This window comes from Polypterus senegalus, chromosome 13, assembly GCF_016835505.1.
Source record: "Polypterus senegalus isolate Bchr_013 chromosome 13, ASM1683550v1, whole genome shotgun sequence".
Lineage (NCBI taxonomy): Eukaryota > Metazoa > Chordata > Cladistia > Polypteriformes > Polypteridae > Polypterus > Polypterus senegalus.
Genome location: NC_053166.1, coordinates 34,020,920 through 34,093,008, shown reverse-complemented (window position 1 = coordinate 34,093,008; position 72,089 = coordinate 34,020,920).

Genomic DNA, 72,089 nt, shown 5'->3' with positions numbered 1-72,089 from the left:
ATAGAAAACAGACATAAACTGGGGAATAACTCGGGTGTAACATGGCACCTGTGTCTATGTTCATTTTTTTAGTCTCTCAGATTGTAAAAGAATGCATGTTAGGCTAATGAGGCCCACGTGTATGAGTTACTCCAAGTGTGCAAGAGGCCTGTGATGTACTGGCATCATGTCCGGGGTTAATTCCTGCCTTGGGCTCTGTGCTGCTGGGATAGGCTCCAGTCACCCCACCACCATGCAATAAAAACAAAGTTAAAGAAATACTGTAGATGGATGTCATTAGCCAGGTGTTATGGTGCAATATTATGATAGAAAACACAGTTGTTGTACTTACTACAGATTATAAACAGTAAAACTGACTGGTCATCTAGTGGGGTGGAATACAGGTGGGCTAAAAGTAAATGCAAAATTGATGACACCCCTTCACTCACCAAGAGAAAAGCATGGGGGCTGAGTTGTGTCTTAATTGTTTTATTAGGAATTGATGTGATTGTTACGAAGCCACACGATTCCTTTAAATTAAGCCCAATACAGGGGCTTACTCTCACTCCCTCTTTGCCATTTTCTGTCTTTATGAGAGTATCTCTCTTGATGGTGTGGCCAGTAGGGGACACTCCAGCTTCCCAAACACAGACAGACTCTGGACACAAGTGTAAAAGTAAAAATAGTTTTTATTGTGGGAAATTCTTCTTTGTAAGCGTTGCCCATGGCACCAAGGACCATACAAATATGAGCACAAGCTGCACAGCAATGCTCTTTTCCTTTTCTCTGTCTCTCACTTTCTGTCACTGCCTCCTCCGATCCTCCAGTAAGCATTGCCCTCCACCTTCCAACTCTGGTTCCTTGAGCTGAGGCAGCTGGCTTCTTTTAAGTGATCCCCAGAAGCACTTCCACTGTCCTAAAGACGTGACCCGGGAGTACTTCCGGGTAAAGCAGGAACCCTGCAAAGTATAGGGCAGCAGCACCCACTGGTGGCACCTACAGAACTAAACAAGACAAGGAACACCATTTCCATACTTCCGTGTGGGAATTTGGGGCACTGCTGCAACCCAGAGGGGATGCTACCTGGCATTCCAGGGAAGATAATTCTCTCTGTATGCCATCTCCCCCTGTCCTTCCATTATGAAGGTATCCTCCCGGCTGGGTAAGGATGCCGATCATCCCTCACAGTGGCCATATTCAGACAGACCATGCTGTCTTCCATTCCTTCCAAGGGCCATGCGGGACCACTTTGAAAAAAAGACATAGCCAGACTCAGGACAAATAAGACAGACAGCCACCTGATGGCCTATTATCAGGTGGTATTATTTTAACCAGCACATTTGTACTCAAGCGGCACCGTGGTGCTGTGGTAGTGCCACTGCTTCACAGGGTCACTGTGTCACAGTGAAGATGATCCCAAAAAGCATCAGGCACAAGCCAGTAACAATTTGTGGACAGGGTAGCAGCGCATCGCAGGGTGAACACACTCACACACAAGCACACACTGGACGCAGATAAGCAATGGCAATTCAGCTGTCTTTGGACTGTGGGAAGAAACCCACAAGGACATGGAGAGAACTTGTAAAGCCCACGCAGGGAGCACCCAGGATACCAATCTTCTTGTTGCGAGGCAGAAATGCTACCATTGTGCCACTGTGCTACCCATCATGTTTGTAATTAATCTAGGGCACTTTGCAGAAATCTGTTTTCAGTTTCATATTAAAGAGTGTTTTTTTGTTGATCAGTGTCAAAAATCCAAATTGAATTTGCTGTAAAGTTATGTTGTATAACAAGAAAATGTAAAAACATCCAACGAAACCTTTGTACAGGCTCTGTATAAAGAAGAATTTAGCTCTAGAAAAACAACTGCTGTTCCTTGAGTTTCACATTTTCTTAACACTTTGAAGTTGAGAAGCACTATAAAGGTCTCTATAATGAATGTTGTAAGATGTGACATGTAATTCATTAGACTATTTGCGACTCATGCAAGAACATTATAACAATATTTTGTGTCATTTTCATTTTCTTTCTTTCTTTCTTTCTTTCTTTCTTTCTTTCTTTCTTGCTGTATTTGAATAATGGTACGCATTCACAAATTGCATAGTATCTTTACTTTAATATTTGTAATTTGTTGGCTGTGTCTACAATTTAGATTTTTGGTATTTTCACATTGTGCTTCTTCTCACATTTTCCTGTAATTTCCAGAAACCATTCATAAGAAATCCTTTATATAAATATGTTCTATCTCAAATATGTATATTTTTCTATTTAGTTCTATTTTTAGCACTGGTAATTCAGAAAAAAATGTTGATACCATTCAAAACAAAGCAAAAAAATTGTTTAACAGCTAATAGGATTACACACCAAAGAAAACAAGAGAAAGCCAAAAAATTCCTTCTCACAATAACTCCTTTCTTCACTGCCTGCCCATGCTGAGATTCCTGGGATTAGGATCAAGTGTAATTCATATGACTACCACCACAAGTCAATCAACAGCCTTTGAGACTGGCATTGCCATGTGCCAGTGAGAGCAATCTGTTCTAAACTATGAAAGAACTCTTACTGCCACACTGTCATTCCATCTGGTGTCGGTAATGCCATGGCATACATTGTCACATCATCACAAAAAGAAGGTGTCACATCCGGTGGGAGCCATAGTGAAACTACAGAGTCAGACCCTGGCACAATCTGTCCTTTAGCCTTACAGGATTGCCTGCCCATTCAGAACTGTCCTCCCTATCAGATTTTGTTTTTTTCAGCATTTAGTAGCACAACTCAAGTAAGATGTAAAGATAAAGAGGAAGAACCATGCTTAGATTTTTGTATTGTCTGTTCCTTAGCATTTGGCCGCCATTTTGGACTTGAAACAATTTGATTTGTCTTCCCCTTGGGAATCAGCCCATTTGGTATCAGCTGTTAGTAGTATTGAAGGGATTTCCTGCATTCTGTGAGGTCTGTTCAGGAATTTGCCCATTGGTACCATCTGCCCTTAGGTTTAAGCCCTTTCGACTTTCTCTGTGCCTTTTAATATTGATCTTCTTGCCCTGCTATTGATGGGCTATGCATTTCTTCTAATATGATTTTGTGCTTTGTGGCAAGCAGCTGGGGGCCTGTCTGTGACCGGGCTGTTCCCCACAATGGCATCCTAGATGGGACTCGGGGACCCATCGTTAAAAATAATTTTGTCGGCAGTCTGGCGCAGCAGGTGAGCCCACACATGCACCGTGGTAGCGGTACACACAACCCCACGTGAGCGACTCACCCAACGGACTGTCACTGGTTCACAGAAGGGCATATTCCCACCTGGTGCAGGAAGACGACATCGGGTGTAACCAGAGTGCAGCTGGCGGGAGGACGCCTGGGACGGCATCGTGTCTACAAAGGCCATGCCAGGGAAATCCCCTCGGACAGACGGGACCTGGGAGGTATCACCTCTGCACCAGGTATAGGGGAAGCAAGATGGCCGAGGACTGGAAATCCCTCCCCGAGGCAGGAAAGGGAATGGACTGTGTGTGTTGCGTGCCCGCCGATGATTGGTCGAAGGCAGGACCAACTAATGTCCATCCTGAGCCGGGGAAGGACCTGATTGGGCCGGAGGGAAGGCCCCACGGCAGGCAGGCGGCGTGTGTGGCTGATCGACAGGTAAGTCCACTGCCGGTTGACTGTCTGTGCTTGCTGGTGGCTCTGTGCGAGATGAAGAAGTGCCTTCAGCTCACAGAGTCGCTTTCCAGGTGATACACGTTCTCCATAAAGGATTAAAGGAGCTGGAGGTGAAGGCAGCCACATACATAACGACGCTGAGACAGTGGGTGGATCGGCGCAACACTGGAATCTTTGGCCGGAGTGGTATTACTTACCCGCACCGTAAAGGAAAAGGGAGGCCCCACCAAAAAGAACTATGACGAAAGTGATCGGATTCAAGTGGGGGGGGCTCTGATAGTGGACGCAACTGTGAGAGCTGATCGTGTGCTGAAGGGGGAGAGAGCGAGAGGGCAGACAGGACGCTGGCTGATGAGTGCCGCAGGTCCTAGTCCCCTTTGCCCCGAGCCAGCGTCGGTCTCACGTCACTCTACATGGACGCAGACGGCACAGGGTCTCTTTCTTTGCCATAGGGAGACTCACCTCATCATGGCGTCCCAGAGAAAGAGGAGAAATTGAAGAAAGAGCCGGCTCATCTGATAAACAAGGACGCAAGGGAGGGTGCTCACGTCCAGAAAGGAGCCGCCCTCTGCGGAGGCAGAGGGAAACACCGAAGTCGGCTGAAGTGACGGGGTTGCAAGCGGTCCCATCGGGTGTCCCAACTCGGGAGGCAAGGAGGTCTCGGAAAGGGGGCCAAAGTGGCAAGTGCCGGGGTGCCGATCAGAGGGGGGAGCATTGCCTGTATTTGAGACAGATAGATGCCGAGTGGCGGTGTCAAGGCAGTGTCTACGTCCCTTGTTCCAACTTATGTTTTGCAGGACCGGGCCCTGGATTGGAGGGTGTCAGCTCCCCGCTGTGGGAGACCTGCCCTCGCGGGACGGGCTGCTGGGGCACTGTGGCGAGCAGCTGGGGGTAGTACCCAGCCGGGATGCCCGGAAGAACAAAAAGAGGGATTATACCTCCTCTGGATCATGAGGGGGCAACCACCCTGGTGGCTATGGGGACCACGGGAAAGGAGCATGGAAACTCAAACCTATAGGGGCCCGTGGTCACCGCCAGGGGGGCGCCCAGATGTTTTGAGAGCCCTGGTCCTCAGCACTTCCGCCACATTTGGAAGTGCTGGGGGGAAGAAGACCAGGGACACCCGGAGTGCTTCCGGGTGCACAGCCGGCACTTCTGCCACACCAGGGAGTGCCGACAGAAGTTCATCAGGAGGCACCTGGAGCACGTCCGGGTGGATATAAAAGGGGCCGCCTCCCTCCATTCAATAGCTGGAGTTGGGTGGAAGAAGATGAAGCCTGAAGAAGAGGAGTGGAGGCGCTCAAGAAGAGTAAAGACATTGGAAAGGCCTGGACTGAAGGGTGATTGGTGCTGGGGCACTGGGTTGTGTGTGCTGTTGGCCATTGTAAATATTAGATAACAGTATGAATAAACGTGTGTTGGTTGTGGAACCATCAGTGTCCGCCTGTCTGTGTCTGGGCTGTTCCCCACAACTTATTTATTAAGATTGTTTTAAATAACAGAAATCTATTCTGACATATTCACTGTATTAAATGCCATTATGGCTTGTTGAATGTCTACAGAATGTTTTTTTACGACTCTTGAGATAGATGTGTTCTTTTCACTCCAGTGCATGCACAGAGACTTGTTAAGAAATTGTCCATTTGTCCAGTCTGTATTTAGTATAATAATAATAATAATAATAATAATAATAATAATAATAATACATTTTAGGCTGACGCCCTGCCCGGGGTTTGTTTTCTGCCTTGCGCCCTGTGTTGGCTGGGATTGGATCCAGCAGACCCCTGTGACCCTGTAATTAGGATATAGCGGGATGGATAATGGATGGATGGATGGATAATACATTTTATTTATATAGCACCTTTCCCATGGTCAAGGCACTTACAGAATATAAGAAGGAATGACAGAGTATACAGTATATAGCATTGTACAAACCAAATAAATAAATAAATAAAGAAGATTAAGACAGTAAATTCAGAGAAAGCCTAACAGACAACATAATTGATGGTCTAACACACACACAGGTTACATGAGCATCTTGACAGAGAGGTAAACTGAGAGAAGGATAGTAAAGTCAAGTAGAGCTAAAAGCCTTCCTGAACAGACGAGTTTTGAGTTGTTTTTAAAAGATTCATGGAGTCAGCTGACCTGATTAATTTCGGTAGGTCATTCCAGAGTCTGGGCGCTATACAGCTGAAGGCCCTGCTGTCACCCATGGAGTGTAGATTAGTGTGGGGCACAACAAGATTGCCAGAATCAGAGGACCGTAGTGAGCGGGCAGGCACATAGTAATGGAGATGGTCACTGATATAGTTTGGTGCGAGGTTATTTAAGGCTTTGTAGCTTATTAGTATGGTTTTATATTCGATTCTGTAAAACACGGGGAGCCAGTGAAGACAGAAAAGGATGGGTGTGATGTGATCGCTGCTGTTGGTTTGAGTAAGGACTCTTGCAGCTGAGTTTTGAATAACCTGGAGCTGTGATATAAGATTAGAAGGGGCACCTGCCAGCAGCGAGTTACAATAATCGATGCGAGATGTGATAAAAGCATGGACAAGTTTCTCAGCATTAGAAAAGGAGAGGAAGGAGCGAACACGGGATATGTTATGGTGGTGAAAGTAAGAAAGTTTCTTAATGTGATTTATGTGAGCGCAATAAGAGAGGGAGGAATCAAAAATGACACCAAGATTCTTTGCAGTAGCGGCAGGTCTGATGAGATCACTGCCAAGATGGACTGGGAAGGAGCTCATTTTATTAAGCTGCATTTTAGTCCCAATTTGCAGGAGTTCAGTTTTGTTGCAATTTAATTTTAAAGAGTTCTGCTCCATCCAGATGTTAATTTCACTGAGGCAGGTTGTGAGCTGAGAAAGCTCTGATGAAGTTCCACTTTTAACATTGAAGTAGAGTTGAGTATCATCTGCATAAAAATGATAACCCAGTCCATAGCTACGAATAATATGGCCAAGGAGAAGCATATACTATAGATACAAAAGAGAATGCTCTTCGGCAATTCTTTTTTAAATGAATACTAACCCGGTTATTTGTTACATCAACATTTTCAGGAGTAACTCCTCAGCTCCATGTGGGACCCTTGCCACCTTCATAGCTATGTCAGTTAGCTCGGGTTGTCCACCTTCTCACTAATGTGTATGATTGGACAAAACAGTAAATTCAATTAGACCAGTATATATTAGAAAGTGGCAGTGCTGTACTAACATGTCTTTAAGGGGGTAGGCAAGAGAGCTGGCTGTAGTGGTGAGCAAAATGATTTGCATGGAATTGAATTCAGAGCAAAATTCAGTGTTTCGCTTTCCAAAAAATATTTAAAAAAATTAACGGTGTCTCACTTCCAGTGAAATTCGAGCCATTCACACAAGATGTAAGACATTTGGTTCCTATCTGAAAGCATTTATGTGCATTAATTCCACATATGTCTTTTTGTCATTTACTATGTAGTGAAAAAAAATCAATGGAAGTACACAAGTCTTCAACTAGGATAACAACAGAATGGGGTTGGGTTAGGCTGTGATGGCCTTCCATGAAATTTTGCTGTTGAAAACACTCACTAACGTGTGGACAATATGCACATTATCATATTAAAAAATAAGTACTGCGCTCCACTGAGGTGATGTGAAAGAGGCATAGATAGAATTGATGTTACAGATGTGGTCAAGTTGGACAGCAAGCACTGGCATCCACCACACAATGAAACAGCTTGGGATCCCAGTTGGCTACCCTCCAGACAGACACACAGTTCTGTCCCACCACCAGGAAATGACCCTCTATCTACCACATCCAGGTGTTACGTGGGCATCCCCCTGGCCTGGTCCAGCCACTCAGGTCCTCAACAATGAGTATCCTGCGAGCCGGTTCACCCTTGGGGAATCGTGCCAAGTGGTCATAGTGCCGTAACTGATACTCCCTCACAATGCTGGTAATGTGCCTCATTTGAGAATCTGTGAGCAACACAAAGTCAAACCAACGGTACCCAAGAATTCTCTGAAGAGACACAGTACCAAAGGAGTCCAGTGTTTGTCTCAGGTCACTGGATAGCATCCATGTCTCGCAACAATATAGTAAAACAGGAAGCACTGGGACTTTAAACTCTTGGACCTTCGTTCTTTTGCAACTATATTGGGAGTGCCACACATCCCTTCTCAGCGATCTCATGGCCACCATGCTCTCCCAATCTGTCTACTGACTTCATTGGAAGGGTCACCAGAGATACGAAGGTCGCTGACGAGGTAAGTAAACCTTTCAAAAAGGTCGACAATCTCTCCGCAGACAGAAAAAATGCTGATGCCTGTGCCCAAGAGGTCATTGAAGGCCTGGATCTTGGTTTTTATCTGTACAATAGTAACCCCTGACACTCAGACTCCTCACTCAGTCTCTCGAGTGCCCTGATCAGATCCTCCATTGACACCGTGAAGATCACAGCATCGTCAGCAAAGTCAAGAACCGTGAATCTTTCATCGCCAATAGATGCCCCACAGCCACTGGACCCCATGGCCATGCCCAACACCCAGTCCAAACAAACACTGACCAATGTAGGAGCAAAAACACACCACTGATGAACCCCAGAATCAACTGGGAAAAATGCAGAGGTTCTGCCTTCACTCTGCACAGTACTCACAGTACCACTGTACAGGTTTTGATTTGTATTTACAGAGAATAATTGTATTACCATCTTAATTTATAAGTATAATAAATGGCAGTACTACTCTGGCATAGACCTAGTATGGACACCCACAGGGATCCACGGGATTTGTACTCCTGGGGGACAACCCTGTCACGGTCCTTGGGTGCCACCAGAATGTGCTGCAGGGACAAGGATTCCTTGTTTTGTGGGGCTTCCACATAACCCAGAAGTGCTTCTGCTATTCTTAGCTATGGCAGTGGATGTACTTCTGGCTCCAGCATAAAAGGTGCCTCTGGACCTCATCCAGGTGAGTCTGAGTCAGGATGCAAAAGGCAAAGTTCACCTGGAGGAGTATATAGTGAATTTAAGATTGTGGTGTGGACTTGTGAAACAAACGAATTTGCACCTGGGGCTGTTTTGGTGTGGTTGTGTTTGGGGTTTGGGGGCTCAAGGGCACCCCCTGGAGGCCATGACTTGCGTAGTCAGCAGGATTTCCTCTCCATTACAAGAGGTACAACAGTCACGTTGGTCTGCTATTGGGTGAGGCAGTGTCTGAGCATTTTAGTGACAAAAATGCTTGATACAGGTCCCTGCCAAATTTATATCCAGGAAATCCTGCCGACTACGCCTGTTTCTGTATTGGGGAAGGCACTTTTCTTGACAAACAACCTTCCCCAGTTCGTCCATTAATCTTCCACCCCAACTGCGATAATTATCAAGCCACATCCCGGCCAGGTTATGCCTCCTCTCACGTTGTCCTTCCATGATTTCTTCCCAGCCAGGCAAGGATTCACCTTCCATCCCAGTTGGGATGCCATTCCATCCACCATGGCACTTACAACAGACGGTTTCAGTTACAAGTGCTTTACAAATTCATATAAAACATTTCATCCTGACAGTACCAAAGAGCAATGAAAGTTCATTGCAATGTTAGTGTCTTAAATAAGATGGCTGCCGAAACCACATGACTGGGTCTCTGATGGCACATACATGTACACACACAGTTGAGCTCCACAACAATAACAACCTAATTTCACAATGACAAGCTGAAAAAAAACCTCTTTAGTTTTGAGCAGAGGAGACTATGTGGGGATGAACACCACCTGTTCAAAATTTTCAAGAGCATCAATAAAAACAATCCAACAAAACGTCTTCAGTTAAATCGTGAATCTCATACTCAAGGATAATTGGTGGATATCTATACTAATAAAAGGCAAAGCCCTCACTGACTGACTGACTGACTGACTCACTCACTCACTGACTCATCACTAATTCTCCAAGTTCCTGTGTAGGTAGAAGGCTGAAATTTGGCAGGCTCATTCCTTACAGCTTACTTACAAAAGTTAGGCAGGTTTCATTTTGAAAGTCTACGCGTAACGGTCATAACTGGAACCTACTTATATACATATATACCGGACATAGCCTGCGGCTCAGGTGCCGTGTGAGGCGGAGTTGCATCCCTCATTGTCACGCCTCCCACATAATTGAGAGCCTGCCCATATAAGGCCGTCCGTCAGCGGCAATCCAATAGAAACACTCTGCCGCAAAATATTCGCGGGTGAAGGACTGTGCTTATGCAAACGAAGATGAGGCTGCCGCTAAATATTCGCTAGCAAATCCATTCATAAGTGCATCTACTGCGGAAACAAAGCACGGTGTAAACGTTAAGTTTAAATTAAGTTCATAGACAGGCTGCCGCTGGCGTTTGTCATGCCTAAGACGAATACGATATTCGCGAGATACAAGTTTAATGACAGGACACAGGGTATAAACAAGACTTTTCATCACTTTGTAACGGAGTTAAAATTGCTGGTGAAGGACTGTGCTTATGCAAACTAGGATGAGATGGTCAGGGATAGAATAGTGTTTGGCACAAACTCAGCAAAAGTGCGACAGAAACTTTTAAGTGGCGGGTCTGACCTAACATTAAATAAAGCCATTGACATCATAAGATCGCACGAGATAGCACAAGCACAGCTGAGAAGCTTCGATGTATGTACTCCGAGCGGCTCACGTAAACTGACTTTGCAGGACTGGGAAAAGTAAACCCGTGCATGCAGTGTGTGATGTCTCAGACACACTACTTCTCCGCTGAGAAGCGGGGGTATTTTGCTAGTTATATTTATAAAATGGACTTAAAAACATGTTTCTTCAAGCAAAGGATTATGAAAATCTTGGGCAAACTACTGAATCTACAAGAAACTTTGAAAACCCTGGATGTGATATTGGGACAACTTAGCTGTCAGCTAATCAAGCAAGCCTGATGGAGTGAATGATCCCCACAGGTCTGTCAAACTTCTTATGTTTCGTTAAACTTCACGTTCAAACATACTTCAGTTCACTGTGATTTCATTAAACTACTTGTGGACAAGGCGAATAGTGCTGCACTGTCCATGTAGAAAAGTGTTTCCACTTGTTGGTCCTCATTAATAGCTCTGGTTGTGGTCAATCTGCATCCACATTTGACTACATTCACAGTCTGAATCTTGCTACTGTGAAGACAGATTCTGGTCATTTTATTATTGTGTAATAGAAAAAGTACAATGGGAAAATGAATACTTGCCTGCAGTTGTGTTTTGTACATTCTAAATCGCACTCAAACAGAGTCTTTCACAATCATGAGAGCTGATTGACACCAGTTTGACTCATATGAGCCTCCTGAAATAATTCAATTGACCTTTTCAAATCAGTTTTGGGTAAAACAAAGCTACTTGTAGTTGGTAGGAAAAAGAGAATGGCTAGTTAAGGATGGGTTTGCTGATCTGACGAGTTTTCACATATACAGCTCAATGTGCTGACATATTCATCTTTTTTACTGCACCATATTGAAAAAACCTAGTAATGTTAATTTGACTCAACAAACTGCAGTTTGAAATGCAGGAAGATCTTTAAATAGAGGGAGTTTGTGTATGTGTGTGTGTGTGTGTGTGTTGAAATTCCACAGGAAGCGACAACACTAATCTATTGTATATTGTCTGTCTAATCTGAAGAAATGCAGATTCATCACAGAAGGAAACTGGAACCTTTTCAAAAACAGAGATATTTATTCAGACCTGCTGAGGAATCAGTTTGCATATAAAATTCAAGAAATACCTAAAATTAGGGTAATGGAGTTAAGACTTGTTTGTTTTTACATTTACGGTGCTTTGACAGAAAGTCGTCAACAACAACAACAACAATAAATTAGTTCTTGTATAGCCCAGAATCACACAAGGAATGCCTCAATGGGCTTTATTTAACATGCCCCGATTTTGACAGCCCCCAGCCTTGAGTTTCTAAGAAGACAAGAAAAACTCCAAAAAATAACGTTGTAGGAAAAAAAATTGGAATAAATCTTGAAAAGGGTATTTCAGAGAAAGACCCCTTCCAAGTAGTAGGTGCCAAAATATGGGGTGAATATAAAACATGAAACACACCTTACAGAGCTAGATGGCCAATCTATCACTGACTCCTCATAGTTACAATATAACTGTACAAACATTAGGACCCCTTTACTTTTTTCACATATTGTTATGTTGCAACATTGTGCTAAAATCACTTAAATTCATTTTTTTCTCATCAAGCAACACTTAGTATTTCAGATTTTAGAAACTGTTGCAAATTTATTAAAAAAGAAATCAAACATCACAGACACAAGTATTCAAACCCTTTACTCAATAGTTAGTTAATATGCCCCCTTGGCAGCAATTACAGGCTGGGGTCTTTATGGATATGTCGTAACAGGCTTCACACACCTGAATTTAGGGATTCTCTGCCACTCTTCTCTGAGAAGCATGTGCTTATGTACATGTGCTTTCTCGGGTTTTTTTATTTTTAATAATTTTGCAAAAACCTCAAGTAAACTTTTTTCACGTTGTCATTAGCGGGTGTTGTGTGTAGAATTCTGAGGAAAAAAATTAATTTAATCCATTTTGGAATAAGGCTGTAACATAACATATATATATATAGAGAGAGAGAGAGAGACAGAGAGGGGGAGTCACACACATACACTTGCATTACTGGCCTCAGATGTTAATTTTACTCCAAGCCATGGGGTGGCGCTGTGTCTAACAAACTCTCCTGTTTCTGTCTCTGCAGATCTAAAGATTGGAGGCCGAAAGACATCCAGCGTCACCGCTTTCCAGCCTGCTGGACTCGCCGTTTCTGTTTGTTTAGCCTCATAACCAGACCTTCTGGAGGCCGTCAAAAGAAGACCCTTGTCTGAAAAAAACACATCTCTTGAACTGCACATTATTTGCTTTTTCTTTTTCCATTAATTGTATGGGGTCACCTGTGATGCCCCCAACTCTTTTGTGCTTTATTCTACTACATATATGTGTATGTGTGTGTGTGTCTGTGTGCGTGTATATACTTTTGATTTCATTTTACAGTTTAGCTTGTCCTTCCTTTCCTTCCATTCAAAAAGGAACTGTAAGCCATTATGAACATACTGCTTTACACCTGAAGTAGCATTTACATTGTGAGTAATATATTTTACTTAAAAAAATACTTTATTTCACAACATTATAATAAATTTGCATTGGTGAATGTCATATGAGTTGGACAGTCACCAAACTCTATATACAGTATGTGTGTGTGTGTGTGTGTATACGTATACATAAATACATTAAATACTTCTCGATAACAATTTAGGCATTCATTATAAGCAGCTATTAAGAGTATGTGTGTTTTAAAAAATAAGCCTTTTTAGCTATCAGCAAATAATCCATTTTAAGAGTATAATTAATTTTAAGGACAATTTATTATTACTAACATAGTCAGTACAACATTTATAGACTGTTAATAGTTGCTTTCAATTTTACTGGTTACATATAAGTTACACATGTAATACAATTTGTAGTGAAATGATTAATTGCTCAGCTCCAATGACTGTGCCCTTTAAAAGGACAATAATAATAATTAATACAAGAATTTATAAATATCAAAATTCATTAAAAGAATTATACACATGTGATAAATAATAACTAATTAAATGACTTAATGTGAGAGAGTTAACAATACGGCATCTTGCAGTTCTGGACACTGAACTCGCTGGACGGTGGACAGGAGATCCTCCTCAGTCTCTCTGTGCTGGTCCTCAGGCAGCCATATCAGTTACCTGACCAAAGCACAGAAAAGAGGTCGCTGTTATCCTTGATCATTGTCTTTGCCCTGATCCAACATCGTTTGGGTTTGAGGGTACATTCCCAGTGATTTGTTCAGCTGACCGTACCACTCTCTCTGCAGAGCTTTGAGGTCCTGCTGTGTGCTGTTCCCAAACCAGGCAGTAATCTTTTTGATGGTGGATGTAAAGAAGTTGTTTAGTATTTGGGAGGACAGCCTGAAATCCCAGAGGCACCTGAGATGTTGTTGTGCCTCCTTCCCTTAGGTGTTGGTGTGTTTTTAACCAGGGTAGGTCCTCTGTGATGTGGACACCTAGATAGTATCTGAAACTGTTTACCCTCTCTGGATACCAAACCTACAGTGTGACCCACTTCTTCCTGGGTTATCAGACTACCATTTGATGGACTGGAGGCTGCTTTTATACCTGAACTAGTGAGTGATGTCAGTTAGAGATTATTTTTCTTGTGAGTTACTGACCTCCAGGCTATGAAGGAAGCAGACAGACATATTACACTTGTGACTTTGACTTTTTCAAATGCCACTTCCAGTGTTCCCTTTTTTTTTGATCCTCATAACTACAGTGTGGGTACTATAATTAAAACAGCTTACATTTAAATATGTAAAATATAAAACACACATACTTCAATTCAAGGTTGTTGGGGGCTGCCGTGTATCCTGGTAGCACTTGGTGCAACGCAAAAATCAAACTTGGGCAGGACGACACCCACACCCACACTCCCACTCACACAGAGCCAAGCCTAAACAACACATCTTTGGGAGTGCAGGAGTATCCAGAGACAAAAACGCACAGACACAGAAGAACCTGCCAACTCCATATGGACAATGAACAGGCGTGAGAAGGATTGAAACCCTGAATGATGGATCCACTATGTCTAATAGGAATACACTTGAAGATTCCCATGTCCCTATTTCATAGGAAATTAAGAGGATTTCCAATGTGTTGTTAGGCACTTTTAAACTGTGCTACTGTCACAGGGAGTTCCTCTTAAAATGTAGCCGATCCTGAGAAGCATGTTGGTCTGGTGGCTCCTCTACATTTTTCTTTCTCTTTCAGTCTCTCTCTCTTTCTCTCTTCCTCAGGTACGTCTCAGAATGGACTATTGTAGACCCACACAGAATGTCTGGGAGACCCTTTTCAATGTTTTGTAAGCAGTGGAGTCATTCCTTTGCTGATGTAACAACAGATGTACAAGTGAGCCTTCAGGCTGGAGACACTGCCCTCCTTTGTGTTCTTATTAAATGTTGTCACAAAACAGAGCTCATGTACACTGAATATTCCTTCTGTGTGACAATCTTTACATGTGTAATGTGTTACTGACCATACGCACAGACAGAAATCTCATTCCTTACCACTACGTGTATGCGTATTCTCCCTGGAGAAATAATCTGCACCAATAATCTGAGTTCCAATACACAAGGACAGTGCATTTACGTGAAACTCAATGGCAGGCAATGAGCTCATTGTCAAGCTCTTGTCCTGGCACTAGTCTTCCACGTCACAGTGTTGTTAGTGATTTCAACATTTTGTTGCATAGTTCAAAAAAGGTAAAGCTGCTGGGAAATAATAATGAAGAGCATTGAGTAGACAACAGACCTGGGCACACAAAGGAGTGCTTGTACTTAAAGTGCCATTCATTAATCAAGGGGAAAGAATGGGGTTATGTAATGCAGTACCTTTAGCAGAACATCACTTATGTCAGGGCAAAATCAAGTCCCACAGGGGAAGGTACCATGTAAAATAAAGGCCAGTGTATTATAAAAGGTCTATTGCTCCACTTTTGGAATTTAATGGATCCATAGAAACCATTCCAGATATCTTTGGAACCATAAAAATTTAAAAACCTACTGTTGTTTTATGGAAAGCACCATTATCTATAAAACACCATCTTAGAATTGTTGGATGAATTTGAATTTATGACCGGCTAACCTGAACTTTGTTAAAAATAATAAACAATAGCCTAACTGACAGATACTTTGTGCTGCTGTCAGTTTGTGAACTTGTACTGTAGGTTCAGCTCTATGGCTGTGTATCAAGAAGCCTTAGGGCAAACAAATACTTTAACTGTTCAAGACTTTTGCAATTTGACTTCCGTCCAGCCATTTTCTAGCCTGCTTATCCAGTTTTGGTTTCAGGGAAGTTATATTTGTAGTGGAAAATTCAAAAGTGTTCCTGCCCTACCACAGCATTCTGTGTATACTTTGTACATTTTCACACTAATGAGAATAAAGTGCTTTTAAATTAATTTTTTTTATTTTTTCTTTGGTATGCAATTTCGATAATAAATAGACAGGTAACTTTTATACTGTAGATGGTTTCCATGCCATTCTGTTAGCGACGGTTAAGAATTACACATTCCTCACGTGTTTCCACTGGATAGTGACGGTTTCCAGTAAAAGTGAAAATTGTTTCAATGAGAATTGTTTTGACTTGTGGCCTAAGTCAAGGTCTGATGTTGGTCATCTGTCATCGAGATGTTTCTGAACATGAAAAGTGTCCCAAAAGAGATAAGATGCCTTCAGGTCATGGATTTGAAACATTTTTTTAATTACATTCTCTGATTCCTATACATTTTATAATGTGAGTTGAGCATTATCCAAGGGACAACCCCTGAAGCCCTAAGACAGCAGACTTCCATAATTGACAACTTTGGTGCTGACAAGTTACACCTACCTGGGGATGGCATCAGCAATTAGTAACTGTTGTGAAATGGTGACACAAACATAGTAAAAAGGACCCCAAAATAACCCTAAAACAAACTGGGAACCTTCTCTGGTCAGCCCTGAAGTGGCTCACCAGACCAGCTGGCCCAGTAGACAACCTGCTAACTTCTGACCTAATTGTTCTGTCAGTAAACTGGCAAGTAAACATTTTGAACAAAAACCGTGACATGCATGTAAAAAAAAATAAAACAAAACAAAAATCTTTTAAATAATGAATAGTTTAGTTTTAGGTTCTGACCTTCTTGTTCTCTCAATCATAATTATTGTCTCCTGTATTGGGCTTTGGTTTCGTTTTGCTTTCTGAAGTTTTTTGTTTTGTTTTGTGTTTTTTATGCGCCTCTCACAGTTTTTGCTCAAAAACTTTATCTGCCAGTTCACCAACAGAACATAAGCTGACATATGGATCTGAACTTATACTGTAGCCGTCCTTTAAACCCGTTGCCTCGATTATGCAGGGATACCAACCTCAGACGCTCCTAGCAATGCTGGAAGTGGACCTAATGACAGAAATGAACAATGGCAGCATTTGAGGACCCAAAATCCTACCTAATCATGACACTAACAGGCCCCCAACCAGCTTAGAACATTAAAAAAAATATATAAATGTCCCAGAAAATAAAAAAATGCGTTACTAGAATCATAAAATGTAAAACCTCTAAGTAGAAGAGACAATTCCAAAAAAGAATGTTTATAAAGGAAATGATTGATTCCAAAAAACAAAGAAAAATATAACAAAATGCTCAAAACAGCAAAAGGGTTTTTTCTACTAAGATAATCCAAGGTAAGCAAGTCCCAATATGAAATCCACAAGCCAAAATCCAAAAACAACCAAAAATCCAAATCTAAGATATACCAAAAGAAAGCAATAATTCCTTACAAATTCTTCAGCCTACAAGTCATGATGATCCACTGGCTGGTTCTTCATCTTCTTCTTCTTTTTATTGGCAGCTGGCAAACCAACTATAAAGGTTCATTACAGCCACTAACTGAACTGGAGTGTAAAAAGGCGTCAAGATGGCGAACCCAACACTTATCATGTACAACCTACACAATTAAATTACCACTCACCCATTCTAAATTAAATTGCCGTATAAAACCCAATAAACTTCAAGTACTTCAGTATATTTTACGATTCCTTTGGGATTCTTGACCATATCCAACCAAGTATCCAGTGTTCCATATCTATTACCTATAGTCTATTTTCTCTGTTTTTCATAATAATAATAATAAATTTTATTTTCCAAGCACCTTTCATAAGCTTTAAATTCCAATAATACATGTAAAACTGTCGCTGGACGTTGACTCCCTGTTACATGCTCACCCGTTTATATAACTTTGCATTCAGAGCAGTTTGTCCAATCCTGATTCCGGTTATTATCACAAGTGGCGTAGCTAGGGGTGGGCGGAGGGGGCGGTCTGCCCCAGGTGGCACATTTTTGGGGGCGACATGATTGGCTAAAATGCTCAGTACAATTCATGTGCAAGCCGCAGGATTTGAAAAAATATCACTCATGAATAAAAAAAGTAAAATTCTCACCTAAAATTTGGAATAGCTTACTGATAGAAATTCACCAGGCTAATACAGTGGAGCACTTTATAAAATTGCTAAAAACTCATTATTGTCACATGGCTTTCTCATAGCTTCATTTTAGTTTAATCCTGATATTCTGTATATGTATTTAATTATCATTATCATTCATGATGGCTCCGAAATCTGTACTAACCCCTACTTTCTCTTCTGTTCTTTTTCCGGTTTTCTGTGGTGACAATCTGCGCCACCACCACCTGATCAAAGCACCGTGATGTCCTCACATTGATGGATTAAAGGCCAGAAGTCCACATGACCGTCATCATCAAGTTCTTCCATGTGAACCCTGAATACCATGAGGACTGATCGAGGTCATTTATGTTAGGTAGAATGTCTAGAGGGGGCTGGGTGGTCTCGTGGCCTCAGATCCCCTGCAGATTTTATTTTTTTCTCCAGCCAGCCATCTAGAGTTTCTTTTATTTTTCATGTCCGCCCTGGCCATCGGACCTTACTTTTATTCTATGTTAATTAATATTGCCTAATTTTATTTTTTATATATTTTGTCCTTTTTCTCTTTCTTCATCACGTAAAGCACCTTGAGCCTCACCATTTGTATGAAAATGTGCTATAGAAATAAATGTTGCTGTTGTTGTTATCCACAAATGCATCAAAAATCATCGTCAGAGTGTCCTTCTGTGATGGCATCAGAGACAGCAGTTGAAATTTATGAGGCAATAACAAAAATAAACATAAACATTACACCGATAATAATTTCTAGGAAGATAAACAACTAATTTACAATTTATAATTTTGTTTCGTTATCAATCTGAATGTGTTCTTGCTCCTCCTCCTCGCACCTATCACTTGTATACTACACTGGTTCTGGTTTTTGCAGTATAATTATATTAAACTAATAATTAGAGCACAGCTTATTGGTGTATCTATACTATATTCTTGTCTAGTTGATGCTTATAAATAATTACATGTGAAAAAGTATTGCTGTTTCTCTATATATGAATAAATCTATGCAAAAGTTATCTTAATTTTTCTCTATACGTCATTCTAATTTTCTGTTTAAATAGGTTAACATATTCAGATATGTTGAAGGGCAGCAAATTGAAGCACCGCCCGCCCCGAGTGGCATGAACTCGAGCTACGCCACGGACTATGACTTCCTCCCTTCCTTAAAATGTACTTACACATTTTTCTGAATCCCATATAAACGCCTGTTCTTTATTTGTGTATTCCATAACCTCTGCCAAAGTGCACAAACATGAACTTTAATTATGACCTCTGCCCCCTTCTTATTTAATGGGATTTGAATATCAACATTTTTGATCTTCATTGACTGTTTGGCCAGCATGTCACGGGCTGGTCCTCTCAATAGAGCCTGTAGATAAAGGCAGAGGAAAAAGCCAACAGCAGTGATGTCAGGGTGATCCTGCATCTTGGACAACACCCACAAAGTGCATGGAATGGCCACATTTAAAGACACGGTAAATAAATACAAAAAAGAGTGATGTTAGGAGCAAAAATCCATTAGCATTCCATGAATCCATCAGTGCTGGTGCTATATTAGTGTCACTAACAGGATGAAGAAGAGACCTACAGTCCATGTGAGCAAAGCACTGAATGCCATGGAAATCCTAAATGGGCTTTTTGGGATCTTCTGAGGAGTTGCTGGAGAGTCTCGATACTGAGATCTGGGATCTGGAATTCAGTTTGCGGTATCAGTACAGGAAGGAAAACATCAGAGAAAATGTGATATGAAATAAAATATACACAATTAAATTAATAATACTATTAAGACAAGTAACTAGATGAAGTGATTAAAATTAGTTTCTTATTATAAGGGAACTCCAGCTAAAACCTTCATCTGCCTGGCTTATAGAATGATGATGGTGAAGTTGTGGTCTCTTCCAAGGTGATACATTTCCTCACTGTGTTCACCTTGGTGTCCCATGGTTGTTCTCCCTTAAATGCATGGTAAGCCATATCTAGTGAGATCATATCCTGCATGTAAGCAGGTACAGATGCATATGTATGATAATAGATCTGCTTAATTGAGATTTTCCCCTTACTGTTCTACAATTTCCAGTACCTTTTCTCTTCACACTGTGTGCTCTATAAATGGCTGGAAGATAAAGCAGTGCCATCTACACACATCTAGTTCTCTGTGCTGTCTCATATGACAGCCTTTTGTTTCAAACATCATGAAAATGTGTGCAGTGCTTTAGTGCAAAGTAAAATCTTGAAGCAGCTTCTGCGCATAACTTTCATAATCTGACAGTTCTCAGAGTGGAAATGCTCTCACAGTTATGTATCTTCTAGTGACAGCTTTGTCAGTTGATCAGTAAATCTCCTAGTTTCTGGATTGAACAGTCACACTAAAGTTCATGAAGCCAGCTGTCTTGTTTTATTCTTTACTATGATGGCAAGCATCTTCTGGTAAAGCTTGGTGAAGGCAGGAAAGTATAAGTTACAGAAAATGTCAACACATCTGGCAGTGATGGACCTCTAGGAAAAAAAACAAAAAAAAAACCAAAGACAAAGCATAAAAGGACACTCAAAGGAATACATTTTAAAGTGATTGGCAGAAAAACCAGGATACACTGCGGACCATGGTAGTGTAGTACAGTGCAGTGGAGTGGAGTGGAGTGTAGTGGATTGTAGTGTAGTGTAGTGTAGTGTAGTACAGTGCAGTGTAGTGGATTGTAGTGTAGTACAGTGGCGTGTAGTACAGCGCAGTGTAGTGTAGTGGATTGTAGTATAGTGTAGTGTAGTACAGTGGAGTGGAGTGGAGTGTAGTGTAGTGTAGTGGATTGTAGTATAGTGTAGTGTAGTACAGTGCAGTGTAGTGTAGTGTAGTGGATTGTAGTATAGTGTATGTGTAGTACAGTGCAGTGTAGTGTAGTGTAGTGGATTGTAGTATAGTGTAGTACAGTGCAGTGTAGTGTAGTGGATTGTAGTATAGTGTAGTACAGTACAGTGGAGTGGAGTGTAGTGTAGTGGATTGTAGTATAGTGTAGTGTAGTACAGTGCAGTGTAGTGTAGTGTAGTGGATTGTAGTATAGTGTAGTGTAGTACAGTGGAGTGTAGTGTAGTGTAGTGGATTGTAGTATAGTGTAGTGTAGTACAGTGCAGTGTAGTGTAGTGTAGTGGATTGTAGTATAGTGTAGTGTAGTACAGTGCAGTGTAGTGTAGTGTAGTGGATTGTAGTTAGTGTAGTGTAGTACAGTGTAGTGTAGTGTAGTGTAATGCAGTGTAGTGTAGCAGTGCATGTTTGTCTTCATTTCACTCCCATCAATGCATTATCTAAGAATGATGTACAAGAGCACTTCACATACCTAATGAGTTCAAGTTCAGCATGGCGTATGGTTCAGCTATTTGATAAACGTTCAATAAAGAATGCGAGTGTCATTTGAATTTCCATGTGCTGTGCACTGCCCTTACTGTTTATCTATCCATTTTCACATTTGCTTATTAGTTTGGTGTTGGGCACGGCCAGTGATTTTCCTAGCAGAGCAGACGCAAGGTAGGATCACCGGAGCTCATCACTAGCCACACAAATATGGTGATCTAGACGTCAAAGAACTGAAAACAGCATCTTTAACTGGGGCAGGTCAGTTGAATGAACGCGATGGTTACTGCTACATCTACTCAGAACACAAATTTTGATGGGACCCTTGTAAATTTTTTTTCATGTGTGCAGGCTTCTAGTGATTTTAGCAATTGGCAATAATGGATTCAATGAGGTTATTAGAAATCAACTTGATGCATTAGGATTAAAAGTCAAGACGGAGGTAAAGAATTTAGGGGTAACTATTGACTCTGATCTGAGTTTTAAATCACATATTAATCAGATCACTAGGACAGCATTTTTTCACTTACCGTAAGAAATATAACAAAAGTTAGACCTCTTATAACACTGCAAGATGCTGAAAAATTAGTTCACACTTTTGTTTTCAGTCGACTAGATTACTGTAACGCACTCCTCTCAGGGCTACCCAAAAAAGACATAAATCATTTGCAACAAGTGCAGAATGCAGCTGCCAGAATCTTAACTAGAAAAAGAAAATCCAAGCACATCTCTCTAGTTTTGATGTCACTACACTGGTTACCTGTGTCATTCAGGATTGACTTTAAAATTCTGCTTATGGTTTATAAAGCCTTAAATAATCTGCTCCATCTTATATATCGGAATGCATTTCACCTTACACTCCAAATCGTAACCTTAGATCTTCAAATGAGTGTCTGCTTATTATCCTAAGAGCTAAACTTAAAAGAAGTGGTGAGGCGGCCTTCTGCTGTTGTGCACCTAAAATCTGGAATAGCCTGTCAATAGGAATTCACCAGGCTAATACAGTGGAGCACTTTAAAATACTGCTGAAAACATATTAGTTTAACATGGCTTTCTCATGGCTTCATCTTAGTTAAATCCTGATGCTCTGTATACTCAATTAATTATCATTATTATTCATGGTGGCTCCATAATCCATACTAACCCCTACTTTCTCTTCTGTTCTTTTTCCGGTTTTCTGTGGTGACGATCTGCACCACCACCACCTGATCAAAGCACCGTGATGTCCCTACATTGATGGATTAAAGGCTAGAAGTCCACATGACCGTCATCATCATGTTCTTCCATGAGAACCCTGAATACCATGAGGACTGACTGAGGTCATTTATGTTAGGTAGAATGCCAAGAGAGGGCTGGGTGGTCTTATGGCTTCGGTACCCCTGCAGATTTAATTTTTTTCTCCAGTCGTCTATAGTTTTTTTTTGTTTTTTCTGTTCTCCCTGGCCATTGGACCTTACTTTTATTCTATGTTAATTAGTATTCCCTAATTTTAATTCTTTATTTTGTCCTTTTTTTCTCTTTCTTCATCACGTAAAGCACTTTGATTTGTATGAAAATATGCTATAGAAATAAATGTTGTTGTTGTTCTCTAACAAGGAAAATAAATTTCCTAATTAACAATGTCTGTCCCTCTTTTTCTAATGACTATAAAGACCTGCAAGTTTACAAACCTTACTTATCACAAAAAATCAAACAGTGGGATGCCAGTGTCAAGTGTGTCTCTGTTGGTATGAAGTCACTGTGGTACCCCCTGACAAAGTCATCTATACTAATAAAAGGCAAAGCCCTCACTCACTCACTCACTCACTCACTCACTCACTGACTCATCACTAATTCTCCAACTTCCCGTGTGGGTGGAAGGCTGAAATTTGGCAGGTTCATTCCTTACAGCTTCCTTACAAAAGTTGGGCAGGTTTTATATCGAAATTCTACGCGTAATGGTCATAACTGGAAGCAGTTTTTCTCCATTTACTGTAATGGAGATGAGCTTCAACGCCGTGGGGCGGAGTTTCGTGTGACATCATCACGCCTCCCACGTAATCACGCAGTACATAGAAAACCAGGAAGACCTCAAAAAAGCGCTGAAGAAAACATGCATTATATAATTGAGAAGGCAGCGAAACAATAAGAAGCGGCGAAAGTGACATATACAACCATATTCATGAGTTCTGCTACTGAAACAAAGCACGATGTAAACCCTACACTTTAAATTAAGTTCATAGACAGGCTGCCGCTGGCGTTTGTAATTTAGTGCCTGCCCATATAAGGCCGTCCGTCAGCGGCAATCCAATAGCAAACTGCCACTAAATATTCACGGGTGAAGGACTGTGCTTATGCAGAGGAAGATGAGATGGTCAGTGTGGTGTTTGGTACAAACTCAGCGAAACTGCGAGAGAAAGTTTTAAGTGCCAGGACTAAGGTAACATTAAATACAGCCATGGACATAGCACGAGATGGCACCAGCACAGCTGGGAAACTTCAATGCATGTACACCGAGCGGCTCACGTGAACTGACGCAGTGCACAGATAAAAGCAACAGTTCCAAAGAGCTGAACAAAACCAATTACACAATTGAAAAGGCAGCAAAATATATGAAGCGTTTGATATATACAAGCATATTCATAAATCCAAAACAAAGCACACGTTGGAAAAAGTCAATGTCCCGCTAAAGGAAGAAGGAACCGTGCATGCAGTGTGTCAGGTCTCAGATAAAGAAGAAGACGAGCTGTTTATTGATGCAGTAAGAAACGAATCGATGAATGAAACCTGTCATCTTTACAACGATTGACAAACACGGAATGTAACTTGAACACAACACATCCTACAAATACGAACCTGATTGAAAGAAATAATGATAATCAAATCCTTGATGACAGCAACACTCAGTAACACTCACAAAACAAATACTGTATATTGACAGTCATGTTACGTTATTTTTAAAATGTTCCCTTTTCTTTTCATAGCTTTTTAACACACTACTTCTCGCATGATACGCGGGTATATATATATGTATAAATATATATAACCCGATCTACATACTCGAATAATGGATACTTTATTCGCCATCAATGATTGTTTTGGTAAAGCCATACTCAGTGTATTCATTAGATGAACGGTAAAAAGTAAGAGCGAGGAAGGATGACTTATTGAGGCATGCAGGCTGTAGTCTTGCGTCAACTCTATCTGAATTGCGATCACATTTGAAAAATATATCTTTTCAAGTTCTATTTAGTCCATATGTGTCAAACTCAAGGGCATGGCCACATCCGACCAGTGTAATTATATCCGCCCGAGATCATTTTATATACTGTATTATTGTTATTAAAGCCCGGTATATGAAGCGCTGGTAACACAATAAACTACAGATCCCATAATGCAGCGCTTCAGCTGCCTTGCCGAACACTTACCGAGTTAATGAAGTTATTGCGAAGCTAGCTCACACGATGCTGAAGAGAAAAGTTGATTCTGAAAATAGAGCCTTTAAAACCGATGGGAGGCTGAGTATATGTTTACTGAACCCGTGTGTCTCATTTGTGGAGCTAATGTGGCTGTAATTACAGAATTTAATCTAAGACGGCACTATGAGACAAAACATCAGGGTAACCTGAATGCAATGCAGAAGATACAGAAAGCAGCATAATTAAATAAGAATCTGACACTTCAGCGGACGTTTTACCCGTGCACAATCACAAAGTGATTTCAAGTGAAGCTGCTTTTATGGGAGACACAAATGCACCAGTGCACCTTGCCTCACTTTCCCTGTTGCCAAGTAATGTTAAACCAAGTCGTCACTACGGTGTTCCCAAATCGCACTTTGCTGATAAACTGAGCGCACTGAGTTTGCACGGCGCTTTGGTGACTTTGAAGAACAAAAAGTCCGTCTACATGTGGCTCGAACCTTGTGCATGTTTGGTAGCACATATCTGTGTGAGAAGCTCTTCTCAGTGATAAAGACTAACAAAACAGCACACAGGAGTCGCCTCACTGATGAGCACCTGCAATCCATCCTGAGAATCTCCACAACACAGAACCTCACACCAAACAGAAACGAACCTGTGGCCAAAAAGATGCCAGGCGTCCAGCTCTAAAATGACATATGAGCAAAGACAACTGAATGATTTGATTTGTTATTGCTGAAAGGAACACATTTTATTTATATTTCTAGGTTTTGTTATGCAGCATGTTCATATTTGAATTTGTATAATTTTGACAGGATATATTTTTATGGAGAGCAAAATCTTTTGGGATATTTAAAATCTAAGTTTATTTTTATATAAAATTACATAAGAGTAAAGAAATGTGAATGTTTGTTCTTTTAACGCTTTACTTTATTTCTAACTTGTATAATTTAGACAGGATAATTTTTATGGAGAGCAAAATATTATAAGTTGTTTAAGGTTTGAGTTGATTTATTCACGAATAATATTCCTGTCTGTTTTACCATTCCTACCAAAGATATTTCTGTCGACTAAATAAAAATTCCTTCTATTTAAAATTTAAATAGAACTTGAACAAATACGATAGTTCATAATATCCACGCAGACTTGCACGTAAGAGCGGAGTTATCCGTTTTAACAAGCAGCGTATTGCACTGATCTGAAATAGCTGTGTGTGTATATATGTAGATATGTATGTATATGTATATATATGTTTATATATGTGTGTGTATGTATGTATGTGTGTATGTATTTATGTGTGTGTGTATATGTATGTGTATATATGTAGATATATATGTATATATATATGACATTCCTCCACTTCCGCTCCTCCCCAATAAAATGGCGCGGCGCCAGGAGTCGGTGCGTATGTATATGTATAGATATGTATATATATATATGTTTATGTGTGTTTGTGTAAATATATATATATATATATATGACAACAACACTCATCACTCACAACAGTGACAAAACAATTACATTGACAATCATGTTACGTTATTTTCAAAATGTTTCCTTTTCTTTTTCATTGCTTCTTTAACACACTACTTCTCCGCTGCGAAGCGCGGGTATTTTGCTAGTAAACTAATAAAATACAGAGACAGAGATTTAAATGCTAGCCTCGTATTCATTCTCCGCACAGGAAAATTAAAACAGCCTTGAGTAGAATGTCAACACCCCAAGTTTAGAATTAAATGGCTTTGATGTGATTAAAGGTCAAGAAACAGTAACGTTGACAGAACACGCGGACTACACACACTGCTGGACTCGAAGTGCACACTGCATGTCTGGCACCAGCGCTAACTACTGTGTGGTCAGATGTGTGCTGGTCAGCTGAGGCCAGTAAACAATTGAGAAAGTGATTTTCTATAAATCATACATACCTGTTCTTTCCACAAAAGGATTCTGTACGTTTTTGGAACAAAAACATTATAGGCTGGCTTTTTTCCACAAAGTGGAAGGAATACATGTAGGCTTTGTTGGTGTCTTTATCAGATTTTTCATGGTGAAAATCAAGATGTGGTATAATGCCTTGTGCTCAAATTATTCCTGATATTGATTCTTTTGTTTTAAATTAATATGGCTACCTTTAAGGTAGAATATGCTACTGGGCTTTATGTGTGCTACACCATGTTAGCTTGGAAAATCTTGAACAAAAAGTGTGAATGTGCAAATGTATAAAAAAGAAAGTAAGAAACAGTAGCCAAACCTAATATTAATATGAGTGTTGATGTTCAAGCCACATTGCTATATGAACAGTTCACATTGCAAATGCACACACTAATATGCTGTGGGGGACGGGACGCCTCTTCTTTATATGGTCTGGGGGAACAAGCATGGACTGAACAGTCCCACCCGAGACACTAGATGGCAGCCCCCCCGGTGGTGCCTCGGATTCCCACAGGCCTCCATGGGAGATGGAGTTCTATACAACCCTGTTGGGATCCGGGGGTGCTGCCAGGGGACGCTGAAGTTGTTCCTGAGTCCGTGTGGGTGGCTCTTCTGCCACATCCGGAAGTGCAGCTGGAAATGGGTCATCAAACACCTGGAACACTTCCGGGTGGGCTATAAAAGGAGCCAGCAGCCACTACTCTGAGAGCCCGAGTTGGGAGGAGGGAGACAACGCTTGCCGGAGAAGAGTGGAGAAGATGGAGAGAAGAAAAAGCATAGTGTGTGTGCTTAGTGCTTGTTGGGACCCTGTTGTGCCTGTAGGGAACAGGGATGGCGTTGCCCACAGGCATAGAAAAAGAAAATTAAAAATGTGCATTTTTATTAGTGTGCCTCCCTTGTCTGACTAATGTCACAATGCCCAAAGGCACAGAGAACACTGCGGAGTCCAGAAGGACATAGGATTGAACGCAATTCTACTTACTACAAGAAGCAAGATGTTTCTAGATGACCATTTACATTAACTTTATGATAGAAAATTAGAAAACAAGCTTAAGACGACAAGGCTGATGGTTGCTATAAACATTTTAATAAAAAATTAAATTACTGAGGTCTGCCTATTATTATTTCGCACAACATCTTGGTGGAGTTCTGCCCCAGTGGCCCTTAATGTAGAAACACCACTAGCAATGCTACTCCTTCTCCATCATTGCCCCCCATGCCCTTAACTTCTCATATAACAGCAAATCAACAATTTGGACTTAAAACCACCCAGTATTTATGTGTATTTTTGTATATATTGCACGATATTCCACTTTTTATTGTTTAGTTTTATGTTTTGTGTTTTGTACACTTTATTTTTCTGATTATTACATAGAAAGTCATAATTCAGAGTTTTCTCTGTGTGTAAAAGGCTCGGCCTGACACACACAGGCAGACACAGTACGTCTTAAAACACACGCATTTTAATCGCAATCCCTATTTACAAACCCAAGCCCCAGTGCAGTAATCACCAACACAGTCCTTTCAACTTCCTTCTTTTCCTTCTTCTCCCTATCGCCTCCAACTCCTCCCAGACAAGCTCTGTCCATCTTCCACCCGACTCCGGCCCCTTGCTGGAGTGAGGCGGCCTCTTTTAAACCTTCCTCGGATGTGTTCCAGGTGCTTCCTGATCTTCTCCCAGCAGCACTTCCTGGTGTGGCGGAAGCGCTGCTCTTGCACCCGGAAGTACTCCGGACGTACTTGGAATCTTCTTTCGGCAGCACTTCCTGGTGCCTTCCAGGGCCCCAATCGGGTTGAGCTTCCAAGTTCTGCTCCCGTGGCCCCCACGCAGACCAGGGTGGCTGCCCTTTCGTGGCCCGGGGAAGGTATGGCTCCTCTCCCGGTCTCTCCAGGCGTCCCGGCTGGGCAGGACCCCCAGCCATCTGCCACAGCTGTTTATTTGTTATGTTTTTTACACTTTTAATTTCAGCTTTGTGATAATTATTATTATGTATTATTATCATTCTGAATACTTTGTATTTTGTGTTCTGTTTTATTGAGGCTCGCTGGCATTTTGTGTCGATTTCAACGTGGTTACAGTCATGCTGTTTACTGTTGCTCGCTTTAGATCTCTCTCATTATTTTCTTCAGCTTTCTTTGCCATATAGAGAGGCTGATAAAAGGCGCTTCCACAAAGAATTTAGACTTCAGTACTTGATGTTTGTTTCTTAAATATGATTCTGTTTTGTGCTTTGGCTTTCACGTTCAGTTCTTATTTTCCTCCTCTTCTTTCCTATCTACACTTTTCAGGACACTCTCCATTTTCTAACACATTCTTAATGGAGCCAAAGGCAATTTGCAGCCAGAAGGAATGGCCGGCCATATATTGACCCATTTTAAGCTTATCTGGCTCATTATTTAACTCTTACATTCTGTCATCATATCTTTCCTGTCTTCATTTGGGTGGCTTTATTTTTAAGTCAGAGATGTTCTGTGTTCTTTCACCTTTCCTGAGTGCTTTGATGCTTAAAGATTAAGCTTAGTAGTTTTGACCTTGATTTGATTATTTTTGCTATTCTTGTCCTTGTCTACTTCTTTTTGTGACTTTACTTTCACTTAATGGATGCTGACATTTTTCTGTCTTGACAAAATCTTCCTATCCTTAGACTATTAGAAGCAGGCTACTATTTAATAATGAGGCCAGTCACCTCAGTGACTGCTAATGCCGTTGAAAAGTTCTTCTAATCTAGGAAGCGTAACCATCTTGTATTTTGTTCTGAGCTTTTCACTTGTGATGATCAATTTTGTATCCGCATCCTGTAACACGATGGCCTAAAGAGTCCCCCAGACTGTTGCTTACTTGATTAGACTGACCTCTTTTGTATCTCGCTTTGGATAAAGAAAAATACATGAAAATGTAAAAAACGTGAGCACTAAACAGGGGGAGCAGACCCAGTGTGGATTTGGTTAAGCAAGCAGTAAGCTGTCAAATGGCAACCCAGCCCAGAATCAAAGCCCGAATGCTGTTAAAGTTCAGAGATATTTATATTAACATTGCAGCTTTGTACTACTTACTGCCAACACTACACAGCGGTACACACTAGACTGGAAAAATCCATTCAAATGTGTTAACTTTACAAAGAGGAAGACGACTGGAACGTAGAATATCAGATGGTACTGCTTAGTGATGAGCCAAACAATTCACAACAAATTGAATTTGCAGTAAAATGTTGTGGTATGCTTTGTAAAAAATGTGCCAAACAAACTGCATTCTGCTTCGAAAAAAGTCTGTACCATTGGCACAAGAAAAGTGTTTATTCCTGTCTGGAAATGGTTAACTGCGGTGGGCTGGCGCCCTGCCCGGGTTTGTTCCTGCCTTGTGCCCTGTGTTGTCTGGGATTGGCTCCAGCAGACCCCCGTGACCCTGTAGTTAGGATATAGCGGGTTGGATAATGGATGGACGGATGGAAATGGTTACAGTCTTTAATGTTGCCCGTCAGTATTTAAATAAAGATCTCAAGTGAAAAAAACATTGACATCATTTTATACCACATATAAATATTTTGTTGAGGAACTGCAATCCCCACTTTGTCAGTTACAGTATGATTTCAGAATCATAAAGTTGCATCAGAGACAGAAAACGAAACCTCAAGTTTCACAGTCTTCAGAGTTCATATCCAAAACCTCTTGTGCAGGCATCAAGAAAAAGAAAAAGCCGCATGCTAGGTGATGGCTTCCCACGTAGTGAGATTTACCTGTGGAAAAAGCACAGTAATGTGCATGCCATTGTCTTTGTGTGAGAAAAAATGCATGTGACATTTAAAAACAACAACATTTATCTATATAGCAAATTTTCATACAAATAATGTAGCTCAAAGTGCTTTACATGATGAAGAAAGAGAAAAAAGACAAAATAATTAAGAAAATAGAATTAGGGAACATTAATTAACATAGAATAAAAGTAAAGTCCGATGGCCATGGAGGACAGAAATAACAACAAAAAAAAACTCCAGATGGCTGGAAAAAAAAAAAAATAATCTGCAGGGGTTCCGATGGCACGAGACCACCCAGCCCCCTCTAGGCATTCTACCTAACATAAAGGACCTCAATCAGTCCTCGTGGTATTCAGGCTTCACATGGAAGAACTTGATGATGACGGTCATGTGGACTTCTAGCCTTCAATCCATCAATGTGAGGACTGCATGGTGCCCTGATCAGGTGGTGGTGGCACATATTGCCACCACAGAAAACCAGAAAAAAACAGCAGCAGAGAAAGTAGGGGTTAGTACAGATTACAGAGCCACCAGAATTGATAATGATAATTAAATGCATATACAGAGCATCAGGATTAACCTAAAATGAAGCTATGAGAAAACCATGTTCAAATAATGGATTTTAGCAGTTTTTTAAAACGCTCCACCATATTAGCCTGGTGAATTTCTATCAGTAAGCTATTCCAGATTTTAGGTGCATAACAGCAGAAGGCCACCTCACCACCTGTTGGAATAATAAGCAGACACTCATTTGAAGATCTAAGGTTACAATTAGGCAGTGTAAGGTGAAAGACATTCTGAAATATAAGATGGAGTGAGATTAGTTAAGGCTTTGTAAACCATAAGCAGGATTTTAAAGTCAATTCTAAATGACACAGGTAACCAATGTAGTGACATCAGAACTGGAAAGACTGCAAGTGTGGTGATGTGAGCAGGAGGCATATATAGACTGGATTTGAGATGAGATGAGAGGAGATGAGATAGATAGATAGATAGATAGATAGATAGATAGATAGATAGATAGATAGATAGATAGATAGATACCAGAATGCACCAATAAAAAACATCCCAGAAGTTCTCAGTTGGATACAGGTCTGGGGAACATGCAGACCAGTTAATGGCATCTGTGCCTTTGTCATTCAAAAACTGCCTACACACTCTGGCCACATGAGGCTGGCCATCGTCCTGCACCGGGAGAAACCCAGGACCCAATACATCAGCATAAGATCTGATAATGGTTCTGAAGAGTTCAACCCAGTGCCTAACAGTTTCTAGCACACAGAGGTCAGTGTAACCTTCCAAGTTATGCCTACCCAGAGGCATTTCTTTAAATTTATCTGCTTAGCAGATGCGTTTATCCAATGCAAATTACAAAAGAGGTCAACATAATCGAGTAAACATCTGTCTGGGTGATTGTTTGGGAACAAACATTAAAGAAAAAGGTTATAAAATTGATCACCACAAGTGATGAGCTCAGAACAAACATACAAATGAGTTACAATTCCTAGGTTATAAAACCTAACAGCTAATATCAATTAGATAGAAATTCTCAACACAAGGGCCTTGAAACGATTCTTAAACACTTTGACAAGTCAGAATTTCAAAAGGAGGTGGGCAGCTCATTCTATCAGCTAGGAGCTAAAAAAAAGACTGAACAAAGTCTGGACTGAGATTTGATGCCACGCTGAAGTGGTGTCACCAGACACCATTCATCAGCAGACTTGAGTGGTAAAGAAGGAGCATAGGACCTCACAAGTGCCTCCATGCATACAGCTACTGACCGAATGACTACTCTGTAGGCAGGCGTCCAGGATTTGAAGTTTATATGTGCTACTACAGAGAGTCAATGTAGTGATCTGAAAGGAGGAGTGACATAGCCGGACATCAAATATTCCACTGCATTCTAATTATTTTAGTGAGACCTGCTTGTATTCCTGCCAGCAGAGAGTATGAGTAGTCAAGACATGGCAAGACCAAAGCCTCAACTAGAAGCTGTGTTGCATACTCCATCATAAATAGTCAAATGGCAAATGTTGTCTAGAGTGAATCTGCAAGACCAAAGGACTGTTGCAAAATGGTCAGTGAAGGAAAGCCGATCATTGATCACTTACGGACTTGTGGGTTAATGAACAGAGCTGAACAGAAAGGGGATGCTTAATAGAGGGACAAGCTGGGATAATAAGAAGGTCTGTCTTTGCTAGGTTGTGATGGAGATGGTGTTTCTTCATCCAGATTACAATGTCAGTGACTCATGCAGAGATACTACAGATGATACCTGTATGGTCCTCCGGAGGGAATGACAGAAACAGCTGTGTATCATCAACATAGCATTGACATGAGAGTCCATAGGACCGGATTATAGAGCCTAGTGTAGGGATGCAAAGAGTAAAGAAGAGAGAAACCAGCACTGATCACTGGGGCACCTTCATGTTTCCCTGGTGCACACTTGACACCTCTCCTCACCACGACACCTGGTAGGATCTTCCCAACATATAGGACTCAAAAAATTTGAGGGTAGTCTCAGTGATACCAAGGTCCGGACCTGTTGGTTGACCTTGTCAAAGATTGATGGGAGAACTAGCAGGATGACATGTTTGTAGCTCTAGCCAGCCATAATATGTCTACAATTGTAAGTAGAGGTGACTTGGTGGAATGGCCCCTCTTAAAGCCTGACTAATTAGGATCAAGCAGCCTGCTCTTAGTATTGACAGTGGTGTTTCCACAATATACACAGTGTAGTGTGTATTGTATATGAAAGAATAATAGTTTATAAGCAAGCTATTTATATGAGTGCAAAGCTTATTAAATGCATGGATCACAGTGACATAATGAATATTAGTAATCTTCACTGCTGCCAACAGATACAGAGTACGTCAGGTAATTTGATTTGTTTTTTCTATTAAATAAGTTAAAATATTTTAATACCTTCTTGTTTATCAAAGATCCATGGGAGGTCATGTGCTGTGTGTTGTAAGTAAGAATTTCTCAGTACTCTGTACATATTATAATCCTACTGTTGCTAAGATTACTGCTGCTGCTCTGATCATGGCCATGAGGGGAACATAATCAAATGAAGTTTTTCTAGTCTACTTAACCAACATTTAGTCCTTCACCTGTCTGAACTACACATGCCTTTGTGACATGTGACCCTGGCCGTGTGTACAACTTGCTCAATTATGCGGCACTAATCTTTTTTGTTGCCCTATTGAAACAAACCGACCCATTGAATGGCTCAGATGGTCGAGGGTTTAAAGTCGCTTTCTCTTGCAAAAACAAGCCAGAAACGGAGCAAAGTTTACACTCCTCACATGCCACACAGATTTTTTGGACAGTGATGTCTGGTGATGCACAAAAATAAGAGGGAGCTTCAGTGTGAGTGTGTGTATTCCAGCGCGTGCTCATCTTGTCAAACAGGTAATGAGGAAACTACTGCAGTGAAAACAGTTGACAAGGAAATGAAAATAGCAAGCAGTCGTGCGGCACAACTAATGAAAAGCAAAGAGCATTTAATAAGTGAATAACTGACTGCCACACTCTTCATGCTTTTGCTATATGATGGGGGGAAATGTAAATGAAAATCAGGGCTTGCAAGATGCAGTGCTTCAGTGGAAAAGAAGCTCATCTTTTCTTTTCCCTTCTGCATGTGCGTGCCATCATGCCTGCCGAGAGGCTTCATCTCTGTCTCTTGTCTGTAGAACAAAGCCCCCGTGTGGCCCTGGCTATACGTCGCTCCCTTGAAGCCGTTCCTGGCTCACGCCTCTTCTACTCAAGGCCAGTCACAGCAAGTCTGAGGCAGACGGCACTTGGGATCATGCTGGCTGGCGCCCTTCCAGGGAACACACAGTCATCAGCCTGCCAGCTCTCCTGTTTCCTCATGTGACTCATCATCCATAGTGTTTCAGGTGCAGAAAGAGGCGGCTGAAAAGAGCCAGTAGTCTCTGGAGGAATGCATAAAGAAGTGCACTCCATGACTGTATGGGCACTGTTTCTTATTTTAGGTAAATAAAGCATGTAACAGTTTCTGTCACTCGGGCATCGAATTACATCTTGTCCAAATTAAGAAAGGTGGTGGAAGATACAATGTGGGTTCACATCAACAGACGTTGTAGACATAGAAAATGGCCTTTAGTCGGTTAAATTTTGTTGGCTAGCAGTCTATGATAGCAGTTGTCTACCACATAACAGCTTTGGTAGCGTGTAGTGACATCACATCTCATTTTTGACTGTTGACTTCGTACAGTGGTTAGTGCTGTTACCCCAACCTCCAAAATTCCAAGTTCAGAATCCAGTTCGGGTCCTTCTTGAGTGGAGTTTCCATGTTTTCTTTTTTTCCCCTATTGGTTTTCCTCCCACACCCCAAAGACATGAATGTTAAGTTATTTTATGACCCTAAACTGGTCTATACGACAGAGTGTGGTGGTGTGCCCTGTCAAGACCTTGTGCCAATTGTTCCTGGGATAGGCATTAGGTTCCTGTCATTTTAAACTGGAAGAGAAGGTTAGAACTTAGAAAACATTGATTTACAAGTATCCATTGTCTGAACATACGTTTATGTATGCAGAGTACCAATTGGTATAAAAATACTGCAGGAAGAGATGGCAGGCACAGTGTCAGCCCATTGAACTGGGATGCTGGAGGTTTACTGGGAGATCCCACTGTAAGGCATTCAATCTTCTACGTGTCACAAATGCATGCAAGAAAGGGAGCCATCAGAATTATGACAGAGGCAACAGAGAGAGAACTTTAAGGTGACTATGGTTAAGGAGGAGCAACATGTGGACAATTGCTACTTTGACATCAGCTAGTGCACATGGGTGAAGGTGTCTGATGACAAAAGAAACACCATATGAATCCAGTTGCATCATGGATTAGGTATCTAAGTGCTAAGGCAGATGTATTTTGTGAACTGAATATCATTATAGGGTTGCAGGAAGTTCATCCTACTCCGGGACCATCAGGTGCAAGGTGGGACCAACACTGCATAGAATGGCTGTCTTTCACAGGGCAAACTCAGTCAATCACTGGGGGCCAATTAAGTCAACAAGACACAATCAACCTTCAACCAGTCTGGCTTTGTTATGCTACAAGTTTCCATCACACCTTTAGACATACAGTGCCTCTCTAAAGAGCATTCACCCTCTTGGAAGTTATACAACATTGCATCAGAGATGTTTTAATTTGTTATTTTTGATCTTGATCAACAAAAAAAAAAGTGTTTAAAGTCAAAGTGAAAACAATCTCTGCAAAGTGATCTAAGTTAATTTCAAATATAAAACACAAAATAATTGATCACGTCTATTCACGCCCTTCAAGTCAGTATTTAGTAGATGTGCCTTTGGCAGCCATGACAGACAACTTGAGTCTATGTGCATCTTTGTCAACTTTGGACATTTTTCCTCATTCTTCTTTGCAAAACTGCTCAAGCGTTGTCAAGCTGCATGGGGATTGTGAGTGTGCAGCCTTTGTCAAGTTCAGATCTGGATTCTGATTCAGCCATTTCAGGATTTGTAGCTTTGGCTTTATTATGCTTGAGGTTGTTGTCTTGCTGGAATAAATCTTCTCCTTGGGTGCAGGTTTCTGGCAGACTGCATCAGATTTTCTTCCAGGATCTCCTGTGTTTTACTGCATTCATTTTACTCCAAGACATCGTCCTGGGGGTAAGAATCCCCACAGCATGATGCTGCCACCACCACACTTCACGCTGGGGACGATGTGTTTCTGATAATATACAGGGTTCAAACATGGCATTGAATCTGATGACCAAACAGCTCAATGGCCAAGATGTCATGTGAGGGTTTTGTTTTTTTTTTATGGTGACATTCTCTTTGTCCATCTTCCTTAAAGTTGTGACTGCCAACAGTTATTCTCTGCACAGTCTTAGTCTCAGAGACTGTGGCTAGTAACTCCGTTTGAGCTAAAAGGGTCTCTTAGTGGCCTCTCTCATTAGTCTGGTCTGGTCATATTTCCAGCTGTGCCACACTCTTTCCATTTCTTAATTGATTTAACCAGACACCAAGAGATGTTCAATCAACTTGAATAATTTCTTGTCTCCATCTTCTGACTTGTGCTTTTTAATCACTTTTTCACTGAGTTGTATGGAGTGTTCCCATGTCTTCATGATGTAGGTTAGTCCACCATAGTGACTCAGGACAAATTTGCCCTGTCCAGACCATCACAACAGTTGTTCCTTCCAGATAAGGTATATATTTATACCACAATCAGGTGACATCCCAGAGAGGTGATCGCCATTGAACAAATCCTGTGACTTTTAACACCAATTGGTTGCAGCAGGGAGGACTTAGGGGTTGTCAAATTAGAGGGAGTGAATACTAATGCGATCAATGATTTTGTGTTTTATATTTGTAATAAATTTAGACAGATCAATTTATGTCAGAAGCCATACCACATGTACTTCAGAACAAGTGATCCACCTTAAGCTAAGCTCGGTTGGTCCTGGCCAGTACTTGTTTGAGAGTCAAACCCAAAAAAACTTGCGTTGCTACTGGAAGAGGTGTTGGCGAGGCCAGCAGGGGACGCTTACCTTGTGGTCTATGTGTGGATTTCAATGCCCCATTGCAGTGATGGAGACGGTGTGCTGCAAAAATACTCCCGTCCTTTGGAGTAGATTTAAAATAAAGGTCCCGACTCTCCTCAAGTTTCCTTTAAAAACAGTAGAGTGTATCCCAATATAGTGGCTAATTTTCCCATCAAGGCCTGGGCATTCTGGCCTCCTAATCATCCCGCGTCTCTGATTGGCAAAATATCTCTCTCACCTCTTCACCACCTAATCCATAAATGTGAGGTGGGAGCACGGGCTCAAAAATGGTAGCCGTCACATCATGTTGCTAGTGGATGATGTGGCTCCTCTCTTTCTATAAAAGCACTATATAATGCAATGTCTTCTTCTTCTAGACCATTTTTCAGAGGTTTGTTTTCACTCTGACATTAAGTAGTTTCTTCCTGTTGATCAGTATCAACAAAGCCATATAAAGTCCTCATTGATTCAATGTTTTATAATAATAAAATGTGAAAACTTCCCCAGGGTGAATACTTTCTATTAGGTACTGTGTATAATTATTTATTTTTGTGTTATCATTTATTTACAACTTTACAGTTATTTTCTCAAGGTTGCCACCTTGTATGAATGTATTTGTGTGGGTGCTGTGCGGTTTTTAGACACAGAATGCACATACAGGATGGCCATACTATATAAGATGGCTATCCGATTAAAGTAGTGTTACAAAATGAAGGAAATAGCTACAAGTCTGTAATTTCTGAAGAATTCTGGTTATGGCTTGGCTATAACCATTTAGCATGCCCTCTTAAACCAGAGTTGCCCTGGTTGCCTTTGCTTAATCCCTAAAACATCTCTGCCATAGGAATGATAAAACAGCTCACCTGAACCTTTGTCAGACATTCTTCGCAGGTATGGCGACATGCAAGTAAGGATTTCACTGTACTTTACCCAATTTGAATTTGATGAACCACAGCACTGCACTATTTTAATCGATTCTTTTCTTTTGCTTGTTAACTTTGTCCTTTCTAATCTCTCAAGTTTATTTTACATATATTGATTTTGTAAGTCACCTTGCTAAAAGGCCTCTGCCATGTAAAGAGTAATAATGATAATAATAATCTTCAAAGGAAAAAAAATGTTTAAGGTTATTTCATTGCTAAAGTTAAGAGACACGGTGTTTGGACTGCATAGCCTCTCAGGTATGAAACTGAAGTGAAACATCTACAGGAGCAGAAGCAGTGAACTAACCCATGGCAGATGATAATTGGAAAGGTCAGGAGAGGTGAGAAAAAGCTGCCATTAGAGAATGTGGAGGGAGAGACTAAACAGTTACTTGGTCATTACAACCTGGAGAAATATAATATGTGTATCCAGGCTGGGAATGAGCTTGGCTTCTTCGGATTTTCTTTTAAAAGTGTTTTTGATGCCCTGTGAAAGAACACACACAGAGAGATCAGTATAGCTGTGATGCTGCGAGCGATGTGAAGTGCAACAGGCTTTGTAAGAGTTTTGGTTTTAACAGCTCAGATGTACACTCTAAAACAGGCTGCTAGCCATCTTCTTGTTCTACCTGTGTACCTAACTAGACACTCCCTACAAGAAATGAAGTAAATAAGATTTTTAGAATGACAAGAGGTCACTTGTTTAATATTGAGTTACAAGAGGGACCAGATACAAGGGAATTATTGGTAACATATCTGTAAGTGATGCAACTCAAAGTGCCTTGCAGGGAACATGGACCTCCTCTGGGAACTGAGCTGCGGACAAGAATAATAATCTAAAAAAAGCACATCTTTGACGTGTAGGAAGAAACTGCAGTACCCACAAAACCCCCAGGTGAACACAGGGATAAAGTGCAGTAAGTAAGATCTCATCGAACCCTTATCACTGGAGCTGTGCTAACTGGAGAACACAGGTAGCTCGTATTCCATCCATCCATTATCCAACCCGCTATATCCTAACTACAGGGTCACGGGGGTCTGCTGGAGCCAACACAGGGCACAAGGCAGGAAACAAACCTCGGGCAGGGCGCCAGCCCACCACAGCAGGTAGCTTGTATCGTGTCAATAAATTCATTCCGAATCCTACGGACTTTCATTCTTTCCATGCTTGGTTCCTGCCTTTGCCCTGATTCTCCAGTCAAGCCCAGCAGAGAAGCCTTCATTTCGGATAAATGACTGAGTAAAACATTGCATGGATTTGTGCAGCCCTTTTGTTTTTCAGTTTAATGATGCAGCAACACATGTATCTAGCAAAATATAAGATAGAGAAAGTAGCCATTTGTGTTTGAAAACCACAGTGAAGTAAAAGTGAAAGAACAACAACAACAACAACATTTATTTATATAGCACATTTTCATACAAACAGTAGCTCAAAGTGCTTTACATATTAAAGAATAGAAAAATGAAAGACACAATTATAAAACAAAATAAATCAACATTAACATCGAATAAGAGTAAGGTTAAATGGCCAGGGGGGACAGAAAAAACAAAAAAACTCCAGACGGCTGGAGAAAAAATAAAATCTGTAGGGATTCCAGACCATGAGACCGCCCAGTCCCCTCTGGGCATTCTACCTAACATAAATAAAACAGTCCTCTTTGGATTTAGGGTTCTCACGGAAGGGCTTGATGATGATGGTCACGTAGAGTTCTGCCTTTTAATCCGTCCATCATTGTTGGAGCATCATGAAGCTTTGAGTAGGTGGAGGTGGCGCAGGCCACCACCACAAAGAAACCGGAAAAAGAAACAGAAAAGAGAGGCACAGAATGTCACTCAAGCAAAGTAGAAATATTCTTCAAAACTCAAAACAAAGTATTTCTACGTCGCTACTATACAACCTTGCATCAAGCAGAGTACAGAAAAACAATATAACTCAAAAACATGGATGATGTGTAGAGCAATAATTCAATATTTAATAGATGGGTAAACTTGCTTCTAAATTGTCTAGTCCAAGTTTAAAGGCATGGTGGGATTTCATTCGTTCTGAAAAAGAATTAAAAACTAAGACAGAATAACTTTCTTCAAAGTCCTAAGGAGACTGTTGCTTGGGGTCAAATCGATAAAGGTTGCTCTTCGGGTGCCGCCCTACTAAAAATGTAATGGATATCTTTATGTGCTAAGATGGCGGGTGTAATGTTACCATTTTTCAGAGAAAAAAATGAATGAATAAATCAACACAACAGAAGCCATTTGTGTCTGTGCTGCCCCTTATAAAAAACTCTGGGCTGTCTGTATTCCTCATTTTGCATTTCTTTCTAAAAATCAATGGCATGCACACGGCTCCCTAGGAGTTAACACACTTTTGTTCTGCAGAAGGCAGCTTTCCTAACAAACAAACTCCTAATTTGCTAGTGGATGTTGTAATGCCTTAAGGAACAGAAAGCCAGTGTTTGGATGTTTTAGCAATTGTGTAATTCAAATAACATGAAAAAAAGGAATTACTGCCAGGAAATGAAGGTGGAGCAGGTTGTGGAGGTGGGTGTCTGAAATGTTGTAATGTGGTACTGCCCCATATTGCAATAAACTCGCAAAATGAAAGGAAGCTCAGCTGATCTCAAACATGACTTGCAGTTACCATTCATTTGCACATTCATTGCCTTGTCATAACCAACCATTTTCCAACCCGTTGAATCCAAACACAGGGTCAAGGGGGTCTGCTGGAGCCAATCCCAGCCAACACAGGGCACAAGGCAGGAACCAATCCCGGGCAGGGTGCCAACCCACCGCAGGACACACACAAACACACCCACACGCCAAGCACACACTAGGGACAACTTAGAATCGCCAGTCCATCTAACCTGCATGTCTTTGGACTGTGGGAGGAAACCCACGCAGACACGGGGAGAACATGCAAGTCCACGCAGGGAGGACCCGGGAAGCAAACTCAGTTCTCCTAACTGTGAGGCAGCAGTGCTACCACTGTGCCACCATGCCGCCCTGCCTTGTCATATCTTCCATTTATTTTCACCAATGAAGACAAAGCCTGTACTTGTTTACTTTATTTCTCCTTGTGAAAGCAACCCAAACCAGTCAAAATGGAGCTTATTGTGTCTGCCCAGGTTTGCCTTTTGATCTTTTTATAATTGGACCACCCTGTGCGGGGTGACTGAGTGCAAACAGGTCAACGCTCACTGCTAAGCAGGTACAAGGTGCCACATACCTCCTCATTTGTGTGGGATGGTTAAAAACTGTGCACTGCTGCCAGACTTTTTCTTGGCAAAATCAACTTGCCACCTTAGAACAATAGGAAGAGGAATGAGGAAGCTTAGTTGTAAAATACTTTACGTTACTGGTACGGTTGTGTGTGTGCGTGTGTGTGTGTGTGTGTGCGCATGTAGCAGGTCTCAAGTCACCTCCAAATGTGGCATCAACCGCCGTCTAGGATTCTCAGTGTAGACAGCTCAAGGACAAGTTTACCATTTGCTGTGTGCCCGATGCCTAAGGGTACAGGGTGCTCGTGATTTTAAGACCAGGAAAGTGCTTGCTTGCTTATTGCAATGCTGTTCTCAGCTGTCACTGTTATGATCCAAACACTCTAAAATATCAAAAAGGGTTGCAGGTCTCAGCCAAAAAGAGGCAGCCTTCTCTCCACAGGTCTGTCACAAAGGAGCAGGCCTCAGCACCTGAGACAGACGAGCTCCAAACTCAAATGGTAAGCTTGCATCCTGTACAGGCCCAAAAATTGGCACAGACAAAATTTAAATCAATGCACTATGTTACTAAATAAATCACCAATAAATAATTAACGAATATGACAAATAAATCTGTCCTACACTAGATAGATAGTGGACAGCCAGATCCCATGCCCGGCAGGGACGCCCTTGCTGCATCTGTTCCGGGGGAGCAACCATGGGCAGCTCAATACCTCCCACGGGACACTTGGTGGCAGCCTCCCTGGCGGACGGTGATTCCCCAGCCTATCGCATGGCTCCATGGGAGATTGAGTCTTCCACAGCCTGGTTGGGGGCTCGGATGGCCGCTAGGGGGAACTGCAGGGGGTCAGCAGCCCGGCTGGACAAATCTTCAGCCCCACCCGGAAGTGCAGTTAGGACCAGGTGGTTAAGCACCGGGAACGTTTCCGGGTGGGCTATAAAAAGGGCCAGCCACCACCACTCAATGGCTGGAGTCAGGTGGAAGATGGACGAGGTCGGTGAAGAGAGAGAAGCAGGTGGTCCGAAGAAGAGGCAGTGTGGTTTGGCCTGGACTTTGGGGAAGATTGGGGTTTGTGGTGCCCTGAACTTGTAAATATTAGGGTTAATAAACGTGTGGTGTTGACTTTAAACATGTCTGCCTGTCTGTGTTCAGGGCTCGTTCCATAATAGATAGATAGATAGATAGATAGATAGATAGATAAGGCACTATATGATAGATAGATAGATAGATAGATAGATAGATAGATAGATAGATAGATAGATAGATAGATAGATAGATAGATAGATAGATAGATAGATAGATAGATAAATAAATTGTCTATCTATCTAAGTAATTCTTTTCTAAATTCACCTATTGTTAAAACAAATAGAAACATCCAAAATAGGCCACTAGCTTTAAAATGCCCCAAATACACAAAATAGTGCAAAACTACTTAAAAATCTCCCAAAGGGTAATACGGTAAAGAGTGATTCTCAAATTTCTGGCTTGAAGGATAAAACCAAAACAATGTTTTTTGAATTTAAAATCGTTTATCAAATATACAAAGGAAGAAAAAAAAGGCAAAACAAGGCAATAATAGGCAACATGGATGTGCATAGAAGGGAACACAAGGGTAACACACCAAATCCTCCAACCAGTACTCAGAATCCACAAACTGAAGCAATAAATACACAAAAAAATCCCTTTTCCACCAACCTCAATGACACTCATTTGGGACTCTCTCTGTACTGTAAATGCTGATGGTGATCTGACAGTACTGATGTCACAATGAAGCCACCTCTTGCAGTTCCATCCACAAAACACAAAGAGTACTTTATATTCTAATAACTTAAATATACAATGCATAAGCACTAAATAATATGGTAACATAACACTATTAACAAAACGCACTTCAAAACAAAAAACACATGGAAAAATAATAATTCAAAAAAATGACAAAAAACAATAAAACAGAAAATAAACATAAGCCAGGCAACAAAACTTGGCCATTGTTAAGTTTCAGCCAGGGTTTATTTGCTGGCTTGTGTTTATTTTCCGTTTTATTGTCACTTTTGTCAGTTTTGAATTATTATTTCTCATGTTATTTCTATTAATTGTATTATTACAGTTTGATTATGTACTATGTCTTTAAAAGTGCAGCTATTCCATGTACTTTGTGGGTAGAACCTCAAAGGGCAGGACCACCATGATGTCTCAGCTGCTTTATAAGGTGGTCAGAAAGAGAACACAGCAGAGGAACACTGAGTTATGACTGGAGTGGATCACAAGTTTTGAATTTTATGTGGATTTTCCTGGTTTTTGAATTTGTTACTTCTATCTTGTTGGTTTATGACCTTGGACTAGTTGCCATGAACTGCTTTCTTAGGCAAATCCTCCTTATGAGTATATTTTGTTTTTGCACTCTATTTTTCTTAATAAACTCTCTTTTTATAAAGACTCATCATTTTGGTTTATCTATACAAACCGTGTTTTCACAGTTTCTCCCTCTTGTGAGGCACCTGTGGAATTTCGGAACTTTAAAATACATTTTGAACATCAAAAGCCAGGTTTCCCCATTTTTGGGGCCTGCTTGGGATAAAGCCTGCAACTATTAGTTGGGGAGGCAAGCTGGTTTGGGGTGAGGCTGTTTTGGGTAGGCCAGTGGAGATCCTGGCCTGTTGTGGTGACATACAGTATTTGAAGGCCTCTCACCCTTTCATTATATTTGGAATTCTAAATTGTGACAGCTTTAACATAACAGTACCAAAACACGATTCTGGAAGAAAAGACTTTTGGCTGGCCCTGGAGGTGCTTGCTTCACTTTTCTGCCCCTATGTGGACAAGGTGAGTATATACCTATGGAAATTACTTTTTAATAAGCACAGAACAACACAATACTGGAAAAGGACCAAAAAGAGTTTTAACATTATAAACAAAGGCACAAGAAAAGATAACAGTTATAATAGAAGTATCAAAATGAAGGAGACTGGCAATTGTACTTCATCACCAGGCCTCCTCCCCATGGCTGGATCAGTGACAAGATGCCCACCATGCTATTAAGGCCACACCAACCATATGACATCATCTTTGACTCTAGGAAACAATGTGAGCTGAAAAAGAAAAAGAAAGAAAGAAAGAAACAAACAAACAAAAGAAAGAGAAAGAAAGAAACTTCCTAAAAACAGGTTTTAAAATGTAGAAACTTTCTATGTGTGGGAAAGGTATTTGAGACTTTCAGTGCAGAGTGGGATAAAAAACAGCAAAGATAGAATATTTAAAATGTTCACATAGTCAAAAGCAGATTGGTGCTGTACTTATGGATTATTGTCTCTGCTAATCAGCAAAACATTCACAGGCAGACCATAATAAATGTGACTCTATTTCTTTAATAGACTAAAATCTCCATTCAAAAGTCCATCAATATATGATAAGAGTATGACAAAAATATTTTAAAGTTTCAGTAATGAATTCATAGACTACACAAAATTAGTGTTGTATTCCATCCAGGGTCTCATCTCTGGCTCAAATGTGTTTCTTTTTTATTTAATCTGTTTGTTATCTTTGAGACATTGTGTTATATGATGTGTGATTAGCTCAGTTCTTGTTTTTGCTCCATGTTTAATTTATTCAATACTAGCCAACCCGCGGTGTACCATACGCCGCATAATTAGGCCAGTTTTTTAATAATTTTTAAGCACAGGGAGAAAATTAACATTTGAAAAATCAGTAATGTAATAAATCAGCAAGAAAAGCAACATTGCAACAATGCACGGAACAAACCAACACACAATCGTCAGTGCGGCGCTCAGGCGCGGAGGGTGGAACGGGAGGAGAGGAGAAGGACGTCCACTCGCTCCCTCCATCATGCTAGTCTGCCGATTTCTCGTCCAGTATGCACTGTCTGCTCGTGTGCCCACCTCCAACTCGTCACTCTCGAGTCGTTGTCATCTTTGCACAGTCCAGATGCAGCTGTGACTCACGTAGACTTTTCATTTCTCTGTGCGGTTTTGGCTGCCTTTCTATATATAATCCACCAAGACACCCGACCACGGTAGTAGCGAGGTGGGAGGGCGGTGTGTACAAAGTGCAGGAGCATCTAAGAAGACGCATGTTTGTTGCGGATGCGAATTGCTGTATGTAGCGTGTAAAACAGTTTGCTATGGTGCATGCGGTCGTGCGTTGCAACCGAAAACTCGGTTTTTAAAGACTGCTTACTTCATTGTGTTTACGACTGTAGGTGAATGAAAAGATGCAACTCTGGAGAGGGCAACATACAATACAGCGTTTTACATGCTGCATACAGCGATTCACATTCGCAACAAATTGTTTTACACGCTGCATACAGCGATTTACATCCGTGACAAACATGCCTCTTCTTAGATAGTCCTGTCGCGTCCACCCTCGTTCTCGAAGCATTCACACCGCCTGGTCATGTGGTGCCTCTGTGTGAACCGGTCAGGCACAGAGAAGGTCAGCTGCCGAGAGCGTCTCGACTGTTGCAGGGCCTGCATTGGTGAAGCAGGTGAGACGGTAATGAAACAGAGGCACAGGGCTTATTGGTTTTTAAAGACTGCCTACTTCATTGGGTTTTAACCAATGCACGGAACAAACCAACACACCATCGTCCGTGCGGTGCTCAGGCGCGGAGGGTGGAACGGGAGGAGAGGAGAAGGACGTCCACTCGCTCCCTCCATCATGCTAGTCTGCTGATTTCTCGTTCAGTATGCACTGTCTGCTCGTGTGCCCACCTCCAACTCGTCACTCTCGAGTCGTTGTCATCTTTGCACAGTCCAGATGCAGCTGTGACTCACGTAGACTTTTCATTGCTCTGTGTGGTTTTGGCTGCCTTTGTATATATAATCAACCAAGACACCCGACCGTAGTGGTAGCGAGGTGGGAGGGGGGGGTGTACAAAGTGCAGGAGCATCCAAGAAGACGCATGTTTGTCGTGGATACAAATTGCTGTATGTAGCGTGTAAAACAGTTTGCTATGGTGCACGCGTCGTGCGTCGTAACCGAAAACTCGTTTTTTAAAGACTGCTCACTTCATTGTGTTTTAACCTCAGTTGTAAAGGAATGTTTTAAGGATCCCATGGGATACCCCTCGCAAAAAGTTTTACACGCTGCACCTCCAAGAAACATGCCTCTATGAACAGTCAACGTGGGCCGGAGCTGCATGTGACCTCTACGACAGACGAAAATAAATGACGGCGGTTTTTCTGTGTCGTCGCGTCCTAGCTGGTGGGCGTGGCTCTGTGAGTTGTCGTGATATTGAATGGTCTTGGAGTTGGTGGGCGTGGCTCCTCCCTGCGTGCGCCATAGGTGTCTCACTTGTCGGCGGCTTAGTGAATCCACGCCCCCTTCCGGCGTGCTTTCCATGGTTGTCTTGCCTTAGTGAATTATATATATAGATGGTATTGTTTAATTACTTAGACATTTTGTGTTATGTTCATATTATATTTAAGTTTTCTAGGCCCTGCCATGGAAAAACAGGTATGCATAATAAATGAAATTCTCACTATCTGCAAATTAATTCCTGCAGAATCTCTTATTCCCTTTGTGACAGATAGGGGGCACTGTTGTCCCCTTGAACCCTCAGACCAGATGCCAGACACCAGATAAAAGTCCCAATAATTTTATTTTTACAATAATACAGTGCACAAAGCACCTCCACCTGTACTATACTCAATAAACAATCAATGATCAATCCCATATGCGTTGTCACCCTTTCTCCCAACTCAGCTCAGCTCGCTGGGGTTTCCCATAGTTCTTTTAAAGTCCTCGACCCGGAAGTGCTTCTGATCCCCCAGTCCATGTGATTCCAGGTTCAGGTGAAAACTCCTCTTTTTCTTCAGCCCGGAAATACTTTATCTCTTCCGTCCTTGTGACTGTGAAGTACTTCTGGGCTATATGGAACATACGAGTCCTTGAACCTCCCTGCAGCGTCCTCTGGCGGCCCCCACAGTATCCAGCAGGGCTGTGATGGAAAACTCCAAGGTCCATGATGCCCTGCTGGACTTCGGGGCATCTCTACGTTGCAGTGAGGGCTCCAGAATCAACACTGTACTAGCTTCAATTTATGAGAAAAGACCGTAAGGAAAGATTAGGAAAGAAAATAAAGCAAATGATCAAAATTAGAGATCAAAGAGAGAAATGACAAAACCTGAATCAATAACCCAATAATCAAAACCTAAATTCAGAGCAAAAATTAATCCCAAAAGTTTTCAAAATAAAGCATGCACTTTGCAAATAATGAGTCTAATCTGAGATAATATGAAACTGCTCTAGGTGACCTTTATGCAGTTGTGCCAATTATGTCACTTTTGTGCAACCCCAGTGCATTGAGGTAAGGATTCGCATGATAAAGTGCAGTGCATAAACCTCAACACAACAGTGTCTAGAAGAAGAGCAATATGAACAAACAAAAAAGATAAAAAAAAAATATATAAAACTTTAAAATAAAGACTGAGTGAAAAACTGGAACCAGAAAATGAATCTCTAGGTCGGAAAACCCCAGAAAACAATCATGAACTATTTTAGAGCTTCAGGAAAGCCTCAGAAACATTTAATTAAAACAGAAATGATAACATAATGAAGCTGTGGTCTTGTCCTTATAGCTTCTTGTTGCGTTAACAAGTCTCCAGGTCATTCTGATAACATTCCACGTGTTCTCAGTATTTTACCCTGTTTTTCAGATTTATTAAACTTCAACAATGGCACTGAAGCCTAGTGCTAATGAAAGTGTTTCACCAAGCACTCCTAAGTGCAAACAACCCTTGTGATAAGCTTAGTTGATAAGATTTGTACGCTTGACTTGCTTGTTCTGGAAATTTGATATCATCCACTGGCAGAGCAAAAGTGCATAGTAAATAGGATCCACCAGAACCTAAATCTATTTTTCCCATTGGATCAATGCTTCAGTATCCACAGTTTCCATTACCATGGGGTTTTTCAGAAATATAGGCCCTCGCGGATAACAAGAATTGATTTTATAATGTATGTTAGATCAACATGAGTATTACAAATGACCATACAGACTGTTCAAAAAAATACAAATACATGCATAGTAAAAAAATCCTTCATATACCACAGATTGCTTTTTTCTATTTAAATTGAGCAATTTAACTGAAATTTACTTATTTATGTATTAAACAGGGCCAACTCCCATTATAGAGCATGTTATTAAGGTTGAATAATTGGAAGTGAGCTAAAGATCAAACCAGCTAAATAACAGCTCAAGTGTATTATAATTCATATCAGCAACGCATTATTATAATTTGCACTGACATGACAAACATATTAAATCTCACAAGTGATGAATATGATGCACAGACTCTATTTTAGTTCCCTTTTAAGACAGCCAATGATAAATATTTGTATTGAAAACTTTTTTGTTTTTTTCACCAGTTTAAATTGGCTATCTGTTGTAATTTCAGGTCAGGAATACCTCAGCCAAGCTTCACTCCATCATGCCAGCTATGCTGTAAGCCATCAACATACTGAACAAAAAGCTACATCCAGTTTTCATAGTCAGTGCACTTTACAGCACTCATATTGTAATAAGGCCACCTAGCGAGAGTGAAGCTGCTTTGTTATCTGTAAGCAGTGACATTTCATTAATGCACAAGTCACCTGTGAGGGCAAGATGAGACTGATAAGTGTCATGGCTCGGTGGCCTGGGTCAACCAGTGATTCATTTAGTACGTTTGTCTGACGTAACAGTACTGTACATGGTGGCTAGCTTTTTGGTATGATAACTGGATGAACCCCCAGTTTTTTATATGGCCTGTACTATTTATTTTAACAGCAGTTGTGTCATGATGTGTGCCAGATGATAGTGAGACGCTGGCCCTTTACGCCTTTCTCCGACCCCCAGAATGCTGCATGTGATCTTGTGGTCTCAGTGGTGGATCACAGCATAGAATTTGATGTGTCAGGATGAAGGCCGCTCTACCAGCCAATGAAGTTCTGCAGCATCATAATATGTATGAGGTTGATTAGCATGCTCCATACATGGTTGTTTCAGGGTGGCAACTGGGTGGATATAGAGGCACATTCATGTACGCACATTTACTAGGTGATTGTAATTTCTAATGCGGTGGGCTGGCACCCTGCCCGGGATCTTTTCCTGCTTTGCACCCAGTGTTGGCTGGGATTGGCTCAAGCAGACCCCCATGACCCTGGGTTAGGATATTGCGGGTTGGAAAATGAATGACTGTAATTTATAAAGGTAAATTGGGTGAAAATGTGCGTATACCAGATTGTATAACTCTTCTTGCACATGCATGTTCCTGTTTTTTGGTGTGTGCATATTTATATGGCTGGCACAGTGATTACACTTGTGCCTCACAGTGCTGGGTTCACGTCCTGGGCGTTCCCTGCCTGGAGTTTGTATGATCTTTCCATGTCTGTGTGGGTTTCCTCTAATTGTTCTAAGACATACAGTTTAGGTGAATTGGCTAACGCTAAATTGCCCCTAATATGTGTGTGTCTGTATGTGTTTACCCTAAGGTGGATTGGTGCCCTGTCCAGAATTTGTTCCTACCTTGTGCCCTATGCTAGCTGAGAGAGGCTCCAGTCCCCCTCCATGATCCTGGTCTGGATTAAACAGGTTAGAAAATGGCATCAAATAGTTATAAATGAGACCTCAGGGGAGGCATACCAGACAAGCAATCCTTCAGATGGTCAGTGGTATCCATGCACCTCTGCAGCCCCAGTTGCTGTTAAGGGGTTGTACTCTTGTACTCAGAGGGACTGGGCGGTCTCTTGGTCTGGAACCCCTACAGATTTTATTTTTTCTCCAGCCTTTGGAGTTTTTTTGTTTTTCTGTCCACCCTGGCCATCGGACCTTACTCTTATTCTATGTTAATTAATGTTGACTTATGTTTATCTTTTATTGTGTCTTCTATTTCTCTATTCATTTTGTAAAGCACTTTGAGCTACATTTTTTGTATGAATATGTGCTATATAAATAAATGTTGATTGATTGATTGATTGATTTTTTCTTTTAAAGAGGTAAAATCCAGCCCCCAAAGCCACCCCCCAAAAACAGCACTAGTCTCCTACTGTGGTGAGTCGTCTGTGTAGCGAGTGCGTAGTTATGTTTGACAGAGAGGTGAGACGCATTTTAAGAGTGAATCTGAAGAATAGTCAGACAGGCAGGGGTTGTTACAATTAAGGAAGAACTGCAACCAAACCATGCAGATTGACAAATGCGTAAGTCATATAACAAGCAGAAGATCACAAAACCACAAAACCTAAAAATAATTAGCTTGCTCAAGAAGGTAGTCTGCTCTCATTGACTACTCCTTCCTTTTTTTGAAACCAAAATGCAGATTCTAAACTGAACACAACTCAACCTTAAATAACTCAGCCGTCACGATTTTAAAACCTGCAGTGCTCCCGCAACCTTAGAAAGGTTTGAGCTCTGAAATGACCCTGGTGATAACATGAGTGCCATCAAAATAAACACCAACAAAAATAAATGAAATAAAATCACTTAAACTCTGACACTTGCCAGCTTTGACCCTAACGGTGTGACCTGCCTTCAGCTTCAGTGTGGTTTCTTGCCAGCAACTTCACAGCCTTTTTTTTTCTTTCCCTTGACAGAAGGCAAGAGGACAGTTTTTGATTTTTAATAAATTTGTAAATCTTTCTGAAAACATGTTTTCATTTGTCTTTATGGGGTCCTGCGTGTAGACTGAGAAGCAGAAATGGAAAATTTATACATTTAAAATTAAATCTACAGCCCATTAAAGTGTTTGGAAGGTGAAGGGCTCTGAAGTCCTTCTTACTCCACTATTTATGGGCACTGCTATAAATACTATAACTATATTTTATTTTTTCAGATGTTCTTCAGACCTTTCAAGGGTAAAGTGTGTAGAATAAGTTGCCATAAAAGAAGATAGTCTAAGGTCATTTGCCAAGTAAAACATAGAAGTCGGAACTCCAGTTTAAAACAGACCATGAAGAAAATAAATCACTGAGCTAGAAGGTCCTTGGGAGAAGATAAAGTCAAAATCTAACCGACCCAGGAAAACAGGGCACCCAATCCTGTCATCCCTGGCCGTTCTACAATATAAAGCCCTCAGTATTTTTGTCAGTGATTTAAATCAACGCATTCATTATTTTTATCAAATTAAAAAGTAAACCTCAAATCCCTTTGAATGTAAGGAACGCCTCAGGTGTAGGATAAGTGAGAGTCCCTGGATTTACGAGGAGCAGTCGATAAGCACTTGGTAAACACTGAAAACAGCTTGGGAGTATCAAGAATGGCCACCTATACCAGAAAGAACACCAATTTCCATTCATACACGTAGACACCCACACACACACGAGCTAGCACTGAAGATACTGATTAACGTTAATGAGGTATCCTCAAGTGCAATAAAAAAGAAAAAGTTAAAAGCTTGTCATCTGTTCTTTTGAGAAAGAATATCTTGCCTGATATAATATAACACTTTCAAACCTGCCTAATCCAATTCACAGTCATGGGTGTCCCAGCAGCATCCAGGATGAAGAAGGAACTTATCCTGGGACGTATCACACTAATTCATCACAAGACGCAGCTCTGATCGTTGGCCACACTCACACACACACACACCTCTGCTCATTCATGCAGAGTGAATTTAAAGCTGCCAGCTGACTTAACGTATGCTGGACATACTGTAGGAGGATACTGGAGCACCCATACAAACACACACGGCCACAGAACAACATGCAGGTTCCATAAGCTCTGCTGTTTGAACCCATTACTGTATACTGTAATTGTGATGTGGCTCCAGCACTATTTTTCTGCCTGTATTAATAGCCATCCATCCATCCATTATCCAACCCACTATATCCTAACTACAGGGTCACAGGGGTCTGCTGGAGCCAATCCCAGCCAACTTAGGGAACAAGGCAGAAACAAACCAGCTCATCGCAGCTGTATTAATATGCTACATACAAAATATTTAGAATTAGAACTATTATTCAAATATTATATTCAAGTATTGTATTTTGATAACATTACAACATAACTACATGTAAGTTTTAGCAAACAAGAGGAGATCTTTCAGACCATTACTCAATCCAGATTTCATCCAGATGCTATTTAAAAGTTGTCTAGGTTTCAACTTCAACTCCATGGCTCAAGGTTTGCTCCAGATCCTGTTGACCAACTTCATGAAGAAGTACGTCCTGCACTCTGTCTTAAATATAGTGGAATCTGACCATTCAGTTTACATCTAATGCTGAATTCTTATCTTCCATATGGAAGCTGGCACATTTCCATCAGGTACTGATGTACCCATTCAAGAAATCAAACCTTTAATGTTCTGTCTCCTGGCTCCATTATTTGGTGAAGTAGCTCCATGTTATTTTTTTCCACTTCCATTTTCGGCTTTCTTCCCAAATCTGTTCCTTGAGGTTCAGCAAAATACAACATTCTGAAACCATTTTAGGGGTACCAGAGTCAGAGCATATTTAGATAAACAGCACCACACAGAACGCCAGTCCGTTGCTGACCTCACTCGCACACTCCATGAATTAACCTAACACACACATCTATGGGGATGTAAGAGGTCAACCAGCAGAAGAAAACCCATTCCAACACAAGCACAGTGTGCAAATTCTACACGGACAGTTACCAGGCATGAATTCTGAACACAAGACACTAGAGTTGAAAGGTGGCAAGTTGTGAATAAATGTCATATTGAAATATTACATTTCATTTAGTCAGGTGGAGAGGATTACAGAGATCCTGGGAAAGCTCAGACTCCATTTAGATAAAAAAGAAGCCCAGATAAGCGTTTCCCCAGAAATACTAAAAGCATGATGTGTGTATCACTTTACTAGGTAACCTTAGGGATACCGCTTACCTGGAATCACTGCAGATAAGACAAACTTTTGATGCCAATTTAATAACTGCTGCTTTTGAAATCTCTAGCAGAATGAGATAATGACTTTGATAACAAATGACTCTAAGGTCCTGTTTAATAATCTGTTCTGTTGCTACTTTTAATTGCATTTATATATAAACACATTCTGCCTGTAAATAAAAAAAAAACAAAATCCTAGAAATGTGTGTTTAAGGCAAGCGTTAAAAATCCTAGTTTGGGGTACAATGAGGACAACAGGATAGAATAATAAAGTATCACCACCGCACAGTTCAGTTCAAGTGGGCCTCTGGGCACTGCCCATTGACCAGTTGGCTGTGGATCATTCTCACCTTCTTCCTTCCATTCATTTCTAAGGACTCAGTCCTCTATGTGTGCACACTGCCACACCTGACATCTACTTCACTTTTTGACATTTCTTGCACTGCAGTATAATGATCCATGAACATGTAAGTTGCTTGGTTCCTGTGATTCTATCCCTGAAAATCAAAGACAGCACATGGGGGGTATTATTAATCAGTATGTTCACCTGTTAGGTTTAAAAGTAACAACTTAGTTTAGGTATTGTACAAATGCATCTTTTACTCATTTACTCTTAAGTAACAAGACCTCAACAAAGGCTTCTGGGTGTTAATCTATACTAATAAAAGGCAAAGCCTTCACTCACTCACTCACTCACTCACTCACTCACTTACTTACTCACTCACTCACTCATCACTAATTCTCCAACTTCCCGTGTAGGTAGAAGGCTGAAATTTGGCAGGCTTATTCCTTACAGCTTACTTACAAAAGTTGGGCAGGTTTCATTTCGAAATTCTACGCATAAGGGTCATAACTGGAAGCTATTTTTCCCCATATAATGTAATGGAGTCTTGAGTTGGAGATGGCCGCGGGGGGCGGAGTTTCATGTGACATCATCACGCCTCCTACGTAAGTACGTAGAGAACAAGGAAGAACTCCAAACAGCGATCAGCACAAAACGCCATTTCACAATTGAGAAGGCAGAAAAACATTATGAAGCAAATGATGCATACAACCATATTCATAAGTACAGCTACTGCGGAAACAAAGCACGGCGTGAACCGTAAGTTTATATTAAATTAAGTTCATAGGCTACCACTAGCGTTTGTAATTTAGTGCCTGCAGTTTGTCACATCACAGATAAAAAGGAAGACGAGCTGTTTATTGATGCAGTAAGGAACTAATCGATGAATGAAACCTCTTATCTTTACAACGATTGACAAACACGGAATGTAACTTGAACACAACACATCCTACAAATACGAGCCTGATTGAAAGAAATAATGATAATTAAATCCTTGATGACAGCAACATTCAATAACACTCACACTTCTACTTCTCCACTGCGATACACGGGTATATATATAAATGTATATATATACCCCGATCTACAATACATACTTTAGCATAGACAAGCCACACGCTGTGGCGCAATTGTAGAGTCTTCGCCTCTAACGCCGACATTCAAGGTTCGATTCCCGAGAGGGGATGTACTGACTATGTACGTGCGCTACCCGATTCATTTTACCTTCGCATCTCCTTGGTTTGGGACGTATGAAAAAATATTAGGTTAACGCAGAATCATGTTACGTTATTTTTAAAATTTTCCCTTTCTTAGCACAAGCACAGCTGAGAAGCTTCGATGCATGTACTCCATAACGCGTTAAAAATAACGCATTTAATCACACTTTCAATTCCAAGCAAACGGGAACTTTTGTCAATGCATGATTTCCTGGTACATCCATTACACTGATGCACACATCACAGCTACAAAAATGTTAGAGTCGGAATAAAGCGTTCCTACGACTGATCATTTCGACTACCCGAGCGAAGCCTTGATAAAAGCATGGTTTTGTGCACACTGAAAAGAAGGCAAAATTAGATGCATTACAGAAAGCGGACTTTGTGGCTCTTACTGGGGATCATTGGACTTCCGTGACCGTTAGTAATTCTAAATACATCTAATTACAAAATGTTCAATGATCACACTGTTTTAGCCTAATGTACAAAATAATTTTGGCTAATGTTACTCAGAGTTTAAAGAGTAAGCTGGTCAAATTACCTTTTATGTTTCTGACTTATTTTTTAAGAAGAAAAACTGCACTTTATGGTGAAATGTTGGTTATTATTATTTAAAGACAATACCATTCTGCAAATCTACTTAAAGTACTTAAACTACCACTTTATTTTTAAGTCTGCCCAATTTTAACCAGGGATGATATTTTTGTTTCTGTTTTGAATTCAAATGCAGTTTAAAGGCTTTTTTTTTTCCAGAAATTAAAACAGCTTCAGTTTACAATATTCATGTCCATGTCTATTATTTGATTCTGTAAGCCCACTAAAACCGCTTTTAAATAAAAAAAAAACATTTGCGATTTGGGGCAAATTTACGTGTGCGATTACATACGATTAATCAAGATTAATTCTTACACAGCCTCTAATTAATTGGATTAATTTTTTAATCGAGTCCCACCTAATATATATATATATGTAGATATATATATGTAGATTTGTATATATATGTGTATATATATATATGTATGTGTGTATATGTGTATATATATATAACTGTATATATATATGTGTATAGATGTATATATATATATATTTATATATATATGTTTATATGTATATATATGTTTATATATGTGTCTGTGTGTGTGTATATATATATATATATGCCATCAACACTCATATCAATGACAAACAATTACATTAACAATCATCTTACGTTATTTTTAAAATGTTTGCTTTTCTTTTTCATAACTTCTTTAACACACTACTTCTCCGCTGCGAAGCGCGGGTATTCTGCTAGTAACACATATAACGCATCAGTAAAGTGGTTATTCATCTATCTAATATGACCTACTGAAATAACTATACTTTGGAAAGGTCAGAGGTAGCTTTATTGATTTATTTTTATTTCATTTCTCTTGATATTGCATACTTAATTATAAAACCTGCGAATCCTTCATACTAACAAGTAATTTTATCGCCATATCAAACGGCCTCATTATGCCACGACGCAGAGAGATTAATACCCTACTGTATACACTGAAGTTTTATGAAAATGCTACCAGTTTAATAAGCTCATTTATATTGCTCAGGATAGACTGGCAGCCTTATCTCCAGTGCTGCCCAGGTAGGATCTACCTCCTGCACTCAGGCAGGTTTGAGAATGAATACATCTGTGGATTTCATGTAGTAGTCCTTACTGTCTACAAGTGTTTTAAAAAGCAAAATATAACATGGAAAGAGTGTACTGAATATGTAGAAAGATTGAGGTCAGTGCCTTGAGTGGGTATAAACAGGGTGAAAAATTAAGAAGCAACCTTAGTTTTATTCTGCGTATTAATTCCATAACATGTGGTAAGAAAGTGACTAAAGGTTCAGTAATCATCTTGCGCAGTTCCCGTTTCATTAAAGCAAGACACATGGAACAAACAGACACTTTGATATTAGGGTATCCCATCAGCAGTGGGTGCAGTAGAAGGACAAACCTTGGTGACAGTCCCTGTCCTTCACAGGACACACTCTGGGCAGGCTTATCAATTCTGAAACTATTTTTTCCTTGCAAACCAATTTTGCCTTTTGTTTCTTGAAGAATCGCCAATGACCCATCACAAGACACTCCGCAAACCGCATGTGACTCTTTCAAATTGAGTACTATTGGGAGTCACAACTCTAAGCGACCGAAATTCAGATAACACGCAACGCAAAATGGGAGAAACACACACAGGAGGAACATTCAAAGGCCACACAGGCAGTGACCGGTCTGCTAAGGTTGTGACGTTCATCATACTATCCACTGCACTACAGTTAAACCTCAGTTCAGCAGGAACAATAAATTCTTTTTACATGCAAGATTGGTATAAAGTTTCAGTGGAAGACTATGACATTTAAGAATGAACATGTAGCTATAATTTCTTATGGCAGGGCAAACATGTTTTTTGAGAGTCTTACTGGCAATTGTTATTGAGTCTCCATTTCATAATGGTAAGAAATAGTCGCCCAGCAGATCTGAACTTCTGTGGATATGCTAATTTGGGAACATTCGGAATATCCAGAGAAGAAAATTCTACAGGCTTAGAGCACTTAATTACAAAACACTGAAATAGGAACAAGAATACCAAAAGAGCACATTGTCCATGGATTCACAAAGTAGTCAGACCCCTTCACTTTTTCACATTTTGTTAGGTTGCAGCCTTGTGCTATCATCATTTAAATTCATTTTTCCCACATCAAGCAACACCCAATACCCCAAAATGACAAAGCAAAAACAGGAGTTTTAGAAAATTCTACACATTTATTAAATAAAAAACTGAAACATCCCATTCAAATAAATATTAAGACCCTTTGGCAGCAACTACACCCTGGAGTTTTCTTGGATACGACTCAACTTTTCTTCAACACACATGGATTTGGAAATTTTCTGCCATTCTTTTCTGCAGATCCTCTGAAGCCCTCTCAGATTGGATGGAGACTGTCGCTGGACTGCTGTCGTAGAGTCTCTCCAGAGATGATCAGCTGGGTTCAGGTTCAGGCTCTGGCATTCACAGAGTTGTCCCTAAGCCACTCTTGTGTTGTCTTGCTTTGTGCTTAGGGTCATTGTCCTGTTGTAAATCTTCGGCCCGGTCTGATGTCCAAGGTGCTCTGGAGCAGGTTTAAATTAAGGATATCTCTGCATTTTGCTCTGTTAAGCCTTCTCTCACACCTCTCTAGCCTTCCAGTCCCCAACCCCACAGCATGGTGCTACCACCTCCATGCTTCGCCACTGGAATAGTACTGTACTGCACGGGTGATGAGTGGTGCCTGGTTTCTGCAGATATGATGCTGATTTTGGTTTCATCAGACAAGAGACTCTTGTTTCTCACATTCTGAGAGCCCTTTAGGAGCCATTTGCAAACTCCAAGTGGTTTCCCAGGTTTCTTTTACTGAGGACATTCTTTTATCTAGCCATTCCACCATAAAGCTGAGATCTGTGCAGTGTTGCAGTGATGGTTGTCTTTCTGGAAGTTCCATCTCCAATTAGATGCTCTGGAGCTCAGCCAGAGTGACCACTGGATTCTTAGTCACCTCTTCTACTATGGGTCTTCACCCACAATTTCTCGGTTTGGCTGAGCGGTCAGCACAAGCAACAGTTGCCATTGGCTTCCAATTAAGAGTTATGGTGGCCACTGAGCTCTTAGAAACATTCAATGCTCCAGGATTTTTTTTTGTAGCCTTCCCCAGGTCTATGCTGACACAATCCTGTCCGTAAACTCTGTAGGTGATTCCTTCAACCTCATGGCTTGAGTTTTGCTCTGATACACAGCGATAAATGTGGGACCTTCTGTAGGCAAGTGTGTGCCTTCTATAATCATGTCCAATCAATTGAACTGACCACATGTGGACTCCAAACAAGGTGCAGAAACACCTCAACAACGATCAACAGAATGGGATCCATCTGAAATTTCAAGTGTCATAGCAAAGGGTCTGAATTCTTGTCAATATAATATACTTCTTTTTTTTTTTTTAACAAATTTGCAAACATTTCTAAAATTCTGTTTTCGCTTTGTCATTCTGGGGTATTAAATGTTGATTGATGGTTAAAAAGTGAATTTAAATGATTTTTACTTAAAGTAAAAAAAGTGACGATGTCTGAATACTTACTCTAAGTGTTGTGAACAGGTGAAACAAACATGGCAAAAAGGATGTAAGGCTTCCAAAAAGACACCCAGACCAGGCCATGACCTTCACTGGCCTGCTTAAAGACAGACCTGACCTTACTCAACGGGCAGGCTGGGACTCCACAAGTCCAAAATGGGGGACTCGCCTCAAAAATTCAAAACTGTATTTCAAATGATCCAAATATACAAAAATGACCTTTGTGGTCCCCGGCCGGGAAGCCCAGGAGGACCGGAGGAGGGCTTGTGCCTCCTCCAGACCGTGAGGGGGCGTCCGTCCTGGTTATGTAGGGGACCTCGGGTAAAGGGCTTGGAAGCCCAGCCCTGTAGGGACCCGTGGCCATGCCTGCATTTCCCTGGAGCCCAGCACTTCCACCACACCAGGAAGTGCTAGGGGGAAGAAGACAGGAGACACCCGGACGGCTTCCGGGTGCACAGCCGGCACTTCCGCCACACAGGGGTGTGTCCAAGAGGGAGTGCCGGGAAGCAGCTGGAGCCCATCCAGGTTCCTACTTAAGAGGGCTCCGTCCTCTTCCACCCGACTTCTGCCGATGACTGGAGGGACGACTAGAGGCGGCCAGGAGAAAGGCAGAGAAACTGTGTGGCCTGGACATTGGGGGAATCGGTGCTGGAGGCACTGGGGTGTGTGAGTGCACAAAAACTTGTATATATTGTAGAATAAACAGTGTGTTGGGTGAACATAAGATGTCCATCTGTCTCTGTCCGGGTCCCAGTCCACACCTTCAAGAGAGGGGGTCAACAAAAAAAAGTCTGGCTAATAAAGAATCTTTATAAGTAAAGGACTTTCTTATGTTAATGAAAGGAAGGATAGAAAATGGCAAACAAGGGACAAATATCACAGCTAAAACAAAAGGAATGTGCCTAAAATGGCAACCCAAGGCTAACAGCGCTAGTTAAGTTAAAAATCTGACAGATTAATGATGTCACATAGGATGGCTTCTGGGAAATGCCCTCTGCCAATGGCTAACAGTGTTATAGCAACAAGGCCACACGATGGTGGTGATCACAAAAACAAAATGGCTTTGCATGTATTTTCATATTATAATGTGAATAAAAATAAACAAGACTTAAATCACAACACACTAAAGAATCCTCTGAAGTTACAGATCACAGAAAATGCTCCCTAGATATCAGAAGAAAAATTATTTAGAAAAGAAAAAATTAACAAAAATTGACATATTGTAGCATTCGACTATTCTGACAGTGAAAGGAAATCTTATGTATGGTACCCTGGAAGAGGTCAGTTGGGTGCCCTGAAGGGAAACAGGATGCTTGAAGGCTAGTTATCTATCAGAAGTCACAGGCGATTGACTGTCTAGTTACAGAGAAAGCAGCATGGACGGTTGGCATCAGGCCCCGAGTCCTCCCCATTCACAGTTGTCAGTACAGCATTTAGCCAGCCACTGACCCTGCCATCAACTTTTAGTCAGCTATTTCTGTAGTCAAAGAAGTAACCCCTGACCCTAGAAGTGGCTCAGATGTGACACTGAAAGGTCTCAATGTGTCTAGAATAGGAAACAGATTTGAGCCAAGGCATCACTGGAAGGAGAACAAGGCCAGGGATATGAATGTGCATGAGATCAGAGGAGAAAAAGGACTTTAGCTGTATTGGGCAAGTCAGCAAGCTTCCCCGGAAGACAATAAGTGATTATTTATTTAAAAGACAAAAGAGCCAACAGCCTTTGTTTTTGCCAGCTTTTTTGTATTTTGTGATTTACATTAGTGTGCAAATTCAGAGTGTTTTATAAATTGCTAAAAACATATTATTTTGAATATATGAGGCTTTCAGATTTTTGAGTAGCACTAGGTGGGGACTTTCCACATTACGTCGTAACACCCCTTCATAGTGAACTTCATCCTTTGGTGTTTCCAGTTTCCAGGATGGCACAATGTTTTCTATATTTCTATAGCAGTGTAGCAGGCAGGTTAATCAAAGAGGAAAGTTCACTACAGAGACAACCTGGAGGACAAGTTACAGCAGAACAATATGATTTAAGTGTGGAATGGGATGAGGACTATCACTGGCATCCATCTGGCTGTAAAGCCTACAGAGGAAGGAAGCACGAACAGAGCTAATGAACTGAACACGTTCTGGTGACGATGCAGCTTCTGCTCCATGTTCCCATCTTACTTCTGGGAGCCCTCGAGCCCACCACCATCAGTAATGGCACCGATGAGCTAGGCAGTGAAGATATCAACCATGAAGCAGGGGGATGGTGCAAAAAGTGCAAAGTGCTTTTATTAAAAAATCAGTGTCCAAATAGATAGGTGCAGTGTCTCTCAAAGTTAATAAATAAATAAATAACCCAATAAAAACAAGTGAACTGTGGAGGTTAAAAACACAATAGAAAAAAGAATCCTTTAAAACAACAAGGTTAAAAACAATGGCTGGAGGCAATCTTTCTTTGAAACTAAAGCCAGGTGCGTTCTTCCACTGGTGGCTCCCCTGCTTCTCCCATTCAGGCCCCGCAACAGGGGAGTCGCCCTACCAACACATGCAGCTTCTTCATTTCTGGTCCAGTAGCCCTCCAAATCCCAGCTATGTCGGGCTCCAGCCAGACGAGACTTGGGTTCCTTCCCCAGCGGCCAGGGCGCTCACACTGGGGCTCAACACACCCAAAGCCTCCTCGACTCCGCTTCCTTCAATGGCCAGTCGACCCCTGTGCCGGTCACTCCAGCTCCTCAAAATTGCTCCACAGGAGTGACCGGCAGAGGGGTCGACTAGCCGGGGCTCTCCTACCATCTGCATTGAACCTTCATGAGCCAGCTCTCGCTCTCACTCTCCAGCACTGGCTTTCTCCTTCCTGCCGCCTATTTCTCCATTAATCTCTGTTCCTGTTCTTTCTCTCTTTTCTTTCCTTCCTCTTTTCTCTCTTTTTTTTCTCCCAACCCAACGGCCTCGCACTTCTATTATATTGTATGCTCCAGGGACATAGAACAACAATTACGGATGTGGATGACTCCTCACCTGTGCACTTAAGCGAAGACTGTCTGCATCACAAATTCACCCAGGAACCGCTCCGGCCACACTACCACGCCCACTCTCTAAGCCGCGAGTGCGGCGATTATTCATTTAAAAAGTGGCCTTTGATCTGAGCTGTGGACACGCTATACCACAGTTCTTCAACTGGTTTGATTCATTCTTGTCAGTTCAGCCCTTCCCCAAAACTGTTAGCTTCTATTTGGAAGTTTGAGAAGTTTCCAAAATCACAATTGCCATCTCTACCCTGCACAACGCTCCCCTACAATGACATTACATCTGTGTTCATCAGTCAACTTCCTGGACTGACATCTCTGCCGATCAAATGAGGCGAGACCTGGGAAAACTATGGACAAATAAGGCTGCAGGACTGGATGGAATCAGCCCCAGAGTGCTCAAAACATGTCCATCAGTGCCAGTCCTTCCTTTCTCTGAGTTTGCAGGTTTCCCATCTGTGGAAAAACATTCTGTGTGGTCCCTGGTCCCCCTTATTTCATACATCATGAAGACCATTGAGATGCTGGTCCTGAAAGAGCTGTGAACCCTGGTTTCAGACCATCTTATTCCTCTGCAGTTTGGTGTAGAGGATGATCTGATCTACTTGACATGCTCCACAAAGTCTAATCCCACTTGGACAATAGTCAGTATGATGTTCTTTGATTTTTCCAGTGCTTTTAACACCATTCAGACTCATTGACTGGAGAAAAGGTTCAAGGCTATGCATCTTGATGCCTCCACAGTATCCTGGATCATGGACTACCTGACCAATACACAGCAATTTGTTAGGTTCAGGGACTGTGTGTCAGAAATTGTGGTGTGTGTGATACTGAAGCACCTCAGGGAACTGCTCTGTCTCCCTTCCTGTTCATACTCTGAACAAGAGACTACCTGTGCAATACCAGTGTTTGCCATCTACAGAAATTCTCAGATTACTCCTCCATTAAATCCTGTGTTAATAATACAGAGATAAGTCAGAGTACAGGAGGCTTGTGGAGGATTTCGTCTTGTGGTGCAGGGAGAATCATCTGAAACTAAAGTAAGACAAAAGAGTTTGTAGTGGATTTCCAGCATGCCAAAGGGCCTCTGAGACCAGACACAATTTAGGGGGAGGACATGGAAATGGTGTAGAGCTACAAGTACCTGGGAGCTCATATAAAGAGCAAAGTGACGTAGACTGACAGCAAAGTGGTGCTATACAAGAAGGGCCAGAGCAGACTGTACTTCCTGAGGAGTCTGATACCTTTTGATGCATGCAGCAAGCTGCTGAAAATGCTTTTAGCAGTCCAAGTTAGCCAACGTGTTGCTCTATGCTGTGGTCTCCTGGGGTAGCAGCTTGAGTTCAAAAGATGCTCAGTGTCTGAGCAAACATATCAGGAAAGCTTTCTCCATTACAGGACTAACCCTGGACACACTGGAAGCTGTTGTGGAAAAATGAGTGGTAGCAAAATTGGATGCCATAATAAAAAGCCCCCTACATCCCCTCCAGGAGGTGTTCTCTTGGAGTGGAGCATTCCTCCACGGTGTGCTAAGAAGATCCTGTAGAGATGTTTTCTACCCAGTGCGATCAGCCAATTCAATGCTTCCTTCTGGCATCCCAGACTAGATGCTTATTAATTTAAAGTTCATTTTTGTCTTTCTGAACAATATACTTTAATTCAATCTTCTATTTATTTGTATGTATTTATTTTTAATTCATCTGCCTATCTACCTAATACAATCTGACTGATTGTATTATTTGCCCAGTGAGTGTATTTTTGTTTTTTTGATGTTTTTCCTGCTGTATGCATCTAAATTTAGGCTGGGTACTAATAAAGATTATCTAATCTAAAGTAATTGTCTTGCTCAGGGTATCACATTGACTCCCCCGATGTGTCTAAAACAGTCATCTCCAATGTTATCCTTAGGGACCCCCTGTGACGCCAGGTTTTTGCTCTAGTCAGCTTCACAATCAGGAATTCATTTAACCTCCTCTAACTGATCTCATTCTTTATTTAGTTGGTCTTATTTTTCTTCTCTTATTCTACATGTAGAAAACAGCATAGTTTGAGATTTACATTCATAAGAATTATAGAAATACTAGCCAACCCGCGGCGTACCATACGCCGCATAATCAGGCCGGTTTTTGAATGATTTTTAAGCACAGGGAGAAAATCAACATTTGAAAAACCGGTAATGTAATAAATCAGCAAGAAAAGCAACATTGTAACAATGCACGGAACGAACCAACACACAATCGTCAATGACTGAAAACTGGCGGACCGCCATCGCTCATGTGCCCACCTCCAACTCGTCACTTGAGTCGTTGTCGTCTTTGCACTGTCCAGATGAACCTGTGACTCACGTAGACTTTCTGTGTTCCTGCAGGAGCATCTAAGAAGATGCATGTTTGTCACGGATGCGAGTTGCTGTATGTAGCGTGTAAAACAGTTTGCTATGGAGCACGTGGTCGTGCGTCGTAACCGAAAACTCGGTTTTTAAAGACTGCTCACTTCATTGTGTTTTAACCTCAGTTGTAAAGGATTGTTTTAAGGATCCCATGAGATACGCCTCGCAAACCGTTTTACACGCTGCATATGGCGATTCACCTCCGGCATGGCTCCTTCCTACATGCGCCATAGGTGTCTTACTTGTTGGCGGCTTAGTGAATCCACGCCCCTTCCGGTGTGCTTTCCATGGTTGTCTTGCCTTAGTGAATTGTATATATAGATTTGTTACCTTTGTTTTAAGTTTTTAATTCTCATGTGTGTGTTTCATATTAATTCACCTATTTTCTGCTCCCTTAGTTGTATCCTAATGATGGTGGTTAATAGAAAGCAATTAGATACCAGGCCAAACGACACAGAATGGTGAAACTGGAAATTTCAAAACTGGGTTTCTTAAAATTTATTGCAAGCATTTATGTGTGTTATATGAAGATAATTGAGTTAATTTTTTATCAGTGTCATCAATTATGTTCTAATTATTTAAGAGGTTATTTCCTAATAAACTCACAGCAGGTATGACACCAAAACAGCTTCAGCCTTTCAGCATTCAGTGTCATTTTCCCCCGTTAATGTTGACGCCAAAATGTGACTAAAATGAATGAGACGACCATTAGAAAAGTCATAAAACAAGCAAGGAATTATAACCAGAAGATTACTAGAAAGATTATCAAACCCCAAAAAAGTAACCCATAGCTCATAGTAGAAAAGAAGAAAAGCAAAAGTCAGAAACCAAGGGATCTTTAGAATGCATTTTTAAGAAAAGAATATGCATAAAGGTTTATTTGGAATCCTATAATCTCAGATAGTTATGGTTTCATCCTGCCAGTCTTTAAACTGTTGCACTCATGATGTATTTCATTAAACTTCTGGGAATTCACTCATGATATAAAAATGAGATGGCTACCACAATATAATACATCAGTGACTGGAAATAAACAAGGATTGGGAATGGAAACCTCTGGTCCAGAAGAAGAAAAACTAGAAATCAGTTGAGAAAAGTAATAAATAATACATTATGTAATAATAAAAATATGGCATGTTGGTGCACTGGACCACATTAGATAGATAGATAGATAGATAGATAGATAGATAGATAGATAGATAGATAGATAGATAGATAGATAGATGTGAAAGGCACTATATAATAGATAGATAGATAGATAGATGTGAAAGGCACTATATAATAGATAGATAGATAGATAGATAGATAGATAGATAGATAGATAGATAGATAGATAGATAGGAAATGAACTATGTAAGACATAGATAGATTTATTCCCATAATCCATGGATGAGAGTGATTAGAATGATTAGCAAATCTAAATTGGGAATGTTGCAGTGAGTGTGAGTATGCACTGTGATAGGGTGAGCTACATGCCAGTTGGTACTTGGATATTGATTAACATAATTTGTCTTTAAATTAGGAAAAGCAGGATCAAAAATTGATTAACAGATGTTAAAGGCAATAAACAAAGTAAATAGATAGAAGGAACCACTAGTTTGTGAAATAACTTTGTACAGCCAAATCTATTCTTAGGCACTTTTATATATGTATACAGTGTCACGCACACATGGGAGGCAGTGACTAAATGTGTTTACATGCTGGGCCAGCAGTTGGCAGTGCACACTAATGCTTTATCTCCTTCCTCCACAGATCTTCTGAAGGAAAACCAACCTGACCTCAATCCAGCTCCTCCTCCAGCTCCACCACTGATGTCACTTCTGGTTTCACTACAGACCTCCCATCCGGGTGCACCACTGAAGGTGCGCCTCTTCCTGCCTCTCCTCTATCAAATTGCCACCCCTCTATTTTACCCTCAGTTCTAACAGACTACTCATTTTGGTTCCCCAAACCTTTAAGATGTCCTTGTTTTCTGTCTCATTACAACAGCTAAAATACAATGGTTTAAACATACATACAGGTATTTACAACTAGCTAAAATACCCGGCGTTTACTGGGCAAAAATAAATGACAAAAAACTGTGTTTTGGAAACTCAATATGGATAAACACAACCCATGATGAGTCAAAAATGTAGGCTAAGACAAAAGGTGTAATACTGCAAGACCATGCCAAATTAATTGTGAACAAGTCGACTTGATCTCAATCCTACTTTTTGTAAAAATTGATTGATTTGTATGGAATTATACAATAAAATTAATAAAAACAAAATTTAAAAAGTTAATTGTGAACAAAACACTTTACGTACATGTGGTCTTACATGAAATTCTGCTTTGGCAGCTACGAGGGATATCCAGAAAAAAAGGTTACAACAGCTGTTAAAAATCGAAAAATGAATATATTTCAACCAAATTTACAGGGTATGTTCCAAAATATGTGTTTATTTCTCAACATAATCGCCATCAACTTCGATGCACTTCTTCAGCCTGGGCACCAGCTTTTTTATACCCTCGTTGAATAAGCTCCGCTCCACCTCCGAAAGCCACTTCTCCACTGTCTCCTTCACCTCCTCATCGTTGGAAAAACGTTTCCCATCCAAGAATTCTTTCAGTTTGGTGAAAAGGTGAAAATCTGAAGGCGCAAGGTCCGGGGAATTGGGTGGTTGGGTAACAATATCCCATCCAATGGACACAAGCAGGTCCTGAGTCACACGAGCGGTATGGGGTCTGGCGTTGTCGTGAAGGAGGGACACACCACGAGTCAGCATTCCCCTCCTTTTGTCTTTAATGTTTTTTTTTCAATTTTTTTAGGGTCTCACAATATGTTTCAGCATTGATGGTGGTCCCTTTGGCCATGAAATCCACCAACAAAACCCCTTTTCTGTCCCAAAAGACAGATGCCATAATCTTCTGCTCTGAAAACTGAACTTTGAATTTTTTGGCTGATGGGGAATGGGTATGGCGCCATTGTTGGGACTGCCTTTTGGACTCAGGAGTATAGTGACATACCCAAGTTTCGTCTCCAGTCACAATACAGTCAAGGAACGCCTCACCATCGATTTCATAATGCTGAAGAAATTCACGTGCAGCCAAAACGCGATTTGGGCGATGTTCTGGAGTGAACAATTTTTGGCACCCATCTTGCACTCAGCTTCCTGTAATCAAGTTTTTCTGAGACAATTTCACCCATGAGACTTTGTGAGATGTGTGGGAACATTTCATGAAGGGTGTCAATCGTCACACGACGATCACTGCAAATTTTTTCATCAACTTGCTGCAGAAGCTCTTCTGAAACGAGAGACGGCCTCCCACTCCTTTCTTCGTCATGAGTGTCAGTGCGACCTTCTTTGAATGACCTAACCCACCTGTAAACATGCTGACGTGACATTACCTCAGGTCCATAAGTTTGCACAAGCTGGCGATGGATCTCGGCTGCGGATTCGCAACGCAAAGTGAGGAACTTGATGACCGAACGAATCTCACATCAGTGGTAGGTGGAGCAAACGGCCTCAGCAGAGGTTGACGAACTCGCTTGCTGTGATGACATTTCACAACTGACTGACGCGGTCCCAGGCTTATTTTGACCGTTAGGACCCCCCTACACGCAGGTATGACAACCTTCGAAAAAAAAAATTCCCTGCACCCTCCAGGGCACTTGTAACCTTTTTTTCTGGATATCCCTCGTATAAAACTTTGTGAATGCTGATGATGATATGTTTGCCCCAATGTACTCATGCTGCCTAATGGGCATTGTAGTCCACATGTCAGAGCTGTTTTTTTGAGGCAACCCCCTTCCATTATAACCACACTTCCCAATTCCACATATTGCCTATATTTAGGCTGGATCAAAGGCAAGGTACATGCAAAATTTTCTGAAAATAGGTTGAGCCATTTGTGTGTGATTAGCAAACAAGCAAACAGACAAACAAGCAAACATCCATCCATCCATCCATTTTCTAACCTGCTGAATCCGAATACAGGGTCACGGGGGTCTGCTGGAGCCAATCCCAGCCAACACAGGGCACAAGGCAGGAACCAATCCTGGGCAGGGTGCCAACCCACCGCAGAACAAGCAAACATCCAAATGGAAATAGTTTATAATTTTATTGATATAGATTGGAGTATAGGCTGATTAAACAGTCAGAAAGAGTAAATTCCTTTCTATCTATCTATCTATCTACATTTTGTATAGTGCCTTTCCTATCTACCATCTGTCTATTTATTTTTTGTATAGGGAGTTATCTATCTATCTATCTATCTATCTATCTACACCATGGGATCACTTACCTATCACTTTCAAAATCTATGTTAAAAATTAAAAGTCCTCTTTTTCTTTTTTTTCAAATCAACCCCCAGGCATGAGAAAGAGAGCTATGCCAACAGAGTAAAACTTTCTTGGTGTAAAAAAAAATGACCATTTATGTACTTATTTACAAAGTAGAATATGTCTGCTCTTTTTTGGTCTGAATTGCAAAGGTGTGTGCCCTTCATTTCTCTCAATCTCTAGACAGGTTATTTGCTGGTTCAGATTAGAATCCAAAAGGCAGGAGGCATGGCATTTGAATACCAAAAATCTAAAGCATGTTGGCAGAAGGGCAGGGAAGGCCGATGAGTGCTGACAGGAATGTTTAGGATCAAAACTGCAGTCATACATCAATCAGTCACAAAAGGTCACAAGTGTAATAAAATGGAGGTGCCATGACAGGTTTCCGTCACCTTCCTTTGGGAAACCACATAGCAAATGGAAATACTGAATTTGCATGTGTGTGTGTGTATATACTGTGTACATACAGTAAATATATATAAATATATATCATAAAATCATACATATGAAACATGAGTATGATATATGCAGTAAATGCTCCTACTTTCACTATTATATACAAACACCCAAAAATTCAAAACTTTAGCCAAGACAACTCTTGAGTGTCACATGGAGAGCTGAAGCCACTGTATTTGCTCTGTGTGTAATAGTTAACTAGTCACATGCCAAAGAAAAGAGTTGTGAAAGCCTTTCATTACACTGTGGCAGCAGTGCTCACGGATAAGGCCCTGCTTCAAAATAAAGCATTCCGACAAGATATCTAAAGCTCACATCTCTTGTCCATATGACCCTGGACTTAGAGAGATTACAAAGGCTACAGCAGGCTGTGAAAGCCTTCCACTGCACTGTGTCAATCCTTCTTGACGCCATTAATGCACAGACTAATCCTCCAAGGTCAAGGTTACAACCTCGGTCTTCTGTCTTTCGGCCTCTTTTGGATGACTTTGCTGACAGGTGTCTCTGTAACTTAACTTTATGGTATGTGGTGGCAATCTTTGCAAAGGATTTTCTTGTTTTTCAGTTCAATTAACGATCCTGCGATCAAGCTTTAGTCCATGTTGAGCCTTTTACAGTGATTGCTGTCCTATAGCATTTAAGCCTCCGGCCATTTGTTTTATATTGCTGGTGCTCAGGCATGAAAAGCCACAGATGTTGGAGTGCAAGGTGTTTTAAATCATTCTGTAAGTACCAGGTTGCATTAATAGAAAGTCGTGTAATTATTTCATATTTGTTATAGTGTCTTTAATAATGAAAACAATGATAAAGCTTGTTGTAGAGCTCACAGCATAAAATGCACAAGGCAATGAATTTCCTGAGAACAAGTAAGGAAAATCTCCTAGAGGGTGTCCAACCAGGTGTAAAAATGCCAAATAATGGTGTAAAATGATGAAAAATAAATATTTTAATTATTTAAAAAGCCCAAACAGAGGAGATGAAACAGAAAACCTGTAAATAAAATGTACCCATTGTGCAATGTAAAAACAAAAACTAACATACTTAACTCCACCTAATACAATTATTTTCAAAATAATAATTGTCATTATAAAGGAATACTCCACCTAAAAATGGTATTTTTATGTTACCTACCCCATGTAGTCTGCAGTAATGGCTGAGAAAATATTATAACCTCATGTTTTCATTGGGAAACCAAAGTTTCTGGTAGTAGTGAAGACCCGCCTCTTCCCCTCACTGATTGGTTACCCTCTCTTCAATTCAAAAGCTCCTCCCCATGTGGGTACATTTCCTCTGTGCACACTGCTCTTATTTTCTCATATTTGTAATTGAGCAATATTTTTGCAAAATATCTGTTTTTGCTCTTTGGATGACTTGATGAGTAGAATTTGTGACACCAGCAACATGAGATTTTTTCATGGATGTTTTTAAATTGTTTGTTGCGGTCCAGCATTGCTCTCCATAGATGGCCATTCTGTCAGAAAGTTTGTTTTCTCCATTCTCCATGAAGACATGAGATTCTAAATTTTTTATCATCCATTGCTACAAACTACATGGGGTAATGGTGTATCATTTTTGGGTGCAGTATGCTTTTAAGAAAAGGCTGGAGAGAAATAAACAAAGGAAGCACAAAAGTGTTAAATTATAAACCAAAAGTGTTAAATTATAAACCACAAAAGTTCAAGCTGTACCTCCAGCCTTTCATTTGCCTGTTGGAAGCCAAATGTGCCTTCTTGTACCGTAGATGAAGCAGCAGACTCTGCTGAAGCGGTGTCCCGCTGCTCCAGTCCAGCGTGATTGCGTAACTGAAGCCGCGGACCTCCCGCCTTTTCCAGTTTCAGGTAATCCTTCCAATCGGCGAGCTATCCACATCTGCACTCACGACACCTTCGCTCCCTTTTCGCTCTCAACGATGTAGCGGACCGTGGTCCCGGGTCTGTACTTTCGCCCATCTGATCCAGGTCTGTCTCTGAGAGGCCGTATCTCGAACTACGGCTTGCTGATCGCAGCTTGGATGTAGCTTTAGATTCTTTCGGACCCCCTTCTTGTTGGCCATGTTTTTTGATCCCTTGATTCTAAATTTTTATCATCCATTGCTACAAACTACATGGGGTAATGGTGTATCATTTTGGGTGCAGACGTTGAGTGTACCATCCGCAGAAACTAAAGGAAAATCACAGGCCCTTTTTCAATATACTTAAGTGTTTGCCACAATCCCTATAGCTCCTTTCTAGTCCTCTTGTGTTTTGCATTCATCTTCCCATGCAAATGGACCTCTTCACCCACCCAGAGTCAAATAAACCACACTGTACTTACGCCAAAGTACTCTCTGGTGGTGTCTTTAGCAGATTCTGGGCTACTTGCTTTCAGTTAGTTACAGCTTAGCAAATACAGTATATACTTGTGTGTACGGAGAGGATGCTGATGACTTGCCTTCCTTTTTGCAGTGCCTCTCAATCATAATCGTAACCCCAGAGGAATCCCTTGAGGGCCACCCTGTGGAGGTACAGGGAATAGTAACCCCCAGTAGCCACTTTCTACCCACACTGGCCTGTACATGACCTTTGTACCACCCTTATGCACTTCCTGTTCATCACAATCCTTTATAATTGAATAACCCATTGGAATAAGACAAATTAAATAAATGTCAGTCAACCCAAGAATGGTTCTAGACTGTCAGTCTGTCATTTTCCAACCCACTGTATCCTAACATAGGGTCACGGAGGTCTCCTGGAGCCAATCCCAGCCAACACAGGGCACAAGGCAGGGCGCCAGCCCACCGCAGTGGTTCTAGACTGGATTTCCTATACTAGCATGAAAGTCAATATACCCCCAATAACACAACAGCCTGTAAATATTAAACAGGTCAACCTACCAACCATTGAAAAGTACAAGTTACACTGGCTTGAAATAGAAATGTGAGCTCATAAAACACACTGAATGTAAAACTTGCCGAGTTTTCACTCACATTAACGTTGAGCAAGACTCAGAAGTGATGGTGTGATAGTGTTTTTGGGAAGGATAACAAATATATAAAACAATAAGTCGCCTTTTGGACATATTTTTCTCATACCCCTTGGGGTCATAGCGCAGGGTCAGCCATTTTACAGCGCCCCTGGAGCAATTGCAGGTTAAGGGCCTTGCTCAAGGGCCCAGCAGAGTAGGATCTTTTTTTGGCAGTGACAGGGATTCGAACCAGCAACCTTCTGGATACCAGCACAGATCCTTAGCCTCAGAGCACCATGTGTAAAGTTACTCTGTTCACAAGAATTACTTATGAATGCTTTGAGGTCACTACAGATTTTTTGTCTCCTCATTCACCTCTGTGAGAAAACCCCCAAAAAATGGTATACTGTTCAGCTTGTCTTGATGTCTAGTTATGTAAAACACTGAACTTTTCGGTTTGCTGCTTATTTTTGGCCATCTAGACCCGCAAACAATCATTTTTAGGCCATTTTTGGGCCATCTTTTGTGAAGAAAATTACACTCTTATGATAAAGAGTAAACCAATAGGTGTCTTTAGCAAAAATGACCAGAAATACTAGAAGTTTTGCATGTCACATCAACTGACCCCTTATAAAGTTTCTCCCTTTCACAAAAAAATGTGGGATTGATAATA